At 46.0% G+C, this 72089-nt stretch overlaps 1 protein-coding gene across 1 annotated transcript; it reads right to left on the minus strand.

Moving 5' to 3' along the window:
* Positions 1-39289: 39289 nt before the first annotated feature.
* RHOB (ras homolog family member B) lies at positions 39290-41225 on the minus strand. The gene has a single exon (XM_072143651.1). It carries the CDS (start codon positions 41086-41088, stop codon positions 40498-40500), a length of 591 nt encoding a protein of 196 aa, XP_071999752.1. The 5' UTR covers positions 41089-41225; the 3' UTR covers positions 39290-40497.
* Between the last annotated feature and the right edge of the window lie 30864 nt (positions 41226-72089).

A 72089-nucleotide genomic window follows, 5' to 3' on the forward strand; every position in this document is an offset into this window, starting at 1 on the left:
GCAACACATGAAGGCCGTGATCCCTGACATCTCTGTGCTTGTAGTTCTGAGTTCTGAGATCGCTTTTGGACTGACCATTAAGTACATTATATGACAAATGAATTTTCCTCTTTGATGAGGAACAGTTTTCCTCTTGGAGGAGGCGGAGATAAATTATGTCATGCAGTCAATACAAATGTTAAAAAATCAAGGTAAGAGAACAGAATCACAGGAAAAACACGAAAAAAACGCAGGAAGAGGCGAAGATGTTTATTTACAATGTGTTATACTTCAGATAAAGCTGAAGTCATAGGGGGAGAGCATGTGCCTCTTCATTAAGCCCTCATCTCTCTAAGATGCACTGCCAAAGTCAATGATGGAGCTTCAAACGGAAACAGAGGTGGCACGTTCTCCAGGACCGAATATTCGTTATGTTTGGGGGCTCTGTGCTATATTATGTACAGTCTGGGTACCAGGTGCTTCAGGTTACTCCTTGGCCTAAAGAAAGGTGGCACTGATGCAGGATGATGGTTAACCTGAAGGGCAGCCATATAAAATGTGTGCAGGTCTAGGACATCTCCTGTTCCTCTCCCGCACGTGGCATCCTCTGAGTCTCTGGTTATTGATTCCAGTTGGGTTATGGATGACTTAGCTTGTCTGACTTGTGTCTGTATATGGATTACAGTAATGATTACAGGATGTCTTAATGAGCTGAAGACTAATCACGTCCTGTCTCTGCTTCTTACACCAGGTCAAGTCAATGTAATTTCATAGTAGACAGAAGATAAGTTTCCCCCCATAACTGGGTGAAGCCTCTTTTCTCTGCTTCCTCATTGGTCATAAATATGCGTTAGACCAAGACGTAGCTTCTCATTTGTCCATGTGTGCTCCGTCGTTTTAAAGGCCCATTCACTCCAATGGTTGATTAGGTCAATGAAAATTGGTACGTATTTCCGGTGGACCGCACACAACCAAACAATATGGCTGTGTATGAATTCTTACATTGTTGTGAAGCCTCAGTATCACCCAACCAGTTTGGCATTGGAACGTGCCTAAGGTTATTAACCCCACTTTTCACCCTATGACCCCTATTTCTGGACCAGGGAGATCAAGGGAGACCAGGTCGGGACCAGTGAGATCAATAGTCCATTGCCTCCGGAAACGCAGAACTGCTGACAGATTCCCTTTAAGTTTTCACTGTTTTTGATTCTTTTTTTTAGCAGAAGTTATGACATGAACAAATGAGCAGAAGGTTGACGGGGACACTGGATTTATTAATGAGCAATCTGTCAAGAGAAAGGAAAGCAAATGGCCGCTCTGCATGGCCTCCCTGGTGCCTAGTAAATCCCCAGCTTGTGAAATGCATGCATTCTCCAAACAGCTGGGACAGATCTGGAGGAACAGCAAGGGGTGACTTCCGCAGTCCTAGAAAGAGTCTTAAAGGGGTCATTGGAAACCCACAGCAGTCACTCTCTTAGTGCCGATCTCTACGTACATGAAGAAGAGAGCTCAGAGACATATGAAACCACACAAATTTTAAAACCAAATAAAAATGGATAACCTCAAACCCCTTCACCCCCCAAGACTTTGGAAGAATTCCTACTTTTCTTTTTTCTCTTCTTGTGACCTCTTCCTATCACATATCAAAGTGAGGTGAAGAGGGCAAGTGATCCCTGATCCCTGAGAATATTTCCCACCCATACAGTGGAGCTCAAAAGTTTACATACCCCTGCAGAATTTTGGCTTTCTTGAATGCTAAAACTAAAACTTTTTTTCACTCATGGTTAGCGTTTGGGGTGAAGCTATTTATTAACAAACTACTGTGTTTTCTCAGGGGAAAAAGTTTTTATGTTATCATTCATATTCACTGCAAAAATTCTGTCTGCAGGGCTATGTAATCTTTTGAGCACATCAGTACTGTATATATCAGAATACCTGGAGGTTTAGCACAGTAAGGGGGTTAAGTCTATAATGTGGCCACATATACAGTATCTCCCATTGCGTTTGCCATCAAGAAAAGAGCACAGCAGTGTGAGGAAATGCTCTCACTCCCATAGAAGAAGATAATATAAATGCTTTTTTATGGTCCTGTTGCAAACAACAACACACAAAGATACGATAAAACAGCAGTACCTGACACTGGCTGCAGCTTTGTACGATCATACATGGTGACAGATTTCCTAAATTAGAGGAAACATAACATTTCCAGAGTCTGAGTTGGCAGGAGAAGTCAAGCCTTATACACATGATGGTGGCCTTGAGCTAGCTCCAAAAATGGCAGCTACCATAGAGGTCTACTGTGCACTGTCAAAATATAGAGAAGCTTCTATTCCTTTATGGTACGTCTACCCAGCTCCTATGGGGATGGAAAGGGTGAGGAACGCTCAATGGGCTGTGGTTAAAGTTGGAACCTCAGTGTAATAGTACAGAGTGTGTTTGACAATGTTCTTACATCCATGTCTAAATTACTCTTCCCACATCTGACTACACCATTGTGTCCTGGGGAGTAACTTATAGTCGAGGGTCGGTACAGGCTTTGCACTGGGTCCCATCAGCTTCTAGTTGCACCAGTGATGGCACTCTCTATGGTTCTCTATGCCTTGATTTCTTTTTTCACTTTCTGGCCTGTTCTTACCTTACAGAGGTGATTTATACAGAAGTGAACATTAGGATTTTAAAGTGGTTTTGGTTTCAGATTTTGGTGCTCAAGGTAATATTTCCATTAACTTGGAATGGATAATTCTGCACCTGATCCACAAAGAGGTGAATCTTTTGCTGAAATCAGCAGTGAATTCATTGCAGCTTAATAACAGAATTCTACAGCAAAAATCTTATATACTGCCTGACCGCATTTGAACGTTACATTGGAATAGCACTCAAGATTGCAAATCAAGTGCTGCCCGTTTAGGAACGGGCAACATCTGTATTGATTGCTAACAACGCGAAACAAGTGTTTGCCCTTTCCCGCACTCAAGCGTTTAAGCTGCATTCCCACATTCAGGTTTTAGAAGAAAAAGCAGATGAGGATCATAATGAGTTAGAACATATAATTAAAAGGTGCTACTCTTCCTGTTATTTTTCAATCCACTCCTGGTTTGGACATCAAAAACTCCATCTCAAAGCCTGAACTTGGGAACCCTGGCTTTACTTTCAGAATAGCTGATCCCCACTTCTCTTGCATCGCATTTCTAAACGCTATTCCAATGCCAAATTCCAATATGTGAAAGCGGCCTCAACATATACAGTACACAGTATACAGTGTGAAACAGTCACAATGTGAAATGACAGCAGGAACGCAGAGGAGCACTGGTAACGCTGGTACAGAGTGAAGACACCGCTGGGTTGGAACCCTGGAAGGCACGGCAGAAGCAGAGGAAGGCTGGAGGTCACCACTGGGCTGGAACCCTGGACAGCACAGCAGGAGCACAGTCGTACGGGAACGGACCACAGGATACGGACCACAGGAGACAGACCGCAGGATACGGAGCACCAGACACGGACTACCGGACACGGACCACAGGCTACGGACCACCAGACATGGGCCACAGGATATGGACCACAGGACACGGATCACAGGACACGGACCACAGGCTACGGACCACCGGACACGGACCACAGGATATGGACCACCGGACACGGACCACAGGATACGGACCACCGGACACGGACATGGACCACAGGATACGGACCACCAGAAACACACAGAAACGGGACCTCCGGATACACACAGGAGGCTTTCACTTCAGTTTCAGCCAATGGGAGGACGCTGGCCCTGGAAGTGAGCGTGCGCGCTCTAGCAGCGGGAGCGTGCGGCCTGGAGGCAAGAGGCATGCGGCCTACATGGCGGGACCCGGAGCACAGCCAGGAAAGGTAAGTGCGGGCCGAGGGACGGGGACAGGCAGCCAGCGGAGCCTCGATCCGTGCCAATTGCATTGTAATCTGCCGCAATTCCATGCAGAAATCTGCACCGTGTCTTTACTCTTTTACACAAAGCAGATTAATTGTTCATCTTTCTAATGTACTTTGTTTCAATTCCATTGAATCCCATTTTCTGTTGTTGATCCATCTGTAAAAAATTTTGGTGATCATCCTTCTGTCCAGTCCTACATTCCTTCCTCGTGCAATTATACAGAATCCAGATGGGTCTTTTCTTTGTCCCGTCTGGAGACCTGCGGGTGGGAAAACCTGTGAAGAAGCCCCTTGTTCTCCTGTTATTCCATACATTGCAGATGTTTACAGGCTGGGAAGGTCTCCTGGGGTCCAGCAACATGTTGGCACATTGTGTAGCTGCAGGGTGGACGCCTGTGTTGTTTGACACGTCGTTGGGTGCACCTGAGAGCACTTAGCACCTCATCAGTAGCTGTGCCAAGTCACACAGTAGCGTTTATGCATCTTCTTTTCCCATGAATCGAAATTGCTGTAGACGCAGCCATGGGCTAAGGAATACACCATTAACATAAGCAAACACCATAAAGCTGGTCATACATGGCTGACAATGCTCCCTGTTGTGTCAGATGTGAGTAGATCTTCAGGGGGTGAACTAGAGGAAAGGAAACAGGATAAGTGAAGTGAAGGGATGATCACCTCTTCTCATGTGGAGACACACAGCTGCAGATTTATATGGGGTTACCCTGTCTGTGGTTTGGTCTGGTAGACTTTCTAAAACAAAATGTAAGCCAAACTTGCACCGTTTGTCGGGAGTGGCCAAACATCTAATCTACGGAGTCTCTCAACGATGGCCAATGAAGGAATGATCGGGCTGTTGGATTTCAACATGCCCAATACTTTGATTTTCTGGAACTTATATAGGACCTATCAACACCTGCACTAGCTCTTTCCAACCATAAATAGGACCTGGTCCTCTAGTTGCGGAAAAGTTGGATTTTTCACCCTAGTCTCCTCCACATTCAAGAGATCAGTGATGTTAGTTGGAACTTGGATTTGAAATACTAAATAAGTTCTTTACTGTCAGGTGGGTGGTGCCAGACTAACTCATCCAGCCCAGGACCACCCTGCTGACTATATAGAGCTTAATCAGCATATTGGGTTCTGATATTGATAGAATATAGATATTAGGGAATATTTAGGGCTGGAGAAGACTGTGCCACAACCATTGTAGGGATACAAAGGGTTGGTGGATATTGTGAGTGGTCTCCTCCATATCCCAATTTAGAGGGTACATCAACTCACTCCCTACGTAGGAACAGTCTTACTCTGTATTGCAGAGAATAAAAGCTTCACCTCCATCAATGTCCCACCAAAGAGTCAGGGGGTCCACCAGTGAGCCAAGGTTTAGAAGACAGCATCATTTGGAGTTGACTTTGGAACCACTAGGTTTTATTACTTATGGAATTTTTTCCACATATAATCTATAAGATCTTACTGATATGTCATATGTGTGCAAAAATGACATTAAAACTAAAATTGGATGTATAGATTAGGGGTCTTCTTAGAATAATTTCCTTGGGTGACCTTAAGGAGCCCACATCTAACATTAGACAGAATAAAATGGCTGTAGCAGATGTCATTACGGGAAAATGTGGAGGGAGGGCGGACAAAAGTAAGTAAAGAAATAAAAATGGTGCGGCTGTCACATGATTGCCAATCCATTATCTCTTCATGCATCAGAGATCTGAGCAGGAATTGTTCTGCAGAATAAAGTACCAGGATACCAATGATACTGGACCCCTCCATATTACATCCATCCAGAATGACACCAACAGTAAGTCTCTTAAATTGACTTTATTACCAGATAGCCCCATAGGAAGCCATTATCTATAGGACTATATGCAGCAGGCAGGGCAGTGTACAGTCAATGCAAATTTCAATGGATTTCCAATAAACTCTGTGTGTGGTTCATTCACAAGTTGCCGGCTTATTGTTGGGATTGGCCACACTTCTAATGATCTTCTTTTAAAGTATTCAACAAACTCCGATAATTTGCATCGCCACATGTGCCAGATCATTAGAGGCCCACTGTTCCTTTAAGAGACGTACAGTAGCGAATTCATCTGTCACTGTCCGATGTAAGCCCATTCATGTCCCATCCATCACCCCCTGGACAGACACTGTACTGTAGCACAAAAGCTGGAGTTGCATGAGACCATCTGTCCACAAGGCTCCTCATGCATCTGCTATGGATATATGACACTTCGGAGATCTTCCTAATTGGTCTGAAATCTAGAGGACTCTTTCCTGGTCACCAAATATACATGTATACTGCCAATCATCCATTAGGATATTGTAAAGGAGATATTGGACATTTAAAGGGGTTGCCTTCTTTGTCCAAAAAGTTATAAGACTTTAATTGTTTCCACTGAAGCAAAAAAAAAAAAAAACGGACACAGCTGTTTCTGCTACCAATGTCCCGACCCCTTAAAAAGCTGGTTAATCTGTTACTGCTGACATCATCAGTGTGGACTATGGACCTCTCTGTGTAAATATAATACTCTGCATTTATGTTCCCAAACATCACACATCACTCATTATATCGTGCCTCTAATGACTATACAAGGAAAGTGCAAACATTCTTTCCAAAAAGTCCATCCAAAAATGTTTTCCCCTGGTGCCAGACGCTCTTCAGAAAGCCTCCTGAGACACTGATACTAAAGATAGACCATGTCGGGCCAGATCACAAGCCGTGGCCAAAGGAAAGCTTATTGGCATGTACAATGGGTTCATCTTACTGGACCCTTTTCAATCACATGCATAATAATAAAATTGAAGTATCTATAATTTGTCTAATTGTCCATCGTATCACTTTCACAATTCTCATGTGATACCAAAAATCACGTGTCATGTGACTAATGTTCCATTCTCTAGCTTCCACTAGTCTCACGTGATAACCAAAAACGGAGCTGCTCTAAAGGTAGGACCTTCCAAATAGGGCTCCAGGCTATAGAAGATTAAAATTGTCCCACAAGACAACTTGAAACTGGAGTAAATCTCTTACCAGTTGATTCCAAATAGCTTTTGTCAAGAGGTTTTTCCTTAAATACTCAACTCCTGTCCATGGTCTATATCAACCCAGGTACCATCTGCGACACATTATGCAGCCATGCCTAGTGTTATCCAACCTCATATATGCAGATACCACTAATAGAGGGCCCCAATGGTATCTCTGTGAGCTTCAATTTTCTTTTGTAGATGGATACAAGAAAAGGGGTGCAGAGCTGCATGAGTTACACTGCAAAAACGCTTCTCTGACTCGGTACTTACCCTTTAACTCCAGTTATTCAGTTGAGGCTGGGGAGAGATTATTGGAGGTCTTCTGGATTCAGGATTAATTATTTTCTTTAAAAAAAATGCCCCATTTGATGCTACATCCAACTGTATACAGCACTGTTTCGTTGCCATTATGTGTAGAGTAGGGAACTAGTTTGGCTATGTAGGAGCCTATGGACATGGTAAGCAATAGTGATGAGTGGACCCAAACCGCAATGTTCGGGTCCACAGAAAACAAACCTGCACTTCAAACAGAAGTTTGGTTCACATCCCCCCACCTGTAACACCCGCATGAGTACTGGCACCGCCATTTTCAAGTGGAAACTGATTGTGGGTGTTAACCTGTTGGCTACCTCCAAGTAAGGCGCTGGTGGTGGTCAAAAGCCAGCGATACATGGGCCAGCGATACATGGGCGCCACCATGGCTTTGATCGTCACTTCCTGTGACGTCATTAGGGAGCAACCAATTTGCTTTAATGGTATTTAAGCAAAGCCACAGCTACACAGTGGGATACATTTACTAAGGGTCCGCGTAACGTGATTCTGTCGGGTTTCCTGAATATTTCCTTTTTGAGCCGAAATGCCCCGGGTTTTTGGCGCACGCGATCGGATTGTGGCGCATCAGCGACGGCTTGCATGCGACGCAAATTGGAGGCCGTGCCGTCTGACAACCTGACTGAGTCGGACAAACCACGGAATTTAAAAACTAAATTGTGTCGCAAGATCAAGCACTTACATGCACCAGGAAGAAGAAGGTGAACTCCGGCGGACCTGAGTGGGCAAGCGACACATGCAGGAAATTAGACGCATGATCATAGTGAATCACGGCAGACCCGAATCCTCGTCGGACAATGCACGGCGGGGATCGTGATGGGACGGGTAAGTAAATGTGCCCCAGTAGGTTCCATATTCTTGGTGCCTTGTCCATCTTCCCCTATCCCCAACTTTGATTTTTATTTGGTCACAACGTTATCGTTGTTTGGCTGTGTACCTCATTTGTATGCGCAGGCTATGAGGTTGTTGTATTTGTGTCTCCTCTTCTTATTCTTTTGTATCTCTCTTAGCATTTTGATTGGTATTAAGTTAAGCGACAGCGTTAATGTAAGGGAAATGAAAAGATTGTAATGAGTGTAGGAGGGAGAAGTTTCTTGAGTATTTATGCTTTCAAAGTCAGTTGGTTTTCAATCTCTCATTTCAAGGAACTTACACGTCCCCGAGCCATTAGACAACATAAAATACTTAAGAGATGCTTATTCTCAAGTGTAAACTGTGAATAGACATTACATGCAGCAGGGGGTGAAGTGGTAAACCTGTTGTAAGGACTTGTTAGGAAGGTGCTAGGAATGTTTGGGGGATGGGAGTCGGCTGAATCTCCTAGAGACTCCAGACTCTTTTCTCTTTCGGAAGGTGAATGTCTGCACCTATTACCTTCATTCACATACCTCTGTCCTTGACCATCCATCTATGGATACTTACGTAGTCCATTCTTTATTCCGCAGCAGTATCCGGGGGGAATAATTCCACACAGAATTTCTTTTCACACTAGATGATACATGGCATGAGGTTCAACGTAACCAGTTAATACCCTACCACTTCATGCTAGCTAATCCCACCACATCTACAGGGATTTGGAGAAGGTCATCTGAACTGGTCTCTGACAACTCAGTAACTAGTAACTGTGCAGAGTGGTTGCCACTTTCCTTTCCTCCCTGCAAGCAAAATGGAAGGGATTCTTTGGTACCAAAGAAGTAGATCTACCCAATTCAGCAGATGTCCAAAAGTCCAACCAAGAAATCCAACGTCTTCTGTCAATCCTCTCCTGAGCTATCTTCAATATATTTTGGTTCCCGTGATTATCTCCTACAGCAATATTGATGCCTACAGAGAGTTTGGGTCAGGCTGAGGGTGACTCTGTTGCTGTCCATATATTCACCCGTATAAACCACCATCTAAAATAATAGTCACCATACACATTATTTCAAAATCGATAGATGACCTAGTGGTTGACCACTTCCACTCGAGGCCAAAGAGATCACCAGCAGATTTTTATCAATATGGTTTAATTCCTAAACCATAAATCCTTTGACTCCCTACTACATATTTTTTTAAAAATTATGGCCCAGATCTATTATTCTGGCTGCGCCAGTTTTGTTTCTTACTTTGCACTTAAAACAACATCTTTGGAGCTTGCACATGTATTTAAGTAGTGTCTGCACCAGTTTTGTGTCGAGGCTGCACTGTGCCGAGCAAACACTAAAATGTGCATCTATATGGAGGCACGTGGATCTAGTTGGAGACACATTGACAAACTTGACCGAAATGTGTCACACACTGGGGCATATTTACTAAGGGTCCGCGTACCGCGATTCTGTTAGGTTAACCGAATATTACCTTTTTGCGCGAAGCGCCGCCGGCTTGCATGAGACAGAAATCGGGGGTCGTGCCGTCGGAGACAACACGACTAATTCGGACAAACCACGGAATTTAGAAACAAAATTGTGTCGCAAGATCAAGCACTTACATGCACCAGGAAGAAGAAGGTGAACTCCGGCGGACCTCAGCAGGGAAGCAACACATGAAGTAAATTGGACGCACGACCTTAGTGAATCACGGGAGACCCGAATCCTTGTCGGACAACGCACAGCGGGGATTGCGACAGAACCGAGTAAGTAAATCTGCCCCAGTAAATCTTAAAGGTGCACCAAAAGATGGTGCTCAATTTTCGAGCAGTGCATGGTGCGCCAGAAAATTGAAGACCATGCGCCAGTATTCAATAATCTGCCGCACCCTGCACATTCATAGTATAGTTTGCCTCCCTTTTGATAAATCTGGGCCTATGATATCCTCTACCCAGTAAACAAAAAATGATGAAATATTAGGCAAAAATACAACTAAGTGCACCATTCTTCTCAAGGTGCTTCCACTGCTTTATTAATCTTTGCATTGAGTCTCTCCTGAAATGGCCACTGACCTGAAGATGCACGTAAGTCAACGACACACACCCTGTACATCGCAGGGCAGTGAAAAGGATGTGTCTGTGACTTATATGCAGCTCCCCTCAAGAAGTCAACAGCCATTTTAGGTGAGACTTAATGGGAGAGTGGTAACAGAGGTGCCAATTGAAGGCACCAAGTATGTTGACAATTCATGCCTAATGCATGTCAGGTTTTGGGATCAGTGTATCCGCTGGACCATCACGGGACTCCTGGGACCGGAATCCAAGTGGCACCTGGTCTTTACCAGAGGCCTCCACAAAGCAGGATGGTCTTGCTGCTGCGGGGTACCATCAGATTGTTCCACAGGTGCGAATAGCCCACAGTGGCAGCTGAGGTCAAGGTACCTTAGCAGGAGACAGTCTCGTGGTCAGGTACAGGCACAGGGTCAGGGCAGGCTGCAGAGATGCAAGGTCAAGTCCAATCCGGGGTCAGCAACAGGAGGTCGAGGCAGATGGGAACGGGAACACAGGACACAGGAACGCAGAAACGCAGGAATAAAGGAACACAAGAACGCCGGAACACAGGAACTCAGGAGCAGGAACACGGTAACTCAGGAACTCACTAGCAGGAACACAGGACTATCACAGGGGAGCTTTCTCAATAGATTTCCTAAAAATGGCTAGCACAGGGTCAGGGCAAGCGGCAGAGATGCAAGGTCAAGTCCAATCCGGGGTCAGCAACGGGTGGTCCTGGCAGATGGTAATGGGAACTCAGGAACGCAGAAACACAGGAATAAAGGAACACAAGAACGAGGAAACACAGGAACTCAGGAGCAGGAACACGCGGGAACTCAGGACCAGGAACTCACAGGAACGCAGGAACACAGGAACTCAGGAGCAGGAACACAGGAATATCACAGGGGAGCTTTCTCAATAGATTTCCTGAAAATGGGCAGCACCAATTAGCGGCGCGCTGACCCTTTAAATCTTTTGAAGCCGGTGCACGCGCGCCCTAGGAGTCTCGAATGCCAGCGGGGGGGATAGAAGCATGGGTGAGCCTGTGACACAGAACATGTTTTCTGTCACTGTAATGGTGCCATGTATTTCAATAAGGTCAATTATTTTCCATCTCTGAGTTGATAATATTTCTTTCCATTTTTGCCTCCCACCTTCCGCTGAATATTTCGCAGATAAAGTACATTCGGGCCCTAGAAAAGTTGCAGCATAAAGTCTTTTGTTCTGCCAGTTACTTAGCAACAGATTCCACAAGGACAGGTCTGCGCTTCTATCAAAATGATTCACATTCTGAAAAGTTCTGACTTATATAATATAACAGTAATATAGCAGTACAAGAGCAGGGGAGTGTAACCCGACCCAATATACCTCTCATCGTACTTCAGCCATTGGCCACCATTTACATGATGTAAAGATATATGGCCGCGCTCTATGAGTTCCTCTATCAATTTTTCCCGATTCTTCCTTGAGACAAATTTTCCTATTCTACTTATTGGGGCAGATTTACTAAGGGCCAAACGCCAGTTATCTGTCTGACTTTTTTCATTCTCTTTAGTGCAAACTGCTGGCACATGTATTTATAGAGTGTCCGAGACACATTTTTGGTGCATGCGACACAATTACGGCGCACACTTTCCTATACCCGACACAAATTTCTGCACTGGAAGAGGCGTTCCGGTGCTCAGTCGGACCATGCACCACATTTATCATACAAAGTCCAACAGAAATGTGTTGCACGCCCCATGTTAAAGGTGCACCAAAAAAAGTGGTGCGCTCTGTCGGGGCAGTGCAGAATTTATGAATCTGGCGCCCCCTTCACACTACACAAGCAAGCTAATAATAATTCTTTATATAGCGCACACAGATTACGCAGTGCTGCACAGAGCTTTCCAAATCAGTCCCTGTCCCCAGTGGGGCTCACAATCTAATCAACCTACCAGTATGTTTTGGAGTTTGGGAGGAAATCTGAAAACCTGGAGGAAACCCAAGAAAACACAGAAAGAACATACAAACCCTTTGCAGATGTTGACTCTGGGACTTAAACCCAGGTCCCCATCGCTGCAAGGCTGTAATGCTAACCACTGAGACACCGTGCACGTAGTACACACTGCACTGTTCTTAGTAAACGTCCACTGTGTAGTTTTTGGTTCGTATTGTGCGACCCAGTTTTAGGAAGAATATGTCAGGAACAAAGTACGACAATCTAATATATAAAGCTGAGTGTATGTATGTATATGTATGTCCGCTAAAGGAATCTGTACCGTTGCGTTTACAATCACCACATTTTGCACAGCGGCTCTCTGTAACTCAGGGAACGCCATAGACCCGGTTTTGAGTCAAAATTTTCACCCTGTGCTATCCAAAACACACTTATTAACCACCATGCACAGAAGTTATTGCGGCACATTCACTTAGATTGTCGGAAACTGCACTAAAAGTGCCGCGCCCGTGTATAATGCTGGGTGCGACCAATTCATTAAGAACGTGCACCAGGAATCACGGTGGCTTTACCATGGGGCATTTAAAAGTTTAAACCCGTGCCATTCGACATCTGGTAGTAGGGTATATTTTGGATGGATTTACACAGACCTCTTTAATGTATCTGTTTTGTTTCCACCCATCTAAATCCTGGGTTATACAGATGTAGCAGGGCTGAGTTTGCCCCTGCACAGTATTCACAGGCTCTATAACCGGGGTCGGTCCATGAACCTTTGACACTGTGGCGGAGCCTTTAACAAAGACGCACATAGACTGGCATTGAGGCACAGACTGGAAATGACATCATATGTTTCACTTAATCCTGGCGTCGCCTTGTGTTACTGGTGTCAGGGTGTGCAGCTAACTGTGTAATGTGAAGAGGCCGCACGTATCAATGGGGTCATGTGTATCTCACGCTGCACTTGTATAGACCATATTGGATGCAGTTGTTGTGGCTGGAATTGGGTGAAAGTCTCAAAATTTTAAGGTTTTTCCAGTTTATGTAAATCAACGACCTCTCCGTAAGTCTGAGCTGCAGATATCTGACCCGACCAATGCACAATAAATGAATTTACCTGTGTTATGTTCATGTGCTGACTTCGGGACCTCTGGAGACAAGATCAGCTGATCATGGGGGTTCCCAGTGTTAGAGCCCAACTTATCTGAAATTGATGACCTCTACAATAAATCATCTGAAATATCCCTTGAAATTTTGTACAACTTCAATAGATCTCCCTCAAACTTATTCATACGCATTGAATACTATACCTTTATACACACTCTGCTCAATTGCGATTGGTTGTCAGGAAATGTATCAGTGTGACCCCAAATAATACTATTATAACATGACCAATTAAACATCCCTTCCCATCTGGGCACTGACATTTAATTCACCTGCCATACAGATACAGTACATTTTTTCAATCTTATGTTATTTAAAAAATGTACCAGTCTGAAGATAACTTCCCATAAATGTATCCTTGTTGTCCCTTAGAAATGAGATTGTTGTCATTGGATACGACCACCACTGCTGGAGGGATTGTAATAGTTTTTGCATATGAAATGACTGGGAGTTATTTGCCACAATGGACAGGTCTAGCAATGAACTCTGAACCCAGGTAGTCAGGAGGGCCTCTATAGCGCATCTCTGCCCACAGCTGTCAGAGTGTGGTGGTGGCCGTATCCAAGGACAACATGGCTCGGAAATTATCTTCACACTGGTGTTTTTATTTTATATTATGCATTTGAAGAAATGTATGTATACAGCACATTAATTAAATTAAATATAAATACCGAGATGAGAATACCCCTTTAAATAACAACTGAAACATAGATTTTCCATAGATTCTCCTACAGGTTCCTAACAATTGGACCCTTATTTACTAAGGGTCCGCGGATCGCATTTCCGTTGGTCTGTTCATGTTTTTTGGGATTTGCGCTCCTGGGACAGTGATTTAGAAGGGGATTGTGTCGCACACGATCGGATTTTGGCGCAGCAGCAGTGTTAGACAATGCACTTCGGGTGAACTCCGTCGGCCGGGTAAGTAAATGTGCCCCATCGTGTTCAGCTGTGTTCAGCACCAGAAACAACATAGCTGTGCATCACAGGGAACATTCCTGGTTGTTGTTGTAATTTTCAGTGGTGATAACTTTTGTACCATAAGAGATATTACAAATCTGATTGTGGCAATTGATTAGTGAGACAATTCGGATCTTCTTTGATATGACCACTTTCTCATTGGATAAACCTGATCCAATATGGCAGCTTCATGAGCCCTCTGTCGTAACTTACTAAAGGATTTAGATGTGTCACTTTCCTGTTGTTTCTGGGACTTTTATTTACCCAGTACAACACTAACAACTAAGCTATGACTTTACAAATTTTCCTAATGGTCCTTTGGCTGTCCGGAAACATCCGAGTAATGAAATCTTACAATTACTCAGCCCCACATGCAAATAATGTGTTATGGAAATTGGAAAAATGTAAATGACAAAGTGCCACAATCTGCCAGAGACATGAATCAATGTCATACAAAACAATACATAGTATGGGGTCTATCCCAACGTAAATGAAAGTCCTTCTTCAGGCTGGGAGTTTAGTAAAACATGTAATAATTTCCTGAGCAGTACTCCTTAGGTTCCATTATTGGAAATGTTTATCTAACCCCCTCATTGCTCCTAAGCAGTCGACTGATAGAGGGTGTTCCTGGACTACAGCAGGCGGCCTAGCACCACCCACCTGACAGCATAGAGATTAATTAGCATATTGGGGGCCAAACCTAACAGTACTGATAGTTCTGTACTAACAGAACTGACTAGAGAAAAAAAAATTCCAAAATCATTAAGGAATCCAGAGAGATGGAAGGGCTGCTGACAGGTTCCCTTGAAGTGTTATTTGGTGAGTTAATTTTTTCTCTTTAACATTAAAAACATGCTTTTTTCTTGCATTTTGTAATATAATTGACTATACCCAGGATCTGAAAGACAACCGTTCTGATCACTTAAAGGGAAACTGTCAGCAGTAATTGACATAATAAACCATTACTCATTGCCTTGTAAGGTGGCATCATCCAGAACTTAGGAGTGAGATATAAACTGGTTGTCTATAGTCATTGAGGCAGAGAGTTCAGCGTTGAAGTCAAGCTCTCTCCATCTCAGGACACCACCTGACACACCACATCATGCACCAGATGTCAGAAGAACCCGGGACTGATGTCTCTGGTCACAATGATGTCAATTACAGTGTAAGAGGCATTCTGATGGAGGGAGAGCTGGACTTCAGTGCTTAATTCTTAATTGGTTGTGACTTTATACAACCAATTTACATCCTCATAAAATGTAAGCTCTTGCGGTCAGGGCCCTCACTCCTACTGTTCATATGACTGTTTGTTCTCATATGTCCCCTATGATTTGTAAAGCTATGGAATATTTTAATGGAATATTTCCGTTTTGCGCCAAATTGCCCCAGGATTTTGGCGCATATGATCCGATTGTGTCGCATCGGCGTCGGCTTGCACGAGACAGAAATGGGGGGGCGTGGCCATCAGGCAACCCGACGGATTCGGAAAAAACGCGGAATTTTAAAAAAAATTTGTGTTGCATGATCAAGCAGTCACATGCACCAGGAAGAAGAAGGTGAACTCCGGCGGACCATGGCGCAGCAGCGACACCTGCAGGAACTCAGGCACACGGTGTTAGTGAATCATGCCGGACCCGAATCAGCATCGGACAACGCGCCGCGGGATCGCGACAGGACCGCGTAAGTAAATCTACCCCATTGTATCTAAGGGGCCACCCTCCATTCAGGTCTATGGGAGCTATGTGCTCAGGTATTTTCTGTGCTGCTATAGAAATGAATGTACAGCAAACTCTCCATTCAACTCGTCCATGGAAAGGGGTCAGCGGGCCCCCATTTGAGAAATAGGTGGGTCCCAGAGTTGAGACCCGGATCTATCATGTACTTATGTCGTATTCTGTGGATAAGTACTGCTGATGAGAACTTCCTTTTAGTCCTAAAAATATTTGTGTCTCAATTCTCAAAAATACTCCAAAAGTGTAAAGGTGACCTCCCACATTCATCAGTCATATTATAATTTTTAAAAAAGTTACGTGACAGCAGACTAAAAACTATACTGGGAAAAAAGAAACAAATACAGAAGTTTAGAATTTCCCAATTCTTGGTGGAATCTTTTGTTTTTGTAAGTTTTTGTTGTACTAGAAAGATCCCGGGACAATTCCAACATGGAACAAGGAGGGGGGTCAAGTTCTGAGAATGACCCTTCCCAGTGACGCCCGGTCCTTTCATGATATGGGTCAGCGCAGGGGAATGCTAAAACATGTCAGAGGTGTGAGGCCTTATATCTGGGCAGACCCTGAACTGGACAAAGGTAACTGTTCCATTAAAATTCTTGTTTTTATTATCCGGCTCAGCATTTCAAAGCATTGAGCGCACTGAACTCCCCACAGCTGTTGTTCAAGTGACGGAAAACACGGGACAGGAGACAAAGATGCTGGCGCCCCGTTGGTGGGATGACACCGACAGGCTGGAATAATAATCCACCAGCAGATGAATACTTCATTAAAATCCAGTATAACATGTACACACATAGTAGTCAGCCTATCAATACAGGGAGGCCTGAGGCACAAAAGACCTCAGTAGGGATAAGCACTGGGGCGTAACTATAGCGGTAGCAGCCATAGTAGCCGCTATGGGGCCCGCAGTGTCATGGGGCCCCGTCATCCTACCTGACACAATAAAGAATGGAGGATGTGCCCCATTATATCTATATTGTACTGCACATGTCCAGCATAGTATGTATATAACATATACTGTGATGTATATATGCAGTATCTGTGATGTGCATATGGTGTCTGTATACACTGTATGTGAGTATGTTGCATATGGCACTGTATGTATGTGTGTGCACATGAGTGTATTTATATGTGTATACCAATATGTATATTTTTTAAGTGGGAAGGGGGGCCCCATGCAGTAGCCTGCTAGGGGGCCCTGTCACTCCTAGTTACGCCACTGGATAAGCATACTTCACCCTTCTATAGATTTGGGTGGATCTGGTTCTGTAAAGAAAGCTGGGCTAAGGCTCTGTTGATATGAAGGTATTTAGGGGTTCTTTCGGAAAAATAAAAATTTTGGCATGTTTCATGATGTATGATGGAGGTCTACAAAAAATATAGAGAGAGCTAATAAGAAAGCCAACTAATCTAATGTGTATAGCCACTCTTACTATCCTACATTATCCGGACTTACATCAGTAGAATACAAAAAGTTGTGGCTTTTGGATTGCAACGGGTAAAAAATGGATAAGCAAAATAGTAAATGGGCCCGGATTAATGAAAACATGACTCTGCTCATTGTGTCTCAATCTACACAGCAAAGCTAGCAACACAATGAATAAAATGATATTAACATGAACGTATCTAAAATACATTTTCCAAAAATGTTTAATATAAAAGCGGATATATTTTTCGGATGACGCATGGTCGTGTTATTTGGGCACCTTAGGCTTCTCGTCTGACATAAGTGATACTACATGTCTGCGCTCACACAACTGTTCATGCGTTCTACTGCAAAGTTTACCATCTAATCTGTTGGTTAATCATTAGTGGGTATGACCGTGCGCTGGCAGGTGGGGAACACACAAAGCACTGACTCATGAAAAGCCAGAGGCTGAATAACATTAACTACAGCACGTATCACTAACATCCCAAATTACAGACACTTCTGTGGGGCTCCAATGCCAGGACCCTCTACCATCTATTTCTACCAGGTCCCCAATTATAATTTATTATTTATTTTTCTGGTCTGGTCATATGGGGAAGAGATACCTTTTGATCCCAGGTACCCTCCACCTATGAATAATGGTCCAGTTGGATCACAACTCGGACAAGCAGATCTGAAAAGTGAAGTATGAAGAACCTCTGGCCTTTGGTCTTGACCAAGCTTAATATACAGAATGAGACCCCAACTATAAAGCACCACTTAAAGTTTCTGGATCTGGGGGGGAAATCTCTTCACCCTCTACACCCCAGATCTTTCACTAGAAGAAGATGGGATAAAAGAGGCTTCTGGAACAAGGTGAAGAGAAGTACCCAAGCCGCACATCCTGAAGACTCATGGGACCGAGAGTGTGTGACAGACTAAAAAATAACACAATAATAAAATAATAATAATGATAAAATAATAGTGGACAAAATTACAGCCAGATAAACCCCTGAAGCTTAGAAAATTGCTGTTTGAGGTGGTCACACTTCAGTATCCTGCTATCTATAGGTTGCGTTGTGCCAATGCCATGGTCACAGTGTAACAGTTGATATTGGAGGATCCCCTCCCTGGCCTAGACCATCAGGGATGTTGATATCAATCCTTTACTACACTAGGCCACAACAGATACTTATTCATAGTATCATAGTTTATGGTTAGAAAAAGAAATCAGTCAGTCAAGTCCAGACTATTAAATTATACCGTGTTGATCCAGGAGAAGGCAAAAACCCAGCAAGGCAAAAATTCCTTCCCAACCCCTGAAATGGTAACAAAAAGTTTTATTCTCATATGTTGTGATATTATTGCTCTCCACAAAGGCATCAAGGCCCCTCAACATCTTCAAGTTATCAGCCAATATAACATTGTGCGTCAGAGAGTTCCACAGTCTCACTGCTCTTACAGTAAAGAATCCATCTATGGCGTGGTAGACCCACCTGTCCTCTAGTTGTAGAACCGCTTCTCCTTTAGGTGTAGAGGATGTCCCTGTCTATGGTAATGGCAGAACCTCCTCACCTCTAGGTGTAGAACCGCCTCTCATATAGATGCATAGGGTGCCCCTGTCTATGGTGATGGTAATACCGTCTCTCCACTAGGTGTAGAGGATGCCCCTGTCTATGGTGATGGTAATACCGCCTCTCCACTAGGTATAGAGGATGCCCCCTGTCTATGGTGATGGTAGAGCCTCCTCTTCTCTAGGTGTAGAGGATGTCCCATGTCTATGGTGATGGTAGAACCTCCTCTCCTCTAGGTGTAGAGGATGTCCCCTGTCTATGGTGATGGTAGAACCTCCTCTCCTCTAGGTGTAGAGGATGTCCCCTGTCTATGGTGATGTAGAACCTCCTCTCCTCTAGGTGTAGAGGATGTCCCCTGTCTATGGTGATGGTAGAACCTCCTCTCCTCTAGGTGTAGAGGATGCCCCCTGTCTATGGTGATGGTAGAACCTCCTCTCCTCTAGGTGTAGAGGATGTCCCCTGTCTATGGTGATGGTAGAACCTCCTCTCCTCTAGGTGTAGAGGATGTCCCCTGTCTATGGTGATGGTAGAACCTCCTCTCCTCTAGGTGTAGAGGATGCCCCCTGTCTATGGTGATGGTAGAACCTCCTCTCCTCTAGGTGTAGAGGATGTCCCCTGTCTATGGTGATGGTAGAACCTTCTCTCCTCTAGGTGTAGAGGATGCCCCCTGTCTATGGTGATGGTAGAACCTCCTCTCCTCTAGGTGTAGAGGATGTCCCCTGTCTATGGTGATGGTAGAACCGCCTCTCCTCTAGGTGTCGAGGATGTCCCCTGTCTATGGTGATGGTAGAGCCTCCTCTCCTCTAGGTGTAGAGGATGCCCCCTGTCTATGGTGATGATAGAGCCTCCTCTCCTCTAGGTGTAGAGGATGCCCCCTGTCTATGGTGATGGTAGAGCCTCCTCTCCTCTAGGTGTAGAGGATGCCGCCTGTCTATGGTGATGGTAGAACCTCCTCTCCTCTAGGTGTAGAGGATGCCCCCTGTCTATGGTGATGGTAGAACCACCTCTCCTCTAGGTGCAGAGGATGCCCCCTGTCTATGGTGATGGTAGAGCCTCCTCTCCTCTAGGTGTAGAGGATGCCGCCTGTCTATGGTGATGGTAGAACCTCCTCTCCTCTAGGTGTAGAGGATGCCTCCTGTATATGGTGATGGTAGAACCACCTCTCCGCTAGGTGTAGAGGATGCCCCATGTCTATGATGATGGTAGAACCTCCTCTCCTCTAGGCGTAAAGGATGTCTCCTGTCTATGGTGATGGTAGAGCCCCCTCTCCTCTAGGTGTAGAGGATGCCGCGTGTCTATGGTGATGGTAGAACCTCCTCTCCTCTAGGTGTAGAGGATGACCCCTGTCTATGGTTATGGCAGAACCTCCTCTCTTCTAGGTGTAGAGAATGCCCCCTGTCTATGGTGATGGTAGAACCACCTCTCCGCTAGGTGTAGAGGATGCCCCATGTCTATGATGATGGTAGAACCTCCTCTCCTCTAGGCGTAAAGGATGTCTCCTGTCTATGGTGATGGTAGAACCACCTCTCCGCTAGGTGTAGAGGATGCCCCATGTCTATGGTGATGGTAGAACTGCCTCTCCTCTAGGTGTAGAGGATGTCCCCCTGTCTATGGTGATGGTAGAACCTCATCTCCTCTAGGTGTAGAGGATGCCCCATGTCTATGGTGATGGTAGAACCTCCTCTCCTCTAGGTGTAGAGGATGTCCCCTGTCTATGGTGATGGTAGAACCACCTCTTCTCTAGGTGTAGAGGATGCCCCATGTCTATGGTGATGGTAGAACTGCCTCTCCTCTAGGTGTAGAGAATGTCCCCTGTCTATGGTGATGGCAGAACCTCCTCTCTTCTAGGTGTAGAGGATTCCGCGTGTCTATGGTGATGGCAGAACCTCCTCTCCTCTAGGTGTAGAGGATGTCCTCTGTCTATGGTGATGGTAGAACCGCCTCTCCTCTAGGTGTAGAGGATGCCCCCTGTCTATGGTGATGCTAGAAGGGCCTCTGCATTAGGCGTAGAGGATGCCCCTTATATATGGCAATGGATGAACCATCTCTCCTCTAGGTGTAGAGGATGCCTCCTGTCTATGTGATGGTAGAACCTCCTCTCTTCTAGGTGTAGAGGATGCCGCGTGTCTATGGTGATGGCAGAACCTCCTCTCCTCTAGGTGTAGAGGATGTCCTCTGTCTATGGTGATGGTAGAACCGCCTCTCCTCTAGGTGTAGAGGATGACCCCTGTCTATGGTTATGGCAGAACCTCCTCTCTTCTAGGTGTAGAGAATGCCCCCTGTCTATGGTGATGGTAGAACCACCTCTCCGCTAGGTGTAGAGGATGCCCCATGTCTATGATGATGGTAGAACCTCCTCTCCTCTAGGCGTAAAGGATGTCTCCTGTCTATGGTGATGGTAGAACCACCTCTCCGCTAGGTGTAGAGGATGCCCCATGTCTATGGTGATGGTAGAACTGCCTCTCCTCTAGGTGTAGAGGATGTCCCCCTGTCTATGGTGATGGTAGAACCTCATCTCCTCTAGGTGTAGAGGATGCCCCATGTCTATGGTGATGGTAGAACCTCCTCTCCTCTAGGTGTAGAGGATGTCCCCTGTCTATGGTGATGGTAGAACCACCTCTTCTCTAGGTGTAGAGGATGCCCCATGTCTATGGTGATGGTAGAACTGCCTCTCCTCTAGGTGTAGAGAATGTCCCCTGTCTATGGTGATGGCAGAACCTCCTCTCTTCTAGGTGTAGAGGATTCCGCGTGTCTATGGTGATGGCAGAACCTCCTCTCCTCTAGGTGTAGAGGATGTCCTCTGTCTATGGTGATGGTAGAACCGCCTCTCCTCTAGGTGTAGAGGATGCCCCCTGTCTATGGTGATGCTAGAAGGGCCTCTGCATTAGGCGTAGAGGATGCCCCTTATATATGGCAATGGATGAACCATCTCTCCTCTAGGTGTAGAGGATGCCTCCTGTCTATGTGATGGTAGAACCTCCTCTCTTCTAGGTGTAGAGGATGCCGCGTGTCTATGGTGATGGCAGAACCTCCTCTCCTCTAGGTGTAGAGGATGTCCTCTGTCTATGGTGATGGTAGAACCGCCTCTCCTCTAGGTGTAGAGGATGCCCCCTGTCTATGGTGATGCTAGAAGGGCCTCTGCATTAGGCGTAGAGGATGCCCCTTATATATGGCAATGGATGAACCATCTCTCCTCTAGGTGTAGAGGATGCCTCCTGTCTATGTGATGGTAGAACCTCCTCTCCTCTAGGTGTAGAGGATGTCCCCTGTATATGGTGATGGTAGAGCCTCCTCTAGGTGTAGAGGATGCCCCCTGTCTATGGTGATGGTAGAACCGCATCTCCTCTAGGTGTAGAGGATACCCCCTGTCTATGGTGATGGTAGAACCTCCTCTCCTCTAGGTGTAGAGGATGTCCCCTGTCTATGGTGATGGTAGAGCCTCCTCTCCTCTAGGTGTAGAGGATGCCCCCTGTCTATGGTGATGGTAGAACTGCCTCTGATCTAGGTGTAGAGGATGTCCCCTGTCTATGGTGATGGTAGAAACTCCTCTCCTCTAGGCGCAGAGGATGCCTCCTGTCTATGTGATGGTAGAACCTCCTCTCCTCTAGGTGTAGAGGATGTCCCCTGTCTATGGTGATGGTAGAGCCTCCTCTCCTCTAGGTATAGAGGATGCCCCCTGTCTATGGTGATGGTAGAATCGCCTCTCCTCTTGGTGTAGAGGATATCCCCTGTCTATGGTGATGGTAGAGCCTCCTCTCCTCTAGGTGTAGAGGATGCCCCCTGTCTATGGTGATGGTAGAGCCTCCTCTCCTCTAGGTGTAGAGGATGCCCCCTGTCTATGGTGATGGTAGAACCTCCTCTCCTCTAGGTGTAGAGGATGCCCCCTGTCTATGGTGATGGTAGAACCTCCTCTCCTCTAGGTGTAGAGGATTCCCCCTGTCTATGGTGATGGTAGAGCCTCCTCTCCTCTAGGTGTAGAGGATGCCCCCTGTCTATGGTGATGGTAGAACCTCCTCTCCTCTAGGTGTAGAGGATGCCCCCTGTCTATGGTGATGGTAGAACCTCCTCTCCTCTAGGTGTAGAGGATGCCCCCTGTCTATGGTGATGGTAGAACCGCGTCTCCTCTAGGCAAAGAGCATGCCCCCTTGTCCTAGTGGCAGGCCTTGGTATAAAAAGATCTTTGCAGAGATCTCTGTACTGACCATTCAGATTGTAATGAAGTCTCCCTTCAGTTGTCTCTTTTCTAAACTGAATAACCTCGAGTTTTGTTATATATCATTGTATTCTAGTTCCCCACTCCCATAATTATCTTGGTTGTCCTCCCCTGCACCTGTTCCAGTTCTATGTCCTTTTTATGCACTGTTTCCCAAAATGATACACAATATTCCATGGTCTCGCCAGTGATTTTTATAAGGGCAGAACTATGTCCTTCTAATGAGAATATTTTCCTTTCTTGATACCTCACCAATATTGGCCTATCCAATGACATTACATCAACCATTACTGCCCTAGATCACAAGAGATACCGACATTAACCTTGACCTTGCAGTCTGTGACTGCTGATAAGAAAAAAAAAGGAAGGCAAATTGAGCCGGATCGAGGGCCCTATGTATGGTACCACGCACGCTTCCAGGATGGAGGATCACTTTAACCCTCTAACTATTCTTGATCACCATTGAGCCCCAATTCAACATTAGCTACCCTAGACCCCTTGGAGTACTGAATAATTAAGGTTGCACTGAAAAAATGTACACCTAAAGGGCTTGTTACTGCTTAGTCGGAGTTTGAACCACACTTATTACTGACGTACGCCACAATTCTGCAGCATGAACAAAGTGCACCAAAAACAAAATGGCACCCACTTCTCGAGTAGTGCAGTGGACGTCAGATTCATAATAATAATAATTCCTTTATTTATGTAGCGCCAACATATTCTACAGCACTGCACAGAGCTTGCCAAATAAGTCCCTGTATTCAATGGGGCTCACAATCTAATCAACCTACCAGTATGTTTATGGAGTGTGGATGGAAACCGGAGGACCCGGAGGAAACCCACGCAAACACGGAGAGCACATACAAACTTTTTGCAGATGTTGACCTGGATGGGACTTGAACCCAGGACCCCAGCGCTGCAGATTTGATTAATCTGGCGCCCCCTGCATACTCCACAGACGTCTATAAAGGTCCACTCTGAATTAGAAGATGCAATGCACGGAGCACGGCCATTACAAACCAATTATTAGGCACATGTCGCATTACCGGCTCCAGACAATGGTTCTGCATTTTATGGTGTTTGGAGAAGTACAGACATATTTACTGACAGTCATTAGTGTTATAATCATTACTGCGGTCAAGTATTTACCCAAAAATAAACTCAGACAACTGCTCACGAGATGAATTTGACACTTGCTTAACCATTTCTGTTTCAATCATGTTTATGGAATTAAAAGTAAATATACAATTAACCATCAACCAAATGAGGTCTCTCAAAAATTATATGTAGCTATAAGAAGTTCAGAAGTAGGAGCTGCACCCAAATCAATATGATGGAGCACAAAAGAAGGAATGAAACCTGATAGGTTGAGGGACCTACCTGACCTCTGATGTCTCATGAATTTTTGAGGCATATGGAAAATAAAGCAAATAGAAATCAAAGCCTTCAGTGCTCTGTTCTACAAGATTCATCAAGTTTTCCTTCAGACAGTTCTTGATTATTTGGACAGATTCCCTGTTACTGACTCAACCTGAGTCGACATGACTTGTCGGCTTGACCCTGACATTACACCTGTTGCTAAACTTCCCAGTTGATATGCTTGGCCAGTCCATGAATGCCAAGTCTTTCATCTACTGGAGACTGGCCATGAGAATTTCTATTGACACATGGTCCTAGTCACTTATGAAGTGAAGGTGATGGTATAATGGTGATCTATTGCTAGAAGTCCCCACTTTACCCTCATTGTCCTCCTGCCTGATCTTCTCAGGTATTTTGTTGGCCACTGGAGTCTACTTCTGGCCACCGCTGTGTCCATCAGCCCTTGACATATGGTTCTCCTCACTTAGCTCCTACAGTGTGTAGTCAGTGTATACAGGTGATTTATTGCTACAAGTCACTACTTTACCACCATTGTCCCTAGATTTTTCCAAAGTGCGGTATGTGTCCACCATTGAAGGCTACTTCTGCCACCAGTGCTTCCATTGGCCTTTGGTTCTTCTCATTTAGCTACTACAATATGTAGTCTATGTATTATGGTGATATATTGGTAGAAGTTTCTTGGTAGAAGAACCACTTTCCCACCATTGTCCTCCTCATCTTCTCAAGATACATGAATGAAGATGGGTTTTTGGTTATATTTGTTGCATCTTTCAGGATTGTGATGCGTGACCTCTAGCGATATATCATTATAGCTGTAACTTTCTCAGATGGTTAGGGCTCTGCTCGATCAGGAAACAGGAGTGTTACCTAAAACTTCTGGCCTCAGACTTCTTGACCTACCATGTGTCTTGTATTATTGAGGGTTTTTTTCGCTTGGGAAGCAAAGGATTTACTCTTCTACTTCTACTCTACCCAGAGCTTTGCTTGAAATATGACTGGTATATCAAGACGGTGAGTGCAGGTCAATGCAAAAACATCTTCAAGAAGTTCCAGAAGAGGCATCTACTAACAGCATAAATGATGTCCATGGGAACAATTGACATGCAATAGACTTTAAAGTGCACCAATAATTGCAACTATTGTTTGGTCATCAAAGAACTCCCTACATTGCCTTAGGGGCCTTTTGGTTAATATCATCTTGAAACTTTAAAGAGAAGATGAGGGTCAAGTGTTTAACAAGAATAACATCTGGATGGTAGAACATCAAGTGAATTTTAAAGGCTTTCAAGCTGACGTTGAGATTTATGAACCAAAATCAATTCTTTTCTTTGTGATACATGAAACGTGAAAGGATTATTTCATTGTTTTACCACTTTCCACGGGGACTATAAAACTTCCCATGTCAATCTTCATTTGGCAGGGACGTCCCTTAGTCTACTACTTAACACTGATGCGTGGCATTTGTTTAGCTAATTATGTGGATTAATTAAGTTGATTTTCCCATGAAAAAGCTTCAGAGCTCATTAGCGGATATGTAGTTTAAGTTTTTTTTTTATATATAAATGGTCTTAACGGGACAGTTCACTGAGCAAACTTTGATTATACCTTAGGCCAGTGATGGCGAACCTTTTGAGGCCGAGTGCCCAAACTGCAACCCAAAACCCCGCTTATTTATCGTGAGGTGTCATCCAAAAAATTAAAGCAGTATCTTATTGCTCCCTGTTCAACAACTTTCAATCATATTGGCCTCCTGAGGACAGCAACACAGTAGATAGATGGAAAATTTTCATCATTTTAGCTTCTTTCCAGTTTCCCTCTGGGGCCAGCAGGAGGTCCTCCAAAAATAATCCGACCCTGTCTAATTCCCCCTCTTCCTACAGTCCCAAGTATCAAAGTAAGTATCAAAATATGACTGAAAGCAGCATCTTTTAAGTTGCTTGGATCTGCAGGAAGATTCTTTGAGTCTTGTCTAGTGTTCTGGGGTGATGGCCCAGGTGCCAACAAAAAGGGCTCTGAGTGCCGCCTCTGGCACCCGTGCCATAGGTTCGCCACCACTGCCTTAGGCACAAATGGCCAGCACACATGGTTACTCTTAGTGATGCTCTTGGTGACTCTGATGAACTCTTCAGGTTTCTTCCAAGCTGATGACTTCTTCCGGGAAGCTGCAATATCTACTTCCAGGTTGAAGATATTTCTTATTGTAGGAAGGACTGCACGGAGGAGGCAAATAACACAATCGATTGACCCTCAGCAGAACAGAATGCACCGTTATGTTAACTAGTTAATGTAAATTTTATTTTCTTAGTAGAGGGTCACTTTAAACAATGCTGTGCCAGGTGGTTTCTTCTTTTTGTGCAATATCTACTACCAAGTGCGGACGTCTTCTTATTTTCTATCTTCTATCAGTACTTTCTGTTATTGCTATAATATAAATCTGGTGACCCCATAGCATCCAATTAGAAGAGTCATAGGGAGAAATCAACATCCCTAACCAATGGTAGTAGGTGTGTCTCAGGTTATGTCATACTCTTTGTAGGCACTATAGTTAACAAGTAGTCACAGTTTTGGCTTAAAGGGTTTTTCCAGGAAACCCCCAAGGATCCTGGGCAGGCTTGGGAAAAAAGAAAGCATGCTTACCCATCTCCCGGTTCCTGCATTCCTCCACAGTTCTGTTTTTTCCAGGGGGTTCAAGGGAATTGTTTTAGACAATGAGTGGCCTTCCTCAGAACTTGGGAAAAAAAGGTAGTGACCTCCTATAGTTAATGTTCAAGTGAAGTCCGGTGGTTTTAGAGTCCACTAACAGGCCAAGGCTGGCCCTATAATTCCAGTAACTTCTAGCCGGGCACAGTGTGGAAAACCAGAAGTACCAGAACACGGTAAGTATGAGGTGAAAGACAGCCAGAGTCTGTATGGAGGAAAATATATAGCAAGTAATAATAATAATAATAATTCTTTATTTAGCGTACACAGATTACGCAGCCCTGCACAAAGCATGTCAAATTGGTCCCTGTCCCCATGGGGCTCACAATAGTATATTTTGGAGTGTGGGAGGAAACCGGAGGACCCGGAGGAAACCCACGCAGTAAGTTTTTCTATAGTTACTATGTATACTACATATAATTTATGTGGTCATGGCTGGACACTGACTTCAAGGCTATCATATTTATCATCATACAAGCCACCAATAGATCACAGGATGGACCACAGTGACCTTCCCCTTCCTTTTTCTCACACTATATATAATGAGCTATAGATAGGATGGTAGAAGTGCCACCAACATTGAGGACCTTCACTCACTCAACTCATAGTGATACGGAAGATATTGCTTCGTCTAATACATTATTGAAAACATTAGTAACTACACAGCTGGAGACATTAAGTAATATAGCTTAGCGCCAAGTATCATCTGGGACTGTAGTCAAGATTGCTTTAATCTACGAATCGTTGATCGATAATACAATGGACAGAATACAAGCCAGAAATAGCAGTCTGGTCGTCTCAGCATCATGAATTCTGATGACTATATGAAGCCACAGATCCTGATGTAACATTTTTCTGCTACTAGCCCTTGGGTTCTTCTTCTGAATATTGCTAAAAAAACTTCCAACAAAGCGGAAATTTCCAGTTTTAGTGTCAATTTCGCAAAAGTGTATACAGCCATTAGTAAGACCAGGCTTTATGGCTACCTCAAAAGGGGTGTAGAACCTTCATGTTGAGGGAGTTGAGAAGAATTAGACACCATTCCACAAGGATCATCGGGGGCATGAACTCCTTCTGTTCCCAGACCTCAATGCAAATACAGGCAGTCCCCGGGGTACATACAAGATAGGGTCTGTAGGTTTGTTCTTAAGTTGAATTTGTATGTAAGTCGGAACTGTACAATTTTATCATTGTAATCCCAGCCAGAACTTTTTTGGTCTCTGTGACAATTGGATTTTAAAAATGTTGGGTTGTCATAAGAACCAGGATTAACAATAAATCTTCATTACAGACACCTGTGATAACTGTTACAGCTGATCATTGTAGCCTAGGACTAAAGTACAGTAAATTACCAATATCCAGTGGTCCGTTTGTAACTAGGGCTCGTATGTAAGTCGAGTGTTCTTAAGTAGGGGACCGCCTGTACAGAGCTCCCCATCTATGAAGCTCATCTACTATGGTTCAAGTACCATAAACTAAGGATTTCAGCAAGGTGCAACAAGAACTTGGATGTATATTTCCTAGGTAGGTTTGTAAAGTAGTATAGACCAGCCCCAAGACAAGATCCCCGTAAAAAGAATTAAGGCTGCATATAATATATAATAATAATTCCTTTATTTATATAGCGCACACAGATTATGCAGCGCTGCACAGAACTTGTCACATCAGTCCCTGTCCCCATGGGGCTCACAATCTAATCACCTACCAATATGTTTTTTTGGAATGTGGGAGGAAACCGGAGGACCCGGAGGAAACCCACACAAACACAGAGAGAACATTTGGAGTGTGGGAGGAAACCCACACAAACACGGAGAGAACATACAAACTCTTTGCAGATGTTGACCCTGGGACTAGAACCCAGGACCCCAGTGCTGTAAGGCTGTAATGCTAACCACTGATCCACCATATAAAATATATATAAAAATAATATATTAAATATTTATAAATTTTTGTATAACGGCACATTTTAACAAAATTTGGGACAAAACATGGATATTCTGGACATCGCTATTTAAGACTTCTCCAAGATCTTTTCTCACACTGGGGATCATTTACTAAGGGTCCGAACGCCGCACTTTCGTCGGGTTTCCCGAATATTTCTCTTTTGCCCTGAATTGCACTAGGGTTTTTGGCGCACGCGATTGGATTGTGGCGCTTCGGCGCCGGCTTGCATGCGACACAAATTGGGGGGCGTGGCCGCCGGACAACCTGACGGATTCGGACAAACTGCGGAATTTTAAAAAGGAAATGTGACGCAAGATCAGCACTCACATGCACCGGGAAAAAGTAGGTAAACTCCAGAGGACCTCGGCGCAGAAGCGACACATGCAGGAACTCGTTCGCACGGTCTTAGTGAATGGCACCAGACCCAAATCCTCGTTGGACAACGCACTGTGGGATCGGGTAAGTAAATCTGCCCCACTGTCTAACGCTCTACAGTACTAATCTCACATAAGATTTGAGACTGGTACAGTAATAGTCTTTCTGCTCATAACTACCGGTAGCTATGGTTAGTTGTGACACCGTGACCAGCACATGGACCATGTGTCTCCGACTGTTCATGTAGAAACAACCTAAATACTCACTATCTTAGGTATGTCCTTGAGGAACCATTCGGATAGTTTTGCTTTTGATACCAAATGAATTATTACCACCACTAACTGGTAAAGTTATACTGGACTTTGGGACTCTCTGTAGGTTCTGGTGAAGTGAGGACAATCATCTCTGACCCTAGTAGGATCTTTCAGTTTGCAGTTGGGATAGACTTTGCACCTTGTGCACTTTGTTATGTGGTTTACTGCAGCTTTTAGTAGTACGTGAGCTTTTAATCAAACTGGACTTAAGGTTTCCTTTGACAATGGAGACCATAACAGATGTGTACAGCGAGTTCTTGGACAGTAGAAAACATACTTGGAAATGATGTTGTTCTGTAAGCTGTAACTGTAATTACATAGTAAACACTTCACTAATCCACTTTTCTAGGAGGTTCTTTGTACTTATCAATACAAATTACCGCGATTCCAAGAATTCCTGCTCGAGGAGCCGGATAATTTTATCTTCATTCTACAGCACTTGGAATGCAAAGGGAAGCAAATTTGCAAATGTACTGTGAAAAATCGTCTTGAACCCACTTCATTTTTTGTTGTTGGATAAGAAAATGGAAGAAAACATTTGTGCATATCCAGGAGTATTAGATATCTTGAGAATAAAAAGGGTTGTACAGCTCAGGGAAAACGCGGTTGCTGAGTCTCACCAGTCCTCAGCTTCAGTCTGGGATGACAAATGTATGTGGAGCTACCGATAATCTGCAGTGTCGTAAGCTCGATGTAGACAGGTAGAAGTTCCCTTCCAGTCGGGAACTTTTTGTCAAATTTTTAGAAATTTTTTTTTTTTTTAAACTTGAAATTTACCAATCCCCTACCAGTTTGCACTGGTCTTTACTTCCTGGTACTTCCTTGCTATATAGGAAATTTCTGAAGCACCAAGACTGTCGCTAGTGATTGGTTGAGAAATCATTTCCTGTGTTTAAGAAGGTGAAAGGAAGAGGAGCGTGGCTAGAACGTTGTCAGGCTTCAGGTTTAGTGGACCCACTGGACCACCGTGGACGATGACATAAGCTGACACCTGGGACCGGAGTCTAAGTGGCACCTGGTTCTCACCAGAGCTGCCGCAATGCGGGTTGGACTTGCTGCGGCATGGTACCACCAGGTCATTCCATGGGTGCGATTTTATCCGCGGTGGCTGCCAAGGCGAGGTATGGACACAGAAGGCAGGTTCCTGGTAGGGTACAGGCAGGAGGTCAAGATAGGCTGCACAGGGTCAGAAGCAGAGCAGAAGGTCAGGGCTTGCATCGGAGGAGCATAAACGGGAACAGGTCTGGGGTCACAACGGGAAATCACACTACCGTATTTTGCGCCTTATAAGCCGCAGCGGACTATAAGGCGCATTAGTCCGATGCGCCTTATATATGTAATAATTACATATATAAGGCGCATCGGACTATAAGGCGCGGGGTCCGGGGGCGTGGCGGAGGTCCGGGGGCGTGGCGGAGACCCGACGGGACGCGACGGGACGCGACGCCGAGGCGCGACGGGGAACGCGGGGAAGGTGAGCGGGGAAGGTGAGGGGGAGGTGGAGGAGGGCAGCGGACCATACTTACATAGGTCCCCGCTACCGGAGACAGCAGATCTCCAGCGGGAACTGCAGACCACGCGGCAGAAGTTGTTCATGCCGCGTGGTCTGCAGTTCCCGCTGGAGATCTCCGGTCTCCGGTAGCGGGGACCTATGTAAGTATGGTCCGCTGCCCTGTGCCCTGTGCCATAGATAGGGCGCACCGGACTATAAGGCGCACTTTGGATATCCACGGAAATCCAAGGCTTTTAAGTGCGCCTTATAGTCCGGAAAATACGGTAATCACAAAAGTCATGGGAAAGAAGCTTTTTGTAAGGCACAAAGATCCGGCAGGATCTGCAGGAAGAGACAGGTTTAAATAGCGTTCTGGGAAATGACCCACGCCATTTAACGGCGCTCTGGCCCTTTAAATCTGCTGCAGCCTGCTCGCACGTGCCCTAGGAGCCAGGGACATATGCACACGGCCGATGGACCGGAGGCAGGAACAAGGACAGGTGAGAAGCGCTTAAGGGTCACGGGAGCAACTTTGACAAACGTTTTGGGATCAGATTGGTGAGTATTCCCATTCTCAGGAAAATACCTGTAATGCATGGGCAACTTTTTAACTTTGCATCAAATCATGCTGGTCAACATGAAGACCTGATGTGGTTCAGGCATGTGTGCAGACCTGGTGTGCAACAGCGTTAGGTGAATATTCACACTCAACCATGTCGTATACAGGATGCCATCAATAAAATGACCAGACTCACAATATACTTAAGATTTCCCACACTAGAAGCACTACTTACCAAGCGTCATAAAGTTATATCAATGTTCCTTTTTTGCTGAGTAATAATGGAAATAGAGAATTCAAAGGTCAACCTAATCTATAGAGCTGTATCAAAAATATGTTATTCTACCAGGTTAACATGAAAGGGGTTTTCTAGTAAGATTACATCTTCCACTGGAAATTTCATAACTGGTGGGGGTCTTATAGTGATTGCCAGAATGGGGTTGTCCTTCCCACTTATTTTCCTCAGCAGCAAGACTGTAACAAGGAGGGGCTTATTCAAGAGGTGGTCACACATTGACACAGTGCCGCTGATATCAACGCTAAGAGACTGCTGAAGACAGAAAGATGCTATACTCAGCTTATCACCTGCCATCCCATAGAGTTGAATGAAGTGCCAAAGTACCGTATTTTCCGGGCCATTAGGCGCACTGGACTATAAGGCGCATCAGTCCTAGACGCCTTATATATGGAATAATTCCATATATAAGGCGCATCGGACTATAAGGCTCAGGGTGGCCGGGGGCGTGGCGGAGGTCCGGGGGCGTGGCAGAGCGGAGACAGACCAGAGTGGAGACCGACCGGAGAGGTGAGCGGGGAAGGGGGTCCCTTGAGGTGGAGGATGGCAGCGGACCCTACTTACATAGGTCCCCGCTACCGGAGACAGCAGATCTCCAACGGGAACTGCAGACCGACGTGGCAGAAGTTGTTCGGGACCTATGTAAGTAGGGTCCGCTGCCCTCCTCCATACATAGGGCGCACCGGACTATAAGGCACACTTTGGATTTCTAAGGAAATCCTAAGCTTTTATGTGTGCATTATAGTCCGGAATATACGGTATATGAAGGGTCACCACTCGATTCAGTTCCTCCTGGCTAAATTTTCTTAATGGAGGGAGAAGTCCAACTTTAGTAATTGGTGGGAGACCTTAAATTCAGATCCCCAATAATCCAACAGTTATTTAATTTCCATAAGAGAATAGTGATATTATGGGAATCTAAATCGGTTTGTGTGAACGCATTTCTGAGACCAGGAGGTCGTTGAAGACATGATTGACCTGCTAGAGGCCTCAATGACATGGCCTTACGCTCTTGGATTGCAAGGACCCGGCCAAGTAGGGGCTCCAGGGTGGCAGCTACTTTTTAAAAGCTTCTCAGGCTTGGCTGAAATTCGTCCAAAATGGGGGCAAGTCCTCAGGTCATGCCAGTGAGGGCTTCTGGTGGTCAGATGGTGCTTCCACAACCTCTAGTCTCACCATGGAGTCTCGTAATCACCTCATTTTGAGACATTCACTCATCTCTGATAACAACCCTAAATGGCACCCACTGCGGTCTATAATACCACACTGTAACTATTAATGTGCTTATTTTCATAAAGAGAGATTCATTTTTTTCTATATAAACTGAGGTCTCTCCCTTGTAAGTTATATAGAAACTTAGTTTGAAGTTGTAGGGACTCTGCTATGTGTCTGAAGTCTTAGGCTGTATTAACAATCTCAGCTTTGTAACAAGTTTTATATGGCAGCCCAAAAATGTAGAACAAATTTATAACATTCCAGTGACATGGTGTGGCCCAGAGCCAAGCAGTATGTATGGTACGCCTGGAATGGGGAAAAACATGTGCCAGGAAAATCTTACGTAAAAAGTTTCCTAAAGATGCTTCTTTTAAGGACTATGCCATGTATGGTACAACTATGGGGTTCATTCTGCATTTTGCAGCCATTTGTCAGATTATAGCAATTGGGATTTACATACAACGCAGCAATGTAAGACAAAGAGTATTGGAAACAACTATTGGCGAAGAACTAGGACACACAAAAATTTGGGGTGAACGTTTATAAATTGGCTTGTCGTTTTGCAGGTTTTTACAATCAGTAAAAAAAATGATGAATAGGTCCCAACCCCAGAATAGGGCTGCCCACCTTAATTTGGGGCTTTGAAAGCGGCACTCTCTTGTTTTTACTTTGATATAATGAAGTTTGCTCGGAGTGTCTCTAAAAATTAGGGACCAAAGTGGTAGGGCATTCGGTCATGGAAGGCCTCTGAAACTGGAGTTTGTTTGACACTGCATACACGATCAGCTATATCATTAACCCTTCTACTTAATAATGGGAAGCTCCCCCATGTGCCACCAAAAGCAACTTTGACACCTCAAGGCAAACACTTCAGAGACCTAAGGTCTCTGGACTTCAAGATCTAAGAAGTAGATCCTTTAAGATCTATAAGGTACAAGATGAATACCTCAAGGATTGTATGTGCACCTGTTATGGTGCTGATCACCCTGATGCCAAGTTACTTTCCTTTGACCAGTTTTGGAGATGCTACGACCTAGTCACTCAACCTGTTTGGCCTCTGTGAACCTTTGTCCATTTTATCCTGCTTCCAGCACCATCATCTTCAAGAACTAATTGTCTCATTTTTCCCACCACGTGACCTCTCCGCCTTGTACTTATCTTTTATGTCATACATTACTGTGTTTTCTTTCCTCATTTAGTTTGCATCTTGAAAATAAAGAAGACATCACCACTGACGACACTACGGGTTTTATCTAGTGCTACACGACAAAGGGCTCATCTTCATTAGGCCAAAGGAGGTCACATCTATTGGATTCACATTGATCATGCATTATTGGCATATTCAAATTATGTCCTATCAAAATCTCTCCTGAGATCACCCCTGTACAGGCCACCTGTCACCAGAACACCTCCTTTTGGATCAGGACATCTGTTCAAGTAGAGGTGGCTAATAGGCAATTGTCATAGTCATAGTCAATATGACTTTGATTCATCCAATTTCCACCAAATCTGCATTTACTGTGCCTCGTTGGTAAGTTGCAGTCATTTTCGGACTCACATTTTAATGGGATATTCAGATCTTCAGATTCTGAGAAGTCGCCATGTAGTACGACTCTTCAGAAGGAGTATTAAAGTAGTGCCATAGGAATATCTGCTGGCACATTGACCCTCCAGGATTTTTGAGAGGGTGCACAGGTCTTTCAAGTAATGATCTTCCTGGTTCCAAGGAATCAGAGTAGAAATTCTGTGTTCTGGCCTCGTCATTTCAGGATTGGTCTTTAGACCAACCTAGAAGTGGTTTCCCTTTAAGCAGCCCTTTTATGCGGTATACTTTAGCCGGCTCCTGAAAGCAGCACACAGGCCTCCATAGATCTGAGACTGCAGATATAATGCAGCATTTGTTCTCGGCTCAGTGAAAGGGTTAAGGTTTGGATACAGCGGCCTCCCATTCCCTGTCTCATTGTTGGTTCAGGGCCTGGTGGAGGCTGAGCTCAGTGATGTGTCACACAGTCCCTCCATGACACCGGAAAGTGCTGACGCTGGTGTTCTTGTATGAGGTCTGGCTAGTACTGGGCTCCATTGTGTGTGCTACAGCCTGTGGCTCTATTCTTCTTCCACCTTCCGGCTATGGACAAGAGCAACTCATCATAAAACTTAGAAAAAATCTAATGCAAAGAGAAAGACTGCAGTAAAAAAATGCATGTAAGGACCATGCATGATGGTCTAAGAATATACCGTATATACTCGAGTATAAGCCGACCCTAGTATAAACCGAGGGCCCAAATTTTGCCATAAAAACCTTGGAAAACCTATTGACTCGAGTATAAGCCGAGGGTGGGAAATGCATTGGTCACAACCTCCCCAGTATATAGCCAGCACCTGCCCCCCAGTATATAGCCTGCCAGCCCATACCCCCCAGTATATAGCCAGCCCACTGGCCCAGTATATAGCCAGCCCCCTGACCCAGTATATAGCCAACCCCCTGCCCCAGTATATAGCCAGCCCCCTGACCCAGTATATAGCCAACCCCCTGCCCCAGTATAAAGCCAGCAGCGGGGGAAGCCGGAAAGGTGAATTTTAATATATTTTTTACTCGAGTATAAGCCGAGTTTGGGTTTTCAGCACATTTTTTTTGTGCAGAAAAACTAGGCTTATTCTCGAGTATATATAGATATTTTTAGGTTACAAAAAAATTTGTTTTTTTTTACTAAACTGCTGATTTGATAATGACATGGCAGACAACTCCCTCAGCCTCTTCATCCTTAGATCTCCATTCACATGTAAAGCACCTGCTCAGGATACTCTCCTCAATCTTCAGGCCTTGAGGACCATCGCACTTACTCTTCTTCTTCTTGTAACCCCCCCATTGTGTCTTTGTGATGCACCATCGATGGTCATTTACATGATCGTTTCATTTTGTTCAGTGAACTAGGTGCGTGTGTGCGCCCATAGCTCACCCCCAGGGTAGATCATTGAAGAGATCCTTGGAAGATGTCCATGAAGGTTTGGCTGCCAGATACATCAGGAGGCCCTCATCTCCCTCAATATCTGCAAATGCCACAACCTCAAGTGACTCCATGGCCACCTGGAATCTATATCTGTCTCTCCCTCTTCTACCGAAGAGTTATATCAATCATATCTGTGCCGAACCCCCATGAGAGGAACATTCAGAACCAAGGGCTAGGCTGCAGGATACTGGCAGGACCAGTCAGAAGGTCCACATGTATCTGTTTAAGGGTGATGTCACACGTATGCGTTTTCAATCCGTTTTCAATGAGTTTTTAAGCAAACAGGCCAAAAACGGATTGAAAACGCATACGTGTGACATCACCCTAACGAGGCCCTAGAATGAGTTTGACGGGTGTCCCAGTCTGAAGCTGCCTATAGCTTGATATTTATACTGTAGTATACACTATATACAGCCCGTGTCACCTCACTGCTACCAGGAGACTTTCTATCCCCCTCACAGTTCTGTCTCAGGGCCAGGACTCATTTTGGCAGTGACCAGGCCCTGCTCTGTGTAATGGAGGGTGGAAACTTCCCCCATGAGGGGGAGGGGAAACTTTTGTCCTGAACTGAAAAGCTCTGCAGGCCTCCCCCTGCTCCCAGTACTAGGCCGAGGCCTTCCCCAGATTATACACAAACATCAGCAGCAATGCCTGGAATGTGGCCCTTTAAGTAGCTGGAGGGAAGGAAAATTATACTGGGAGCTTATAGGAGAGGAACATCTCAAAAATGAAGAGGATATGGCGAATAAACAGGAAGTCTCTGTAGTAGAGCCGCCCCTCCTCGTTATACATCACCATGAAGGGTTAATGCGTGTACACGGGAGGATAACAAAGCACAAAGATGTATTCATGTACTGAAGTCATAGCAGGATATGGCGGTATTATATACCAAAGTCATAGCATAATATTCTTGTATTATATACTGAAGTCATAGCATGATATGGCAGTGATATACACTGAAGTCGTTGCAGGATATGGCGGTATTATATACTGAAGTCATAGCATGATATGGCGGTGATATACACTGAAGTTGTTGCAGGATATGGCAGTATTATATACTGAAGTCATAGCATGATATGGCAGTGATATACACTGAAGACGTTGCAGGATATGGCAGCATTATATACTGAAGTCATAGCATGATATGGCAGTGATATACACTGAAGTCGTTGCAGGATATGGCGGTATTATATACTGAAGTCATAGCATGATATGGCGGTGATATACACTGAAGTTGTTGCAGGATATGGCAGTATTATATACTGAAGTCATAGCATGATATGGCAGTGATATACACTGAAGACGTTGCAGGATATGGCAGCATTATATACTGAAGTCATAGCATGATATGGTGGTGATATACACTGAAGTTGTTGCAGGATATGGCAGTATTATATACTGAAGTCTAGTGGTGTAACTAGAAGCTGATGGGCCCCAATGCAAAGTCTATGCCAGGCCCCCGACTATAAAGTATGGTTTATAGTAATAGTCTCATTTGGGAAAGTGACACCATAAGGGCCCTCTAAACCTCTTGGGCCCGGGTGCGACCGCAACCTCTGCTCAAGTTACGCCCCTGCTGAAGTCATTCGATGATATTGCGGTGATATACACTAAAGTCATTGCAGGATATGGCGGTATTATATAGTGAAGTCAAAGCATGATATGGCAGTAATATATGCTGAAGCATATGGCGGTATTATATACTAAAGTCATAGAATGGTATGGTTGTAATATACACTGAAGCCGTTGCAGGATATGGCGGTATTATATACTGAAGTCACAGCATGATATGGTTGTGATATACAGGCAGTCCCCGGGTTACGTACAAGATAGGGTCTGGAGGTTTGTTCTTAAGTTGAATTTGTATGTAAGTCGAAACTGTATATTTTATAATTGTAGACACAGACAAAAAAAAAATTGGCCCCAGTGACATTTGGAGTTTAAACATTTTCTGCTGTAATGGGACCAAGGATTATCAATAAAGCTTCATTACAGACACCTTACAGCTGATTATTGCAATATAGGACTATAGTAAAGCATCCAGAAAGCTTCACCAAAGGTCAGAGGGGTCTGTCTGTAACTATGGGTTGTCTGTAAGTCGAGTGTCCTTAAGTAGGGGACCGCCTGTACACTGAAGTCATAGTATGATACAGTGCCAATATATATTGAAGTCATATGATATGGCGGTAATGTATACTGAAGTCTCATCCTTATATGAAAGTGTGTGTTACTGCCATATCATGATAAATCTTCAGTTTATAATACCGCCATACCATGCTACAACTATGGTGGTATTATGAACTGAAGTCATGTGAGGATATGGCAATAACATACACTGATGTCTTATAATATGGCGGTAATATATACAAGCCATAGCACAATATGGCGGTTATATATACACCAGAAACGAGACCCTGGGAGTCCACATGTCTGGCACTGAAGAAGCCCCAAGTACCATATGGATGAATAGAGCAGCAACACACATGTGCAACCACAGCTGTGGGACTTAAAACCCCAGTTTCATAGTCAATGGGGGGTCCTGCCAGTCAGTGCCCACCACTACAAGTCTAGTCCATGTTATACCCCCCTATACGTACAGTCATTATACTAATATTTCAATACTACCCCCTTACTACATCACTGCTGTAAGACAACTATCCCTACATGCATCTATTAAGGTTATAACATAGAAAGGATTCACCAAAATTACAGATTTAGTTTTCCCATTAAACAGCGCCACTCTCATCCACAGGCCATATCTGGTATTGCAGCTGAAATGAATGAACCGTTAACTGCATTACAGTCCACCATTTATGGGCAAACCAAGACAATTACACACAATACACCAACCAAAACAAGACAAATTAAATTCTGTTTGATAGAATATTTTAATATATTCACATAAAAACCTGTATATACACATATTAAACTTCATGTAAACATCTCCAGACGCATCGCTTCATCGCTGACAGCTCAGGTTTTCAAAGAAATTTTTTTTTAAACAGTTTAGTACCACTGTCCACAAAAATATATATAAAAAAACAGCATAATTTCTGTAACAATAAAAAAATAAAACATGAAACATTTTTTTTGTCTTATTATGGAACTGGATTAAGTCTTGAATTTACACCAGAAACATTAGGGCTGTGTTCAGATGTTCAGGTTCTACTCCTCCACGCCTGGTTAAGATATCAAAAACTGCACTTAAAAACCTGAACGTGTGAACACAGCCTGAAGGTCATGTAACTTTGCTCCACAATACACAGATGTAGCAGAGCTGGACGTGTCGCACGGTGACAATGCAGTGTAAACAGGTCCGGTGTGATGTCACAAACCCAACTCTGCTACATCCGTAGGCTGGAGAGTGGGTTTCTGATGCAGATCCATCAGCGTTTTCGGAGGATACAGTGGTTTTTCGCTCCGTGGTGATCGTGTTACAGTGTATCCGCAGATGGCAAGTGCAAAAAATAAAAAAAAATAAAGAGAAAAGAATAGGGAAAAAAAAAAATGTGCAAAAAGTAACGTTTTCACAGGAAAACTTAAATAAGATAACAAAAATATTGAAAACTTCGGCTGCAGGAAGAGGCACGGGTGCGTCCGTTCGCTTGCAAAACTACAACTCCCAGCATGCCCCCAAACCAGGGCATGCTGGGAGTTATAGTTTTGCGTAGTAGAATCAATATACATATATTATATACAGATCAATGTACAAAGTCGCCCCCATAGAGGGTGGGTATAGTGTTTTCCGGGACCCTCTTTAATCCAGAAGCAATGTCCGGCATGGGAATACTGCTGTGTAAGGAGGGTGGGGGGGTCCCCCAATGTCTCTGTAAGATGGGCAGAGGTTTAGGGGGTTTCACAGACTCCATAGTTGCTGTGGAAGAAGATGGGGGTCCCCACTGTCTCTGTAAGATGGGCAGAGGATTAGGGGGGTCCACAGTCTCCATAGTTTCTGTGTAAGAAGGTGGGGGTCTCCTTAGATTCTCTGTAAGGAGGGGTCTTTTTGGGTGTCACAGTCTCCATAGTCTCTGTAGAGCAGGCAGGGGTCTCCATAGTCCATAGTGTAGCCCCCCGGGATCAGAGGAGCTTGCAGCAGCTCATGCACTCCCCGCTGGGGCCATGCCTCTTCTGTAGCGCCGCCCTGGTGGCCGTCTCGAACACCTCCCGGACACCGTCCTTGGTCTTGGCGGAGCACTCCAGGTAGTCGTAGGCGGAGATGCGCAGCGCCATTGCCCGGCCGTCGTCGGGTCGGACCGGCTCCTGCTTCATGCGGGCCAGCTCGTTACGGATGTGCTCGTCGTTGCGCAGGTCCTTCTTGTTGGCCACCAGGATGATGGGGACGCTGGGGCAGAAGTGCTTCACCTCGGGCACCCACTTCTCCGGGATGTTCTCCAGGGAGTCCGGGCTGTCCACGGAGAAGCACATGAGGATGACGTCCGTGTCCGGGTAGGAGAGAGGCCGCAGCCGGTCATAGTCCTCCTGCCCCGCCGTGTCCCATAGCGCCAGCTCCACCTGCTTCCCGTCCACCTCGATGTCCGCCACGTAGTTCTCGAACACGGTGGGCACGTACACCTCCGGGAACTCGTCCTTACTGAACACGATGAGCAGACACGTCTTCCCGCACGCTCCGTCCCCGACTACCACCAGCTTCTTACGGATCGCAGCCATGGCCACCTTACTACTGCTGCTACTGCCGGAGGCTGCCCGGCGCTTCCTCAGCTTGTCTATGGCTCCAATGGTGGCGGCTGTGCCCGGCGCGGGGTGAGCAGTGCTCGGTATAAGTCCCGTACACACTGCGCCCCGCTATATAAAGCCTCATGCGGCTTTCTTAATATAGCCAGCCAATGGCGGAGGAGGCAGTGACGGCATGCTCCGGGAACTAGCAGCTCATTGGCCGAGCGCAGGGAAGGGGCGGGGTGGCCTTCAGCAGCAGCTGACTGCGGAGAGAGAGGGAGGCGGCAGGACCCGGCAATGTTACCGGACTGAGGAGTGGGGTGTATACAGGACTGAGGAGAGGGGGGTGTATACAGGACTGAGGAGAGGGGGGTGTATACAGGACTGAGGAGAGGGGGGTGTATACAGGACTGAGGAGAGGGGGGTGTATACAGGACTGAGGAGAGGGGGGTGTATACAGGACTGAGGATAGAGGGGGGTGTATACAGGACTGAGGAGAGAAGGGGGGTGTATACAGGACTGAGGAGAGGGGGGTGTATACAGGACTGAGGAGAGAGGGGGGTGTATACAGGACTGAGGAGAGAGGGGGGTGTATACAGGACTGAGGAGAGAAGGGGGTGTATACAGGACTGAGGAGAGAAGGGGGTGTATACAGGACTGAGGAGAGGGGGGTGTATACAGGACTGAGGAGAGAGGGGGGTGTATACAGGACTGAGGAGAGAGGGGGGTGTATACAGGACTGAGGAGAGAAGGGGGGTGTATACAGGACTGAGGAGAGGGGGGTGTATACAGGACTGAGGAGAGAGGGGGGTGTATACAGGACTGAGGAGGGGGGTGTATACAGGACTGAGGAGAGAAGGGGGGTGTATACAGGACTGAGGAGAGGGGGGTGTATACAGAACTGAGGAGAGGGGGGTGTATACAGGACTGAGGAGGGGGGTGTATACAGGCCTGAGGAGGGGGGTGTATACAGGACTGAGGAGAGGGGGGTGTATACAGGACTGAGGAGAGGGGGGTGTATACAGGACTGAGGAGAGGGGGGTGTATACAGGACTGAGGAGAGGGGGGTGTATACAGGACTGAGGAGAGGGGGGTGTATACAGGACTGAGGAGAGGGGGGTGTATACAGGACTGAGGAGAGAGGGGGGTGTATACAGGACTGAGGAGGGGGGTGTATACAGGACTGAGGAGAGAGGGGGGTGTATACAGGACTGAGGAGGGGGGTGTATACAGGACTGAGGAGAGGGGGTGTATACAGGACTGAGGAGAGAGGGGGGTGTATACAGGACTGAGGAGAGGGGGGTGTATACAGAACTGAGGAGAGGGGGGTGTATACAGGACTGAGGAGAGGGGGGTGTATACAGGACTGAGGAGGGGGGGGTATACAGAACTGAGGAGGGGGTGTATACAGGACTGAGGAGGGGGGTGTATACAGGACTGAGGAGAGAGGGGGGTGTATACAGGACTGAGGAAGGGGGTGTATACAGGACTGAGGAGAGAAGGGGGGTGTATACAGGACTGAGGAGGGGGGTGTATACAGGACTGAGGAGAGAAGGGGGGTGTATACAGGACTGAGGAGGGGGGTGTATACAGGACTGAGGAGGGGGGTGTATACAGGACTGAGGAGAGGGGGGTGTATACAGGACTGAGGAGAGGGGGGTGTATACAGAACTGAGGAGAGGGGGGTGTATACATGACTGAGGAGAGGGGGGTGTATACAGGACTGAGGAGAGGGGGTGTATACAGGACTGAGGAGAGGGGGTGTATACAGGACTGAGGAGGGGGGTGTATACAGGACTGAGGAGGGGGGTGTATACAGGACTGAGGAGAGGGGGTGTATACAGGACTGAGGAGAGAGGGGGGTGTATACAGGACTGAGGAGGGGGCTGTATACAGAACTGAGGAGAGGGGGGTGTATACAGGACTGAGGAGGGGGCTGTATACAGGACTGAGGAGAGAAGGGGGGTGTATAAAGGCCTGAGGAGAGGGGGGTGTATACAGAACTGAGGAGGGGGGTGTGTACAGAACTGAGGAGGGGGGGTGTATACAGGACTGAGGATAGAGGGGGGTGTATACAGGACTGAGGAGAGAGTGGGGTGTATACAGGACTGAGGAGGGGGGTGTATACAGGACTGAGGAGGGGGTGTATACAGGACTGAGGAGAGAGGGGGGTGTATACAGGACTGAGGAGTGGGGTGTATACAGGCCTGAGGAGAGAGGGGGGGTGTATACAGGACTGAGGAGAGAGGGGGGTGTATACAGGACTGAGGAGGGGGGTGTATACAGGACTGAGGAGAAGGGGGGTGTATACAGGACTGAGGAGGGGGGTGTATACAGGACTGAGGAGTGGGGTGTATACAGGACTGAGGAGAGAGGGGGGTGTATACAGGACTGAGGAGGGGGGTGTATACAGGACTGAGGAGGGGGGTGTATACAGGCCTGAGGAGGGGGGTGTATACAGGACTGAGGAGAGAGGGGGGTGTATACAGGACTGAGGAGGGGGGTGTATACAGGACTGAGGAGGGGGCTGTATACAGGACTGAGGAGGGGGCTGTATACAGGACTGAGGAGGGGGCTGTATACATGCCTGAGGTGGGGGGTGTATACAGGCCTGAGGAGGGGGGTGTATACAGGCCTGAGGAGTGGGGTGTATACAGGACTGAGGAGGGGGGTGTATACAGGACTGAGGAGTGGGGTGTATACAGGACTGAGGAGAGAGGGAGGTGTATACAGGACTGAGGAGGGGGGTGTATACAGGACTGAGGAGGGGGCTGTATACAGGACTGAGGAGGGGGCTGTATACAGGACTGAGGAGGGGGCTGTATACATGCCTGAGGTGGGGGGTGTATACAGGCCTGAGGAGGGGGGTGTATACAGGCCTGAGGAGTGGGGTGTATACAGGACCGAGGAGGGGGCTGTATACAGGACCAAGGAGGGGGCTGTATACAGGACCGAGGAGGGGGGTGTATACAGGACCGAGGAGGGGGTGTATACAGGACCGAGGAGGGGGCTGTATACAGGACCGAGGACGGGGCTGTATACAGGACCGAGGAGGGGGCTGTATACAGGACTGAGGAGGGGGCTGTATACAGGACTGAGGAGGGGGGTGTATACAGGCCTGAGGAGGGGGCTGTATACAGGCCTGAGGAGGGGGCTGTATACAGGCCTGAGGAGGGGGCTGTATACAGGACTGAGGAGGGGGCTGTATATAGGCCTGAGGAGGGGGCTGTATACAGGACTGAGGAGAGAGGGCGGTGTATACAGGACTGAGGAGGGGGCTGTATACAGGCCTGAGGAGGGGGCTGTATACAGGACTGAGGAGGGGGCTGTATACAGGACTGAGGAGGGGGCTGTATACAGGACTGAGGAGAGAGGGCGGTGTATACAGGCCTGAGGAGGGGGCTGTATACAGGACTGAGGAGGGGGCTGTATACAGGCCTGAGGAGGGGGCTGTATACAGGATTGAGGAGGGGGGTGTATACAGGACTGAGGAGGGGGCTGTATACAGGCCTGAGGAGGGGGCTGTATACAGGCCTGAGGAGGGGGCTGTATACAGGCCTGAGGAGGGGGCTGTATACAGGACTGAGGAGGGGGCTGTATACAGGACTGAGGAGAGAAGGCGGTGTATACAGGACTGAGGAGGGGGCTGTATACAGGACTGAGGAGGGGGTGTATACAGGCCTGAGGAGGGGGGTCTATACAGGACTGAGGAGGGGGGTGTATACAGGACTGAGGAGGGGGGTGTATACAGGCCTGAGGAGGGGGCTGTATACAGGCCTGAGGAGGGGGCTGTATACAGGCCTGAGGAGGGGGCTGTATACAGGCCTGAGGAGGGGGCTGTATACAGGCCTGAGGAGGGGGCTGTATACAGGACTGAGGAGGGGGCTGTATAAAGGACTGAGGAGGGGGGTGTATACAGGACTGAGGAGGGGGCTGTATACAGGACTGAGGAGGGGGGTGTATACAGGCCTGCGGAGGGGGGTGTATACAGACCTGAGGAGGGGGGTGTATACAGGACTGAGGAGGGAGCTGTATACAGGACTGAGGAGGGGGGTGTATACAGGACTGAGGAGGGGGGTGTATACAGGCCTGAGGAGGGGGCTGTATACAGGACTGAGGAGGGGGCTGTATACAGGACTGAGGAGGGGGCTGTATACAGGCCTGAGGAGGGGGCTGTATACAGGCCTGAGGAGGGGGCTGTATACAGGACTGAGGAGGGGGCTGTATACAGGCGTGAGGAGGGGGCTGTATACAGGCGTGAGGAGGGGGCTGTATACAGGCGTGAGGAGGGGGCTGTATACAGGCCTGAGGAGGGGGCTGTATACAGGACTGAGGAGGGGGCTGTATACAGGACTGAGGAGAGAAGGTGGTGTATACAGGACTGAGGAGGGGGCTGTATACAGGACTGAGGAGGGGGGTGTATACAGGCCTGAGGAGGGGGGTGTATACAGGACTGAGGAGGGGGCTGTATACAGGACTGAGGAGGGGGCTGTATACAGGCCTGAGGAGGGGGCTGTATACAGGCCTGAGGAGAGGGCTGTATACAGGCCTGAGGAGGGGGCTGTATACAGGACTGAGGAGGGGGCTGTATACAGGACTGAGGAGGGGGCTGTATACAGGACTGAGGAGGGGGTGTATACAGGCCTGAGGAGGGGGGTCTATACAGGACTGAGGAGGGGGGTGTATACAGGACTGAGGAGGGGGGTGTATACAGGCCTGAGGAGGGGGCTGTATACAGGCCTGAGGAGGGGGCTGTATACAGGCCTGAGGAGGGGGCTGTATACAGGCCTGAGGAGGGGGCTGTATACAGGCCTGAGGAGGGGGCTGTATACAGGCCTGAGGAGGGGGCTGTATACAGGCCTGAGGAGGGGGCTGTATACAGGCCTGAGGAGGGGGCTGTATACAGGCCTGAGGAGGGGGCTGTATACAGGACTGAGGAGGGGGCTGTATAAAGGACTGAGGAGGGGGGTGTATACAGGACTGAGGAGGGGGCTGTATACAGGACTGAGGAGGGGGGTGTATACAGGCCTGAGGAGGGGGTGTATACAGGCCTGAGGAGGGGGGTGTATACAGGACTGAGGAGGGGGCTGTATACAGGACTGAGGAGGGGGGTGTATACAGGACTGAGGAGGGGGGTGTATACAGGCCTGAGGAGGGGGCTGTATACAGGACTGAGGAGGGGTCTGTATACAGGACTGAGGAGGGGGCTGTATACAGGCCTGAGGAGGGGGCTGTATACAGGCCTGAGGAGGGGGCTGTATACAGGACTGAGGAGGGGGCTGTATACAGGCGTGAGGAGGGGGCTGTATAAAGGCGTGAGGAGGGGGCTGTATACAGGCCTGAGGAGGGGGCTGTATACAGGCCTGAGGAGGGGGCTGTATACAGGCCTGAGGAGGGGGCTGTATACAGGCCTGAGGAGGGGGCTGTATACAGGCCTGAGGAGGGGGCTGTATACAGGCCTGAGGAGGGGGCTGTATACAGGCCTGAGGAGGGGGCTGTATACAGGACTGAGGAGGGGGCTGTATAAAGGACTGAGGAGGGGGGTGTATACAGGACTGAGGAGGGGGGTGTATACAGGCCTGAGGAGGGGGTGTATACAGGCCTGAGGAGGGGGGTGTATACAGGACTGAGGAGGGGGCTGTATACAGGACTGAGGAGGGGGGTGTATACAGGACTGAGGAGGGGGGTGTATACAGGCCTGAGGAGGGGGCTGTATACAGGACTGAGGAGGGGTCTGTATACAGGACTGAGGAGGGGGCTGTATACAGGCCTGAGGAGGGGGCTGTATACAGGCCTGAGGAGGGGGCTGTATACAGGACTGAGGAGGGGGCTGTATACAGGCGTGAGGAGGGGGCTGTATAAAGGCGTGAGGAGGGGGCTGTATACAGGCCTGAGGAGGGGGCTGTATACAGGACTGAGGAGGGGGCTGTATACAGGACTGAGGAGAGAAGGTGGTGTATACCGTACTGAGGAGGGGGCTGTATACAGGACTGAGGAGGGGGGTGTATACAGGCCTGAGGAGGGGGGTGTATACAGGACTGAGGAGGGGGCTGTATACAGGACTGAGGAGGGGGCTGTATACAGGCCTGAGGAGGGGGCTGTATACAGGACTGAGGAGGGGGGTGTATACAGGCCTGAGGAGAGGGCTGTATACAGGCCTGAGGAGAGGGCTGTTTACAGGCCTGAGGAGGGGGCTGTATACAGGACTGAGGAGGGGGCTGTATACAGGACTGAGGAGAGGGCTGTATACAGGCCTGAGGAGGGGGCTGTATACAGGCCTGAGGAGGGGGCTGTATACAGGCCTGAGGAGGGGGCTGTATACAGGCCTGAGGAGAGAGGGTGGTGTATACAGGCCTGAGGAGGGGGGTGTATACAGGACTGAGGAGGGGGGTGTATACAGGCCTGAGGAGGGGGCTGTATACAGGACTGAGGAGGGGGCTGTATAAAGGACTGAGGAGGGGGCTGTATACAGGACTGAGGAGGGGGGTGTATACAGGACTGAGGAGGGGGGTGTATACAGGACTGAGGAGGGGGCTGTATACAGGCCTGAGGAGGGGGCTGTATACAGGCCTGAGGAGGGGGCTGTATACAGGACTGAGGAGGGGGCTGTATAAAGGACTGAGGAGGGGGGTGTATACAGGACTGAGGAGGGGGGTGTATACAGGCCTGAGGAGGGGGCTGTATACAGGACTGAGGAGGGGTCTGTATACAGGACTGAGGAGGGGGCTGTATACAGGCCTGAGGAGGGGGCTGTATACAGGCCTGAGGAGGGGGCTGTATACAGGACTGAGGAGGGGGCTGTATACAGGCGTGAGGAGGGGGCTGTATAAAGGCGTGAGGAGGGGGCTGTATACAGGCCTGAGGAGGGGGCTGTATACAGGACTGAGGAGGGGGCTGTATACAGGACTGAGGAGAGAAGGTGGTGTATACCGTACTGAGGAGGGGGCTGTATACAGGACTGAGGAGGGGGGTGTATACAGGCCTGTGGAGGGGGGTGTATACAGGACTGAGGAGGGGGCTGTATACAGGACTGAGGAGGGGGCTGTATACAGGCCTGAGGAGGGGGCTGTATACAGGCCTGAGGAGAGGGCTGTATACAGGCCTGAGGAGGGGGCTGTATACAGGACTGAGGAGGGGGCTGTATACAGGACTGAGGAGAGGGCTGTATACAGGCCTGAGGAGGGGGCTGTATACAGGCCTGAGGAGGGGGCTGTATACAGGCCTGAGGAGGGGGCTGTATACAGGCCTGAGGAGAGAGGGTGGTGTATACAGGCCTGAGGAGGGGGGTGTATACAGGACTGAGGAGGGGGGTGTATACAGGCCTGAGGAGGAGGCTGTATACAGGACTGAGGAGGGGGGTGTATACAGGACTGAGGAGGGGGGTGTATACAGGACTGAGGAGGGGGCTGTATACAGGCCTGAGGAGGGGGCTGTATACAGGCCTGAGGAGGGGGCTGTATACAGGCCTGAGGAGGGGGGTGTATACAGGACTGAGGAGGGGGGTGTATACAGGACTGAGGAGAGAGGGTGGTGTATACAGGACTGAGGAGGGGGGTGTATACAGGACTGAGGAGGGGGGTGTATACAGGCCTGAGGAGGGGGCTGTATACAGGCCTGAGGAGGGGGCTGTATACAGGCCTGAGGAGGGGGCTGTATACAGGCCTGAGGAGGGGGCTGTATACAGGCCTGAGGAGGGGGCTGTATACAGGCCTGAGGAGGGGGCTGTATACAGGCCTGAGGAGGGGGCTGTATACAGGACTGAGGAGGGGGCTGTATAAAGGACTGAGGAGGGGGGTGTATACAGGACTGAGGAGGGGGCTGTATACAGGACTGAGGAGGGGGCTGTATATAGGCCTGAGGAGGGGGTGTATACAGGCCTGAGGAGGGGGGTGTATACAGGACTGAGGAGGGGGCTGTATACAGGACTGAGGAGGGGGGTGTATACAGGACTGAGGAGGGGGGTGTATACAGGCCTGAGGAGGGGGCTGTATACAGGACTGAGGAGGGGTCTGTATACAGGACTGAGGAGGGGGCTGTATACAGGCCTGAGGAGGGGGCTGTATACAGGCCTGAGGAGGGGGCTGTATACAGGACTGAGGAGGGGGCTGTATACAGGCGTGAGGAGGGGGCTGTATAAAGGCGTGAGGAGGGGGCTGTATACAGGCCTGAGGAGGGGGCTGTATACAGGACTGAGGAGGGGGCTGTATACAGGACTGAGGAGAGAAGGTGGTGTATACCGTACTGAGGAGGGGGCTGTATACAGGACTGAGGAGGGGGGTGTATACAGGCCTGAGGAGGGGGGTGTATACAGGACTGAGGAGGGGGCTGTATACAGGACTGAGGAGGGGGCTGTATACAGGCCTGAGGAGGGGGCTGTATACAGGCCTGAGGAGAGGGCTGTATACAGGCCTGAGGAGGGGGCTGTATACAGGACTGAGGAGGGGGCTGTATACAGGACTGAGGAGAGGGCTGTATACAGGCCTGAGGAGGGGGTTGTATACAGGCCTGAGGAGGGGGCTGTATACAGGCCTGAGGAGGGGGCTGTATACAGGCCTGAGGAGAGAGGGTGGTGTATACAGGCCTGAGGAGAGAGGGTGGTGTATACAGGCCTGAGGAGGGGGGTGTATACAGGCCTGAGGAGGGGGCTGTATACAGGACTGAGGAGGGGGGTGTATACAGGACTGAGGAGGGGGGTGTATACAGGACTGAGGAGGGGGCTGTATACAGGCCTGAGGAGGGGGCTGTATACAGGCCTGAGGAGGGGGCTGTATACAGGCCTGAGGAGGGGGGTGTATACAGGACTGAGGAGGGGGGTGTATACAGGACTGAGGAGAGAGGGTGGTGTATACAGGACTGAGGAGGGGGCTGTATACAGGACTGAGGAGGGGGCTGTATACAGGACTGAGGAGTGGGGTGTATACAGGACTGAGGAGGGGGGTGTATACAGGACTGAGGAAGGGGGTGTATACAGGCCTGAGGAGGGGGCTGTATACAGGACTGAGGAGGGGGGTGTATACAGGCCTGAGGAGGGGGCTGTATACAGGACTGAGGAGGGGGCTGTATACAGGACTGAGGAGGGGGCTGTATATAGGCCTGAGGAGGGGGGTGTATACAGGACTGAGGAGAGGGGGGTGTATACAGGCCTGAGGAGGGGGGTGTATACAGGACTGAGGAGTGGGGTGTATACAGGACTGAGGAGGGGGGTGTATACAGGACTGAGGAGAGGGGGGTGTATACAGGCCTGAGGACGGGGCTGTATACAGGACTGAGGAGGGGGCTGTATACAGGCCTGAGGAGGGGAGTTTGTATACAGGACTGAGGAGGGGGCTGTATACAGGACTGAGGAGGGGGCTGTATACAGGCCTGAGGAGGGGGCTGTATACAGGCCTGAGGAGGGGGCTGTATACAGGCCTGAGGAGGGGTCTGTATACAGGCCTGAGGAGGGGGGTGTATACAGGACTGAGGAGGGGGGTGTATACAGGACTGAGGAGAGAGGGTGGTGTATACAGGACTGAGGAGGGGGCTGTATACAGGACTGAGGAGTGGGGTGTATACAGGACTGAGGAGGGGGGTGTATACAGGACTGAGGAGGGGGGTGTATACAGGCCTGAGGAGGGGGCTGTATACAGGACTGAGGAGGGGGGTGTATACAGGCCTGAGGAGGGGGCTGTATACAGGACTGAGGAGGGGGCTGTATACAGGACTGAGGAGGGGGCTGTATATAGGCCTGAGGAGGGGGGTGTATACAGGACTGAGGAGAGGGGGGTGTATACAGGCCTGAGGAGGGGGCTGTATACAGGACTGAGGAGGGGGCTGTATATAGGCCTGAGGAGGGGGCTGTATACAGGACTGAGGAGGGGGCTGTATACAGGCCTGAGGAGGGGAGTTTGTATACAGGACTGAGGAGGGGGTGTATATATAGACATAAATATAAATAGATAGATAGATATGGGATAGATATGAGATAGATAGATAGATAGACAGACAGACAGACAGATAGATAGATAGATATTAGATAGATATGAGATAGATAGATAGATAGATATGAGATAGATAGATAGATAGATAGATAGATAGATAGATAGATAGATAGATAGATAGATAGATATAAGACATAGATAGATAGATAGATAGATAGATAGATAGATAGATAAGAGATAGATAGATATGAGATAGATAGATAGACAAACAGACAGATAGATGATAGATAGATCACGTGTGACACCACCCTTAGGAGGGGTGCAGGAAGCGCAGGTCCAGGCAGGAGCAGACCGCACACCAGTCCTCAATCAGTGAGAGGCACTGGTGTGAATAAGCCCCTATAGACAAATACCCCCAAAAAACAAACTGACCGCAATTCTTCCATCATGGAGATGACAAGTCCCGGAACCAGGCCCCTCATATTCTCCGGGAGATGAAGGATCACGTCACACAGGGGTCTCTCTTGCCCCCTCTTCTAACAAATGCATTACCTATATTATTACATGGCTGTATATAACACCCAGCACATGAATGAACGGCTCATATCTTATGGCCCTCAGCCAATCATAGTCATAGTCAGGCCGAGTATCTATCCCATATCTATCTATCTATCTATCTATTTATCTATCTCATATCTATCTATCTATCTTCTATCTCCTATCTATCTATCTATCTATCTATCTCATATCTATCTATCATCTATCTCATATCTATCTATCTATCTATCTATCTCATATCTATCTATCTATCTATCTATCTATCTATCTATCTCATATCTATCTATCTATCTATCTATTTATCTATCTCATATCTATCTATCTATCTCCTATCTATCTATCTATCTATCTCCTATCTATCTATCTATCTATCTATCTATCTATCTATCTATCTCCTATCTATCTATCTATCTCATATCTATCTATCTATCTATCTATCTATCTCCTATCTATCTATCTATCTATCTATCTATCTCCTATCTATCTATCTATCTATCTATCTATCTCCTATCTATCTATCTATCTATCTATCTATCTATCTATCTATCTATCTCATATCTATCTATCTCATATCTATCTATCTATCTCATATGTATCTATCTCATATCTATCTATCTATCTATCTATCTATCTATTTATCTATCTCATATCTATCTATCTATCTCCTATCTATCTATCTATCTATCTATCTATCTATCTCATATCTATCTATCTCATATCTATCTATCTATCTCATATCTATCTATCTCATATCTATCTATCTATCTATCTATCTCCTATCTATCTATCTATCTATCTATCTATCTATCCCATATCTATCTATCTATCTATCTCATATCTATCTATCTATCTATCTCATATCTATCTATCCATCTATCTCATATCTATCTATCTCATATCTATCTATCTATCTATCTCATATCTATCTATCCATCTATCTCATATCTATCTATCTCATATCTATCTATCTCATATCTATCTATCTATCTCATATCTATCTATCTCATATCTATCTATCTATCTATCTATCTCCTATCTATCTATCTATCTATCTATCTATCTATCTATCTATCTATCTATCTATCTATCCCATATCTATCTATCTATCTATCTATCCCATATCTATCTATCTATCTATCTATCTCATATCTATCTATCTATCTATCTCATATCTATCTATCCATCTATCTCATATCTATCTATCTCATATCTATCTATCTCATATCTATCTATCTATCTCATATCTATCTATCTATCTATCTATCTCATATCTATCCCATATCTATCTATTTATATTTATGTCATATCTATCGTCTATCTATCTCATATCTATCTATCGTCTATCTATCTCATATCTATCTATCTATCTCATATCCTTGTAGAAAGATCCAGCGGCACTATCTGGTTAGTTTGTAGTGGGTGCAGGCATCTTAAGATCGGGCCTCAGATCCTCTGGTAACAAAAAATCCAAAAAATGAGCAGCACTCCGGATGTGTGAAGAAACGTGATTCTTTTTTTATTCCATAATGAGTAATAACAGCAAAGTTTCGGCTCAAGAGAGCCTTTTTCAATCTTTATCTATCTCATATCTATATATCTCTATCTATCTCATATCTATCTCTATCAATCTATCTCATATCTATCTATCTCATATCTATCTATCTCATATCTATCTATCTATCTATCTCATATCTATATCTATCTATCTATATCTATCTATCTCATATCTATCTCTATCTATCTATCTATCTATCTATCTCATATCTATATCTATCTATCTATATCTATCTATCTCATATCTATCTCTATCTATCTATCTATCTCATATCTATCTATCTCATATCTATCTATCTCTATCTATCTATCTATCTATCTCATATCTATCTATCTATCTATCTATCTATCTATCTATCTATCTATCTATCTCATATCTATCTATCTCTATCTATCTATCTCATATCTATCTCTATCTCTATCTATCTCATATCTATCTATCTATCTCATATCTATCTATCTATCTATCTGCTATCTATCTATCTATCTATCTATCCATCTCATATCTATTTATCTATCTCATATCTATCTCTATCTATCTCATATCTATCTATCTCATATCTATCTATATCTATCTGCTATCTATCTATCTATCTATCTCATATATATGTATCTATCTATCTCATATCTATCTATCTATCATGTATCTATCTATCTCTCTATCTGATATCTATATACACATCTATGCCTTGCAGTTAGACAGTACCAGACACCCGTTGCTGATTGCCTATTGCATGTGTTTGATACCTAGATAAATAGAAAGATAGATAGATAGCTATAAAATAGATACGAGATTGATAGATCAGTAACTGAATACCGGATAGTACAAGGATCATTGGACAAGGTCGCCCCCTGGTGTCTGCAGAGCTGTGTTGCCGTATTGCTAAAATTGAAATTCCCTTCATCAGCTTCATTACAAGTTCACATTTATGAACCGTCCATAAACATTACAAATTCATTAATAACATATAACATAATCTGCCACATTTATCACTTGTTTTTTCTATTGTTTTTGCGCCTTTTCGTTTAGGCGCACCGTTTTTGCGCCATTTTTGCGATTAACCGTCAAATTAGCCGCGCAGCTAAAATAAGCAGCTTTCCCTCATCTATCTTACCAATCCAGATGTTTGGCATGTGTACATGTGCAGATGTGGTGACAGGTTCCCTTTAAGGAAGAGTCCAGTCACCAGAAGAGTCTCAGTGAGAGAAAACTTAAGAAACCTTCAAAATATCCCCACTGTTTTACATATACTGCTCCTATGCAAACCTGAGTGTCTTTTCTTTTTACACACGAGGCATCATACATATAGCCCGGGCAGGGGTTGTGGAAGCCCTTATACACTAGTGGAGAAATGACATCCGATGTCTTAGTGCTGACCCCCTATAATTGTCCAGGGATATGATGGCTCCGGACATAGAGCTAATAAGGGTTAATTCTGGTCATATATTATGTCAGTCTAGTTAAGTGTTTTGGGAACTCTGATATCTACATCTGGAACACTGTCATCTGTAGAGGCCACTTACTCTGAGAAATGAGGCCCTCTACTAGTAGAGTCTGCTTCTTCCGATTGCCCCACCTCTGTCCTTCTACGGGCCTCGTTAATGTGATTATTACCAGAGTCGCTATGCTCTTTCTTATGTTCCAAGTACCCCCGAATACTTTCAAGGTAGCGAAAGGAGGCCTTGTTTTCCATTTTCCTCCTTCGAAAACATATTTACATATTTCCTAGAAGACTCCTGGAAAGAACTTCCTGAAGAGTTGGATGGAGAAGCCTTCGAAGACGCAACTTTATGTGATCAATGTCACATGTTGAAGAAGCCATCTCAGAACCTTCTGGACCTCATGTCTTATGATCACTGACCTCTAAACTGCTGTGTTATTTGCCCCACAACACCCAACAGTTATGGATTCTCTACAGGAGATCTGGAAGGAGAGGTTGAAGGTCGTTGCCCGTCTTTTCGGCAAAGGAACAAGATTGGTTGTATTGGACATTATACAGAAAGTCTAAGAAAAAGTTGACTGAAAGAGTTTATTTTCCTAACCCGGTTGATTAAGGTTAACAGTGCCCAAATCTAGAGGGCCGGGGAGGCCTCAGTATAAATAAACTCGTTGGAGAGCGATCCTTAGGGACAAAGTGGTCTATAAATCTTCCACCACAGTATGGAGTGACAACCGGGAGGTCAAGAGACTCCAACAGGGAACAAAAAGCCTGAGGCAGGACTGCACGGTGCAAGAGGGGGCAAGTAATTTTCAAGAAATGCGAATGATGATTGGTACATCTGAGCTCATGATCTTTGGTTTGCAAAAGATAGACACATCCTAGAGGCCTTCTTCAGACTTTCAGGATCTTCTCATGATCTTCTAAAATTTCTCCTGCCTTTATCAGAGAGAATGCTCCTAAGGTAGTAATAAGATCACAAAGTGTCTGGTAAAAACCTATCTAGTTAGTTTTCGATTTTTCTGCAGTGCCCCCGCAGGAGGGAGGGAGCATTACACATTGTCTGTTCAGGATCTTTATAACTGCTCTACACTTAAAAGGTAGATATCCTAAACATAGACCGACCAGGATCAGGGAATGTCCATTTTTGGTTTCCCTTGATTAGAAAAGACACAACGATCAGATCTGTCCTATGTTGTGTATCACAGGTCCTCACCTGACTACTTTGTCTTCTTATGGATTTGTAATTGGTCCATGTTGTCCCCCCTTAGTAATTATGATGATGTATTAGATAATTGTATGGGAAACGCTGAGGCCCGGTCTGTGTCCCATCAAGGGAGCAGCTGTGTAAATAAACCATTTACACTGACAAATGACGTTACAACGAGTTCTAGATGTACAAGTCTTTTCACCCACATGTCACTCGGGGACGTCGTCTGACATCCGTCAATAATCTTAGACTTGGTATTTCTAAAATATGAAGATTACAGAACCAGGTCCATGGCTGAGGTGGTGACATGATGAGATCAGTGAGTCCTATGGATAAGATCCTGCACATAAATTCCACATGTTGCTTTCTTTTACGCCATGTGAATGATGCTGTAGAGGTCAGGGTTTTTGTGAATGGAGCAGCAAACCATCATTCTCTTATGGGGATAGCCAAATGCTATCGTCTTACAAGGAAGGGGCCCCCATTGTGCTGTATGTGGTGGGAGTCTCTAGTTTTGCCAACTGTCCCCCAACTGGTAAATGTGATCATGTCCTGGTAAGTCATACCATACCATCATAAGTGGATGATGCCATTAGGTTTAGGATGGGGTTGTGTGGTTTGAGAGTTGAGTAGGTTTATCGGGGTGGGTCCCCATTTTGGATTTCTGTCGTTCTGGTGATCTGACATTTCGATCAGACATTGTATCCATCCCTTTAAAGGGAATCTGTCACAGAGATTTGGGACACTAAATCTCCACTACCTGTGGGTTTAGTCTTCCAAACTGCCCCCTACATGGTCACATTTAAAAAATCAAACTTCTATATTTACCTGGGTCTGGAGCTGCAGCTAGTGAATGTGCTGCAGGGCACTCTGTTTATACCGCGCAAGCGCCCAATATTGTCCCATCTTGACTTCCTGCTACGCGAGAGGTGGCTCCGGCGCGAATTTGCTGATGTGAGTCCGATGTGCCTCATTGGACTCACATCTAGGTAAATAGCACCTTAAACCACTTTGTGGACCTGTAAGTGGTTTAGAGTCCCAAATGGACCGGACAGGTCTTCTTTAAAGAACCCCACCAATGTTTCGACATAAATACTCACATGTGCAACTTTTTTGTTTTCAGGAAGTCCTCAACTGCCTTACATTTTTTAGAGATAGACAATATTACGCACACCTAGCGTAATACTAGGGTAGGGTACTTATAATACAGGCAGGTAAGGTGACTGCCAAGGGGGGCTGAGTACATCCCTTGCTTACGATATTGTCATAACATCTACTTCAATCTGCCACTTAAAGGAGCTTTCCATACAGTTTATTTGTATACATATCTACATGTCTATAAATATATTCATATATAGTTCATATACTATTAGCTCCCCCTTGTGGTGGTGGTAGGCAGCAAGAATTTGATCAAGTCACAAGAAAGTAACAATATAAATATATTACAAATCAGCATAATGATTTGTTTATAGATAATGCAATGCTGGAGCTTGCCTGTTACAGAGCACTTCTGAGTTGTGTCCGCTCTGAGGTTTGCGATGTAGCCATGTTTCCTATGTTTAGTTGTAGATCCGTAAGCGAAATCCCTGCTCCTTTTTTTTTTTGCACACTGGGGCAGATTTACTTACCCGGTCCATTCGCGATCCAGCGGCGCGTTCTCTGCGGTGGATTTGGGTCCGGCCGGGATTCACTAAGGTAGTTCCTCCGACGTCCACCAGGTGGCACTGCTGCGCTGAAGTTCCCCGAGGCCCGCCGGAATGCACTGAAGTTCACCGGCCTATTCCTGGTGAAGGTAAGCACGAGAGAGTCCCGCAACACTTTTTTTTTTTAAATGCGGCGGTTTCTCTGAATCCGTCGGGTTTTCGTTCGCCCCCCTTTCCGTCGCGTGCATGCCAGCACCGATGCGCCACAATCCGATCGCGTGCGCCAAAATCCCGGGGCAATACAGGGAAAATCGTCGCAAATCGGAAATATTCGGGTAACACGTCGGGAAAACGCGAATCGGGCCCTTAGTAAATGACCCCCTATGTGTCCAGAAACTTTCTTACTTAGTCTATATTACAATGTCTGAGTGCACCGTGTGTTACTGGAATGTAACGGTAGTATAGGGCCCTAATATTGTCTACGGATCCTCATGTCCTTTATAGCAGTGCATAGTCTGTACTATTACTGCAGGGAAATGCACTTGTCAGCAGTTTGCTTGGTGTAAAACATGTATCAGCTGATGTAAAGTATGCAACTACATGACCTTATGATGTAAGCCTCATACCGGCAGGAACACACAAGTAGTAACTATAGATAAGAGCCAAACCAGGAGGTGACAACTTCTCACCTCCGATAATCAGAGCCATTCTTTATAATGCTAATTGTACATAACTTACATATTAATGGTCACCATTTCCTAATGCTACATTGTCTCAGGAGGTGATTTACTACTAATAAGTTACTTTTGTTTTGGGATTGGTAGGGATCCAGGAGGTCAAACCAATTATAGAGCATTAAGAAGACCATATATATTACATTACTGTCGGCCAAACCCCAAAAATTAGGTGTTGGTTTTGAACTTGCCAGAACTTTTTGTTCATAGGGCAGAAAATATTCTCATCCCTGGGCCTGGGGTGATCATTTAAAGAGGTAGGTACCTGGTGGGCTCCCTGCAGCAAATCTGGACTCCTTAATAGGGGTTAAAGGTTGAAACCCATGTATTTTACTTAGACTTAGCCCTTAAGAGTGTCGCCAAACCAGTTAGTTGAAACAGTCACATGGCAAATAACACATATTACACACAAGATGTATCATGAGTAAAGACATTGTAATCAACTCATGAGAAAATAGACCCATGGGGCAATCGATTGGCTCCAAAGAAAGGACCAAAGAGGATCCTCTGCTATTCAATGCTTAGGAATGAAAAAAAGTCCCTACTGGGACCATAGTTAGTCTGTGAGTCATACACAATGGGGGTCATTTACTAAGACATGTTACCCGAATATTTCCGATTTGCGCCAATTTTCCCTGTATTGCCCCGGGATTTTGGCGCACGTGATCGGATTGTGGCGCATCGGCGATAACAGCCACGCGATGGAAATTGGGGGGCGTGGCCAAACAAAAACTCAACGGATTCGGAAAAACCGCCGCATTTTTTTTAAAAAAAGTGTCTCGGGACTCGCACTTACCTTCACTCGGTCCGGCTTGGTGAAGATCAGTGCATTCCAGGGAACTTCAGCACAGCAGCGACACCTGGTGGACGTCGGAGGAACTGCCTTAGTGAATCCCGGCCTGACCCGATTCCACCGCAGAGAACGCGCGGGTAAGTAAATCTGCCCCTATGTGTCCTGTTTCATGGACCATCCTTGGTGCCGAAAACAGAACTCCGGCAAAAGAGCGCCAAACTACAAACACCATGACAATGTTAGAAGCTTGTTCCATAACTAAGACACACGTAATAATGGTGCATATGTAGCTGTGTCAGTAGTCTCATGCCTCCGCTATATAATAAGTCATACAAAGTCACTTTGTTTCCCGCCTGAGAACTGGTATTCAGGGCTCAGCTGGTGTTTGAAGACCCACACAGGGCATGATGTGGGCACAGGACGAGGGGAGGAGCGACTCAGGGGCACAAGGGCAATGCACCAGATCCATAACGTCTTTGTATTGTCCGAGGGATCTCATACAGGGAAAGACTGTTCATGTGTGAGAGCGATGAGAGGGGGCTTTGTGCCCTGCGGATCTGCACATAGAGCGTGAAGACCCCTCTTCCTGGGAACGTCAAAACTGTAAATCGCAATTACAATTCTCCATAGCAACATACTGTACTGGAGTAACTGGAGGGACATAAAGAGTGTGGTACAATTCTAGAACAAGGGGGTATACATTGTAATTGGATGGGGGGTGTGATTACATAGTGACTCCCATTATGGGGGCTTCCATCGATAACCCAATCCTCAGCTTCTGTCATTCATCTCGTCCCTACATCTTTTACCTCTTCTCATATTCACAACGAGGGTAATGCGCTTGATCAGGTCTTCTAGCTACGTTCAGTGTCTGATTTTACTAAATTGTGTCCATCACTTTCATCCTCTAATTAGAAAGGTGGTGGTCAATCTGCAGAACACCATGGGCTCTTGCCAAATAATGGAGTCTCTTTAGTCATTATTGTCCCCAAACTCTTCATTCTCCGGTCCGTCACTGGCTGCCAACCAAGGGCATAACTTGAGGGGGTGGCACCAGGCCCAAGAGGCTTTAGGGGCCCATCATTTGTCACTTTCCCATAAGAGAAGACTACTTCCATAAATTATACATGGTAGTCAGTGCACAAGGACCTATTGGCATCAAGTTACGCCACTGCCACCAATCATCACCTGGTAAGGTGTCTTTTTTACCAAGTCATCTTTGTTGACTCTCTCTGTAGATGTAGACCGTGATGGTTTCAGATAGTCTTCCCTTTAAACTCCTTCAATTGCCCTTTCCATTTGTTAGTGTCATGGATTTTTTGCAGACCTTAAAAGAAAGCAGAGAGCTCCTGTAAAAACCAGCCAAAATGCCCACTTTAATGCTAACCACAATACACCCATATATGCCAACCGAAGAGCCCCATGTAGAAACCATAGGGAGTGCTCCATGTAAGAACAACCATGATGTCCTTCGTAGGAGCCCATCTGAATAACCCTCATTGTACCCAAATCCTTCTGAGGTCCTCTAAACTCCTTTGTAACGAAATATTGTGCATATAGGTTCCTCTCTGGTGCAATATAGGCTAAAAGTGTACCACAGCTGATCTGAAATTCTACGTAGTCAGCTTTTTTATCCAGTACAACCACAACAAATAGGTGGATGCCCTTGAACTAGAATTTCTGGGCGGACAATCCTGGTACATTTCCATATGAAAATAATAACCACATTCCACAAAAAGTAACTCAGCCGTGGTTCTGTGACACGATGATGTATATATAATCTGTAGAAAGTGTCTCCATATCTATCTACCCAGGTAGTATCAGAAGCCTAAAGAACAAGAATGGAGAACGTTCTCACAGTACAGATTGTTCTCCTGCTTTTAATGATTGTTCTCCTCTTCAGACAACCGGACATGTTTGGGGGAGGGAGATTAATGTTACACAGCAAAGAAACGTGGCAGGAAGAATTTGACATTGGAACATTAATAATTCTCAATACATTGTTGTGTGTTATAAGTACCCAGTGTAAAATCATCGATGGGAGCTACCGCACCTACTCCAACTTCTGGTTCTAGTGTTTCGGCAAAGGAGTGTTCACATTGGAGTCCTAAGTCTGATTTTCATGGAATATGACTGCCAGAAAAACCAACATTTACCAAATAGCTGAAAGCTACCGGCGCAGGTGTGCCCCTGGGACCATCACAGATGGCAGAACATTTTGGTATGGAGCCTCAATGGGCAGATTTACTTACCCGGTCCATTCGCGATCCAGCGGCACGTTCTCTGCGGTGGATTCAGGTCCGGCCGGGATTCATTAAGGCAGCTCCTCCGCCGTCCACTAGGTGGCGCTGCTGCGCTGAAGAGCATCGGAACGCACTGGAATACACCGAGCCGGGCTGAGTGAAGGTAAGTGCAAGCTCCGCAACAGATTTTTTTTTTTTTAAATGAGGCGGTTTTTCCGAATCCGTCGGGTTCTCGTTCGGCCACGCCCCCGATTTCCGTCGCGTGCATGCCGGTGCCGATGCGCCACAATCCGATCGCGTGCGCCAAAATCCCGGGGCAATTCAGGGGAAATCGGCGCAAATCGGAAATATTCGGGTAACACGTCGGAAAAACGCGAATCGGGCCCTTAGTAAATGACCCCCAGTTAGTTTTCAGCTATTTGGTTAATGGTGGCTTCATCCAGCACAACTAGGAATCTCGTTTAGAGTCTTCACCCAGATCTCAGAAGATGAGGAGAGGTTCCTCCTATGAACAAACTGTGCACAGGGCCGAGCGCATCCGTGGTACCAGCATAAATCTGCTAGAAGTTATCTTATTGAGGTCATGGTTCTTCTTCCATCCACTTCCCCCGACTTTCTTATTTTTGTACGTTATGTAATTCTTTGAGTATCAATGAGGCAAAAAGAAACACAACCAACAAATGTTCTGAAATAATGAAACCAAACCTTATCATCTCGATCCACACAAGTCCCTGACCGCAGGTTCGTGTATTGTAGGCTTTTATTATCGAACATCCTTGATTCACAGTGATAGCTACAGTAATACAGGAAAAACATGTCTATGTTATATGAACTGCGTGCATTGCCAACACAACATTTTGTAGTTTCACCCCTTGATGACAGAGACTTTAAATTTTTTGCTATTTTATTTTTCTCCGAGATCCACCATTTTCGTTAACATTTTTGTTTCGTTATTTATATAGCGCACACAGATTACACAGCGCTGCACAGATCTTGCCAGATCAGTCCCTGTCCCCAATGGGGCTCACAGTCTAATCAACCTACCAGTATGTTTTGGAGTGTGGGAGGAAACCGGAGGACCGGGAGGAAACCCACGCAAACACGGAGAGAACATACAAACTTTTTGCAGATGTTGACCTGGGTGTTATGTGAAATAAGATGTTTTTTTACTGGCCCTATGGAAGTAACACCGAGAATGGGCTCATGATTATTCCGTTTGTAGTGTTCAATGCAGGTTAACAGCAGCTCTGCATCTATTCAAGTGATTAAGAACCTTGATAATACACATCAGGACAAATATATGCCAAGCAAAGGCTTTCATATGTATGTTATATGAGCAGTCAGACCCCCAAGAGTTCAAACACATTAAAAAATGCTCATGTGAAAGGAGCTTAAAATTACACTACAACTTCCCAGTACATTTTATGGAGTATTAAATAGTGCCATTATAAAGTACAATTTGCCCCATAGAAAACAAGCCCACACAAGGGAACCTCACCACATACAGCTAGTGACAAGTTCCCATACAGCCCTGACACCCTTGTTTTACCGAAAAATTGTTCAGATGCCCATACAGTCAACTTTATAACCTTGCCCTGTATACAGATAATACTTGAGCAGGACGGTGTGTGACCTCCTCGGGCTGAATCCAGCAGCTCCTCCCCATGCACGCTCAACATCAGCAGTGCATGTCATATGAGCATTATGATTAAGGTCCTTTAGCCTCCTAACAATAGCAAACTGTACCCCGTGTATCTGATTACATGACCCATCTGATCACATGATATTACAGCAGCTTCCACAGAGGATGACGAGTAGTAGAAGTCCACGGAGGCTGTTGTGATTTCATGTGATCAGATATATGCATGAGGTACAGTTTCCTAATGTTAGGAGGCTAAATGACCTTGGTCACATGACATGAATTGCTGAGAAGGCATGGGGAGGAGCTGCTGGATTCAGCCTGAGGAGGCCATGCCCCATCTGACTTAATTAGATTTGGCTATGCAAGGTAAGGGTATAAAGGTGATTTTAAGGTTATTTTTTTCTGAGCAAAACAATTTTGAGATAATAGAAGGGTGTCAGTTAGTTACTAGGGCTCTATGGGAACCTGGCATTAGCTGTATATGTGAAATATGTGGTGACATCACGTTTGTATGTTATATTCTATCTACAGCTGAATGGTAATGTTCTGACTGTAGAGATGCCCACTGACCATGAGATTGGACCCCCAGCAATCTGGAGAAGGGACATCCTGTTCCCAATGATGGATGGAGCAGCAGGTGGAGCAATAGAACGGGAATGTCAGAAGTCGCCGAGCACATTGTTCAGCTATCTCCATCACTCTTATGGACAGTATTGAATGGAGTGGCAGTATGGATGCTTGACTTGTAGCCTCATAAATTAGTAAGAATGGGGACCACTTTACCCGGATTGGTTCGACCATCAATCAGTTCAAAAATCAAGACCACATTCAATAAACCTCCATTCCCAAAACAGGTGCAGGTCCTACCTGTTGGATCCTTCAACTACCAGTTATTTACTACCCATAACTAGTCCCATGGAGGAGGAAGCAGCTTTATCTAATGATGCAGTGATAGTACCATTCCAGGATACTACACGGTGTACAGAACAGAGCTATTTCTGCTATTTATGGTGCCGTTACGACCCCTTTAATCCCTTTAATGGGATTCTGCCCCTTCAATCCGATATTAATAACCTATTTTAAGGAGAAGTCATAAAAATCCCAGAAAACCTCTTTAAAGTTGTTTATGTACCAAGTCTGACTAATCCAAGAAATAAATTGCATTTCTCCAACTATTTTCTCAATATTTGTCTGGGAACGGAGATAGCTGGGGATTCTGGGAATTGTACTTGACTACTGAAATCTAATTTACCCCGATACTTAGAAATAGGATACAATTCTCCAAAAACATAATTCCCCTTGTGAATTCATCACTGTAATCATGAAGCCAATATTGTCCCTTGAAGGCTTCCGAATTGAGGTGAGCGAAGTCAATGTGGTTCGGGTTCATCCGAACCTTGAAAAAAAGGTTTGGTTCGGTGTTAACCCTTTAAATGCTGTCATGCACTTGCTTAGAACCAATCCCAGGCATTACCGGTGGGGTTGAGCCTTCTGGCTGAGGATGTGAACCCGCAATGTTGAGCATGGACACAATGGGGGTCATTTACTAAGGGCCCGATTCGCGCTTTCCTGACGTGTTACCCGAATATTTCCGATTTGCGCCGATTTTCCCTGAATTGCCCCGGGATTTTGGCGCATCGGCGCTGGCATACACGCGACGGAAATCGGGGGCGTGGCCGAACGAAAACCCGACGGATTCAGAAAAACCGCCGCATTTAAAAAACAAAAAGTGTCGCGGAGCTTGCACTTACCTTCACCAGGAATAGGCCGGTGTACTTGAGTGCATTTCAGCGGACTTCAGAGCAGCAGCGCCACCTGGTGGACGTCGGAGGAACTACCTTAGTGAATTCCGGCCGGACCCGAATCCACCGCAGAGAACGCGCCGCTGGATCGCGAATGGACCGGGTAAGTAAATCTGCCCCAATATTGTGGTTTGGATCTGCTCATCCCTACATCTGATAAAACCTGGACTCAGCCATAGATCTTCCATGTATTCTTCTGTAGTCACCAGGTTTCATCCAGACGGGTAGGGCTATTCACAACTTATGTCTTTAATGCCCTTCGGAGTTGGAGACACGGCCTTTTGCACCTTCCAGTTTATGTTACTTTTATGGTCCATGGTGGTGGCACCATCCAGAAAATCAACTTTGAACTTTGAAGTGAGGTTGTAAAAAGTCCAAAAGGCAGAGAGTTTAACACTGACCAGCCTTTGCCGTGATCCACATCATGCACCAGACTTCAGGAGATCTGGGTAGTGATGTCTCTGGATGTCTCAGGGCCTTCAGTTACAGTGATGAGGCTGGGAAAGCTTAACTTCAGTGTTAAACTCTCTGAATTTATGATTTTTTACATCCAGTTTACATCTCATTTCAAAGTAAATTTTCTGGATGATGCCACCACACTGGGCCATGAAAGAAACATGATCTGGAAGGTATGAAGCTTCTTGACAACATACTGGTAGTGGTCTATTAGGTCCATTTTGCAAACATTTTAAAGGGCATCTACCACCAGGATAAAACACTGTATGCAAATGAGCCTGAAGGGCTCCAGGCTTCATTGCCACCTATGGAGCCTGGAGTCCCTCAGGCTCATTTAAATACAGGCAGTCCCCGACTTACGGACAACCCGTAGATACGAACGGGGCACTCGGAACGCCGCGCATGCGCAGTCCACTTACTGGTTTCTTAGCGCTGCTTGACATGCTGCGCGTCCTTATTGGGTGGGCTGGTCCACCTCCTGGTTTCGTAGCGCTGCTTGACGTGCTGCGCGTCCTCATTGGGCGGGCGGGTGATGACGGGGTTCCTTGGGCGGAGCTAAAGACTGGCGCCGCCATGGAGGTGACGGGGAGCACAATGGAGGTGACGGGGATCCGCTGCCGATGTATACAGTAAGTAATTGCCGGCAGTATCGCGGGGAACAGGTAACTAAGGAAGCATTAGCTGGTGCGATCTCACGCTTCCTTAGTTACCAGCCAGAGCACTAAAAGAACTGAAAGCCGGAGATTGCAGGTAACTAAGGAAGCGTGAGATCGCACCAGCTAATGCTTCCTTAGTTACCAGCCATCCGTGGGCTGTACTAAATTGTCAGGAGTTAGTGTACATCTACAAAATATACCAGTTCCGACTTACATACAAATTCAACTTAAGTACAACCCTCCAGTCCCTATCTTGTACGTAACCCGGGGACTGCCTGTACAGTCCTTCATCCTGGTGGTAGATGCCCTTTAACCCCTTCACGCTCCGCGGCGGATATATCCGCCACGGAGCGCAGTGACTTAGCGCTCAGTGGCGGATATATCCGCCACGGCGCCTATGCCGGCTCGGCTCTGGATCAGAGCCGAACCGGCATCGGGAAACACGGGGTGCCGGCTGTAACTAATAGCCGGCACCCCAGTGTAACACCCGCGATCGGAGTTGTCTCCGATCGCGGGTGCTTAACCCTTTAGATGCCGCGGTCAGCGCGACCGCGGCATCTAACAAGCATCTGGGGTGTCTTTCCCCCACGATCGGCCCCCCCGAACCGTTTTCGGGGGGCGCCGATCGTTGCTATAGTAACTCTGGGGTCCGATCTGGACCCCAGAGTTACTAGCAAGAATTGCCAGTAAGATGGCGTCTGTGACGTCATCTTACTGGCACAGTGCCAGCCTATGCAAGTGCATAGGCTGACACTGATAATACTCTGCAATACATCAGTATTGCAGAATATTATCATGAACAAGCAATCAGAGGATTTCTTGTTCATGTACCATGGTATAAAAGTAAAAAAGTAAAAAAAAAAGTTATTCAATAAAAAAATTAAGTCATAAATCACTAAAAATGCCCAAAACCCCCAAAACATATAAAGAGACATATAACTCAAAAAAAAAGTCTAAATCATAACACAAACCCCACATATATAGTATCACCGCGTCCGTAACAACCCGTAGAATAAAAGTAAATCATTATTGAACCCCCACGATAAACGCCGTAAAAAAAAACTGTTATAAACCCTCCAAAAATTATGATTTTTACCTTTTCAATCCCACAAAAAATGCTATAAAATGCAACCAAAAAACCATATGTACTTAGACATGATACTGGTGCAAAGTACAACATGTCCCGCAAAAAACAAGCCATCAACCAGCTCCGTAGCCAAAAACGTAACAAAGTTATGCCACTTGGAAGATGGCAATACAAAAATTATAGATTTTTCCCCACATTAGGGTTTTGTTTGACAAATTTAGTAAAACGTAAGAAAATATATTCATGTCTGGTATCCCCGTAATCGTATCAACCCATAGAATAAAGATAACAGGATTATTAGTCTATACGGTGAACACCAAAAAAAAAAAAGTCAAAAATCCAGTACAGAATTGATGCTTTTCTACTCCTGCTCTCAAAAAAAGTTCCTAAATTTTCAACAATAGGTGATACCAACCCCAAAATGGTAACAATGGAAAAAGCATCTCATCCCGCAAAAAAAATGCCGTCACATGGCCCCAATAACGAAAAAGCGAAAATTTTATAGCCTTCAAAAGGGGCCAATGAGGAAACTAAAATCCTGGCAGCTGTAGGGTGCTCCTTCCCTTCTGCGTCTCGCTGTGCGCCCATAAAACAAGTCACAGCCACATGTGGGGGGTCTTTGTACTCAGGAGAAATTGCAGAACAAATTGTATGGTGGGTTTTCTCTTTTTATATTTTGGAAATGTGTAAATTTTAGTGCTAAATGAACGTATAAGGGAACAGTATGACCATTCTAAATTTCACCTCCATTTTGATTCAATTACTATGAAGATCTCAAGGGGTTAACAATCTTCGTAAAAGCTGTTTCTGATAGCTTGAGGGGTGCAGATTTGAAAATGGGTAGATTATATAGGGGGTTTTGATGCTAAATATGTAAAATTTCATTCAAAACTGTATTTATCCCCAAAATAGTCAATTCTGAAAATCCGGAAAAGCAATATTCTTTTTGTAAGCCGCGTGACATCAAAATAAATTATCCAGACATTTCAGAAATTATGAAAATGTAAAGTAGACAAATGGGAAATGTTATTCAGCAACTTATTTAGGTGGTAAATCTATCTGCCTGAAAACGCAATGATTTAGAATTTCGAAAATGGCAAATTTTTCAAAAAATTTATCATATTTTCTTTTTTTTGTAAATAAACGCAAAACTTATCTGCCAAAATTTACCACTAAAATGAAGTACAACATGTGGGGAAAAAACAATCTCAGAATCGTTTTGATAAGTAACAGTGTTCAAAAGTTATAACCATATAAAGCGAAGCAAGTCAGAATCCAAAAAATCGGGCTGAGCCTTAAGCTGTAAATTGGCTGCGTCCTTAAGGGGTTAAGAGAAAATGGCACATTCTTGACCTGCCGCATGATTCAAATATTTCTCGTGATTGGTAGGGGTCCATTACTGTGGATAGGGGGTAACAATCAAACTTGGGACAACCCCATTAAGACAACAGAGAAAGCACAGCCCTGGCAAACTCTACAGGGTGGAGGAAGAAACCGCACTCCTCAGTATCAGAGTTTGCCAAAGGAGAAGAGATTCCTCATAAACTTTATGAAATTTTTTTTTCCATTATTGCAGCTGTGGTGGTAAGAGCTAATGATGGAGCAGCATCCTGGAAGAGACAAGAAAAGACACTTGGAGCGGGTTATACACAGTGGGGCTTATTTACTAAGGGTCACGGATCGCACTTTCGTGGAACTGTTCACGGTTTTTGGGGATTGCACAGCTTGGACAGGTACTTAACAGGTGTCTGCGCTGGGATTGAGTCGCACGAGATCGGATTTTGGAGCAGCTGCGCTGCTTCCATGCAACAGAAATCGGGGGGTGTGGCCATCGGACAATCCGACTGATTTGGACTGAGCGCTGGATTTAAGTTTCAAATTGTGTCGCAAGACAATGCACTTACATGCACCAGGAAGAAGAAGGTGAAGTCCGCAGACCTGAGCGGGGAAGTGACACATGCAGGATACCGGGCGCACGATCTTAGTGAATCGCGGCACAGGGCATTATACACGGACAACGCACTTTCATGAACTCCGCACAATTGGGTAAGTAAATGTGCCCCAGAATGTCAGCTTCTCTAAAACTGTAAAGAATGTAAATAAAAACCTTAATCCAACTGTTTTTAACTCGAGGTAATCGCTAACATATGTACACATCATGTTCTTCTGGTCAAAGGTATCTCGAGCCTTTAGGAGGTGGTAGAATTATTAATTTCACACATCTACTTAAAGGGATTTAGTGGATTTAACCCAAGCGTACTTACACACTGGCACATGCCCCCAGAAGTAGGATCTGTTCTTCATTTAGCTGTTAATGGATTCTTTTTTTGTGAAAAGGGACTTTAAAAAATATGCAATGGGCTCCCGGGTAAGTCACGTTATTATATTTGCACCGTCATTTGGCACTTATGCCCTCCTGCTCCCTCCCCTGAGGATCATTTTTATATTGCAAGTCCTTATTTTCATGCAATTTAAGCCATTAAATGAAGAACAGATCCTGTCCCAGGGGGCCTACACCAGTGTGTAACTATGTTTGTGTTAAAACCACTAAATCCATGTGGTTGATTTCCTTTAAGTTTCCTCTTAATTCTGAGAAACGTAGTAGTACGTCAGGGGTCGGGTGCGGGTCCATGGAGAGGACTCACGGCTGAGCCCTCTCCATAGCCGGTAAGTGTTTGCTGCATTTTGCAGCAAACACTTTTCGGTAACACCCACAATGGGTGCTGGCACCGATCGCGGGTGTATTGTCGCATCTTGGCAAAGACCGTTGCTCCCCGTGACGTCATTGGGGGGGATAATATGGCGATTGGTCACCATGACAGCCTTCCGAAGACCCAAGGCTGTCTCGTTTTAACCCATTGATTACAATGTGCGATTAGCACATTGTAATGAATGAGGAGGAAAATTCCCATATACTGCCATACTGTACTTGGGCACCTTAGGGTTGAGTAGACAACTGGTCCGGTTTGTTGCAAGTCATGTGCATGCTGTGTCCGGAGGAAAACTTTTTCAACTCAATCAGCTCCTTTGGTGAACATCAACAGTGATGGACCACTTGACTTAGTGTGTATTGATATCCTCTCCTACAAGCCAGATGAGAGCAACAATGTACTAATAATGATTGACCACTTCACCCGCTTTGTGCAGGCCTACGCCACCAAAGACCAGAAAGCTGTAGCACATCATGGATTGCCATCCCACCTCCATACTGGAAGAGAGTCGAGTGATCAAGGAGCTGTGTGAGATGTGTGGGATGAAGGATGGAGTCTAGAACTACACCTTTCCACCCCAAAGAGGATCCTCAACCAGAGAGTTTCAACCGCACCCTTCACAACACGTTGGGTACCTTGGACCCCAAAGAAAAGGGCCATCACTTCAGTTGGATGGCCCATGCTTGTAATTTTTCCAAAAATGAGTTGACTGGGCACTCCCCCTACTTTTACTAGCGGATATGAGCTTTGTAGTGTTACCTCACCATACATCTGGGAAGAAGTAAATGAAGTATGTGTTCCAGTTTAGAGAAGAATTGGCTGATCAAGCTTCTGGTCTAGTTGGAACATGAAACAAGATCTCTTATGGCCACTGAGTTCAGGCACACAGTCTTCAGCCTGGATAGGGCTCTCATTCAATAGATGGGTCTTCAGGGAAAACACAAGCTTTCTGATCTTTGGAGACCAGAATCCTATGTGGTGGTAGAAAAGCTGACTGCTTCCAGCTTGAGGAGTTAAACCTCAGAATGGAGGCAGGACCATTGGAAACATCTATTGCCTATGGAACAGACCAACAGATTGCAATAGGGAATAAGACCAGCTGTCACTTCTGAGCCGGGACTCTCCATGTGATAGTTTTGGCCTATTAAAGGGGTTCTCTGACCGTAAAGATCATATTTAATAAACTTTATTATGTGAAATATAACAAATTGGTGTCCGCGGCCATGTTTTTTTCTGGCGACAGTGAAAGGAGATCAAAGCTAGCAAAAACATACAAAATAAAGTAGCAGGGCAGTTTTGCTTTCAATAGAATGTGTGTATATGTTGATATATTATGTCCTGGGTTATGAAAAACTATTTTTTTTACAATGAATGGCCCGAGAACCCCTTTAATTACCAATAATTGAGATTATATTACTTAGATGTATTTACTGTAATGGTCAGTGTCTAGGGAACAAGTGACTGGTTATTCATATTATACTGGATGTGTAACAGTCTACAATGTGGAATGAACAAGACTGTCACCTAGTGGACCATCAGTGAAGCTGAAGCGGATAAATCAGGGATTTGGCTTCGGAGCTATAGCTGTGTGCAAATAAATTGTTCAAAAATGTTGATGATGAATATTGATGTAACTTAAGCCAACCAATAGGCAGCATAAGGAAAAGTGTGTAACATGTTTCACAAAACACCAAATATATCCCACCTTATGTACTAGGACAAGTGATACTACAGGAGCCATGCACTGAGCAGGATCTATGAATACTGGTAGATGGTAGACCAAACACAACTCAATGCCAATCAGCTGCTTATAAAGCCAGGCTGAATCCTCTGTAATAGGTGGGTCAGTCCTGAGAACCGGGTCATAAAAATGATGCCCTGGCCGAGTTGTAAAGCTAGAAGGGCCATGTAAAGGGATGTGAAGGATAACAAAGAGGGGACCTTCATTTATATAGATATTCAATGGGCTTATACAACATTTGGAGAAAATCTGTCCCATCCATAATACTAGGCAGGAGTGAACCTTCTCCAGAGGTTATGAAAGGGAACTTGTCATCAGAAATTGACCTTTACCAGTATGTTGTGAAGCAGATTAACATCTACTAGATGATGTTTCTTTCATGGCCCAGTCTGGTGGCATCATTCTGAAAACCAACTGTGAAGTAAGATGTAAATTGGTTGTATAAAGTCATGGAGGCGGAGAGCTCAGCATTGAAGTCAATCTCTCATCACCTCAAAATGAAGGAGATCTGGTTACTGATGTGTCTGGATGTTGGACCATCAATTAAAGTAAAGAGGCCATTCTGAAGTGAGGAGAGATTGACTGCAGTGTCAATCTCTCCGCCTCCTTGACTTTACAACTTACATGTCACTATAACATTGATTTTCTGAATGATGTCACCACACTGGGCCATGAAATAGACATGATCTAGAAGGTGTTCAGCAGCTTGATGACATACTGGTAGTGGGTTATTAGGTCAATTTATGCTGACAGGTTCCCTTTAAGCTTCTTCTCAATAAGAACTGTAAATATATGGAAAAAACACA

The sequence above is a fragment of the Engystomops pustulosus genome, chromosome 3 (assembly GCF_040894005.1).
Source record: "Engystomops pustulosus chromosome 3, aEngPut4.maternal, whole genome shotgun sequence".
NCBI lineage: Eukaryota > Metazoa > Chordata > Amphibia > Anura > Leptodactylidae > Engystomops > Engystomops pustulosus.

Bases quoted from the DNA above. Each gene is read 5' to 3' on its own strand.
- RHOB (XM_072143651.1), bottom strand. From the start codon at position 41,088: ATGGCTGCGATCCGTAAGAAGCTGGTGGTAGTCGGGGACGGAGCGTGC.